The sequence below is a fragment of the Taudactylus pleione genome, unplaced genomic scaffold (genome assembly GCF_031769625.1).
Source record: "Taudactylus pleione unplaced genomic scaffold, aTauple2 ptg000135l, whole genome shotgun sequence".
Lineage (NCBI taxonomy): Eukaryota > Metazoa > Chordata > Amphibia > Anura > Myobatrachidae > Taudactylus > Taudactylus pleione.
The window spans coordinates 3,731,271-3,803,359 of NW_028284537.1; the positions used below are offsets into that span (position 1 = coordinate 3,731,271).

Sequence of the window (72,089 nt, forward strand, 5' to 3'; positions counted from 1 at the left end):
TTTTTTTTTTGTCACTGCTGATGTCTAGTCGGCTTCACAGGAAGCACAGCCCATTGTCTGACATTACGAGTGAAAACGTATAAAGCATATGTTAGTATTACACATGCCAAATGCACAGTTATCACATGTTAGCTATACTACGCATTATAAATTTACCTCTCAGCAATGCATTAGCAAAATTGACCCAGTAGCATTCTAGAAATCTAACTTTGCATTAGAATTTCTAAAATGCTGAGGAAACAAGACCATTAGAAACCAATTGTCATATTTTAAAAGCCCTTTTCAAGCATTAGCGAGCAGATGGAACGTGCATTCAAACCAGTTAGGAGTACATTTCTGGCAAGGCCAACCTGGTGCGTATGACTCCCTAAATTGTGATGAAAAAAAAAGTAAGTCGCTTCAATCAAACTTTTTCGCACAGTAATTTTACATTTATACATTAACAAAGGCTTCATTTTCTCTTCTAATTCAATTTAACTTTGAAATGATTTTTGAACATTACATTTTTAGTGCAATGTACAAGCCTCTGAGTGTTACGTAAGTGCATGTTGCCAGTGTTTTTATTCCTGAATTAATCTGCTTTAAAGTTAATTGCAATTGATCTGAATAATTAATGACAGCTGATTGTAGTTTAGTGTGAAGTCAGATGCGGATTAGCAAATGATAAATGATCCTTCGCTATCCTGCAAAGCAGGGCTGTGATGTCAGCTGAGAATTAGTGAACAATGTGACAGGTAATAATCTGCTTTGAGATAGTTTCTCTCCTGCAAAAAAAAAAAGTGTTTTTTTTTCAAACTAACTTTTTTTTCTAATTTAAATTTTTTTTTTTTAAGTACGTTATATACTGTAGGTAAAAATATGCCAATTAGGGGAAATACTCTTCGTAAGATTCTGCATTCTTGTCACTTCTATGGAGTTAATTTAATTAAAACTGGCACCAGCTAGCTGCAGAGCCCTGGGCCAGTACCACCAATGATGTCACAGAAAAGTGTTGGCAGAGCTGGGAGATGCCGGGTGCGAACGTAGGATATGCCCTGTGGCTTTTAGCTAGTGCAGTGCCTCTCCAGGTACTCCACAAGCCAGAATAGGGTACCATCGGGGGTCACCTAAATTGTCTTTGTGCCCCTGGGTGGCAGCACTGGTCTCATGTCCCTCATTACAGTCCTCATTATTTCTTTGGAGATAGTGATACCTAATATATGTACTGTAATTTATTTTATGTTTGAATGGGCTTCGATAACCCAACAAAGGGGATGCCGGTGATTAGAATACTGGCGCCGGGAAACCCAATACCTGTCAGAATCCCGACGCTGGCATCCCAAAGGTAAGTAGCGGTTAGGGGGAATTTAGGTTTAGACACTAGGGGGGAGGTTAGGCTTAGGCACCGGGGAGGGAGAGTTAGGGTTAGGGGTAGGAGAAGGGTTAGGATACCTACCGAAAGGTGACGGTGTCCTAACCCTGCCGGGATGCCGGCGTCTGTATTTTGACCGCCGGGATCTTGAGTGCCGGTATCTCGTACCTAACCCATTTGAATTACTAATAGGGTTGTAAATGTAAGCAGTATATTTTTATATTTTTCTTTTTTTTTTGTCATTTGTTTGTGCAGGGTGCAGTCACAACTATCGGTAACACCATGGGGGCAAGCACCAACCCCATGCCGGGTACAGGATCTCCATCAGAGTACGGCTTCCAATGTACGCAGTTAAGCATCTGAGTGAAACCGCTCCTGCGCCACACTCGCATAACACGCCCATCAGACGGAATATGTTTGTGCATCTGCCACCTCCCAGTCACCGCCCAGGAATGCCCAATGCATTCCAGATTCAGTGCGGCTCAATAGGTCCTGCGACTCTGAATGCAGGCACAGATGTGGCGCATGCACCGTGGGACTTTTTAGGTATTTAGATGCATTGCTCAAAAAATCACCAAGTTACTTGAACTTCGGCATTGTGTCTGAATCAGCACCATAGACTCACCATACAAAAAATTAGGTAAGGTACCAACTACAGAAGGTAGGGGCCATGTACATTACACTTCATCAGGCATATTCATAATGCACTGACTCATCCTGTACCTCTTCAACTTATCTGAATTAGCACACACCCATGCCCCCTCCAAAAGGCTGTATGACTATGTCCCTTTAGGACATGATCACATCTTGATGGAACATGGCCACATTTCCCAGGAGCAAGTCTAGAGCTTCTGGAAGCATTGGAATGCCCCCAATGCCCATTCCTTCCCCTGGAGACTTCTCCATTGCTACCAGCACCTCTAGTACTACACAACTACCCAGTTTTGCAGAGCAGAGCAACCTTCCCTTTGGTCTGGACAAACCTTCTAGCTGTTGAGACAAGGAGACAAGTCCCGAGAATCAGGAATGTCCCATCTAAATATGGATAGATTGGATGTATGCTAGTTAATGCATTAATAGACCTAATTTTCAAAGTAATCTCCTCCACTGGAGGGATGGCCATCAACCATTGATGGTTAATAACCACTGATGATTTCCCACTGATGGTCGATGGTTTTTCCACCGATGGCGGCGATCAGATAGTTCTCCGCCTTTGATGCAGTGATTTTTCTTTTCTTTCCCCAGCACAGCGATCAAGATGCTTAGCCCCACCTCCTCATGACACTCAACCCTGCTTCCCTTCCCTCATTGGCCCACCATGGCCCGTATTCAATTTGAGGCGAGAAGTCCAAACTTTTCGCCTGCTGGACTTCTCGCCTCCTTCTCCTGTTTTCCAGGCGGAAAAGTATCGCGCTCGTGCCCGCTATTCCCCGTATTCAATTTCAAAGTAGGCGAAATCGGAAACCGGCGAAACTTGGATCTGCGAAATAATCCTAGGATCCAGTAAATAATCCTAGGATCCCCCTAAAGATGTCCAGACCTGGGGGATCACTATGGGTATCCCCATTTTTGCCTGCAGAAGAAAGTTGGTTTATAAATAGCCACGGCAGGTGCATAAATGCGGCTTGGAAGAAGGTGATGCAGAAGAGCATTTAGAAGTTTTTTTGGGGAAAAATAACTATGCCCATCAAATTTAGTATACATGACAATGGGTGCAAGCATATTTTTAAGTCCCTTAAATGATTTTTAAAAATTCTGCTAAAATGCACCTGTCGCTACTCCCACAATGTAGAAAACACCTGCCGCATATAAGGGAACCCCTCTGGACCCCATTCCACTCATTTAGAAGTGTGATCCCTAATTATTTTTTTTTTAAATCCCAACATTTTTATTATTGTTTTGGGGTGTCTCTATTTTTTTTTTTTAACCTTTTTTCAACACAGATTATTTTTAGGGACCTTTTCCAGGGGTGCAGGCTATTTTTTTAAAGCCTGCACCCCTAAACCCCAATTCTTCACTTTTTTTCACCAACAAAAGGCTGGTGAAAAGTATCCCCGTTTTTTTACATTGACTTTTCGCACCTGCGAAAAGTCAATGTAATTGAATACGGGGATAATTGAAATAGGCGAAAATGACGTCATCGGCGATAAATTATCGCTGATTCCGACATTTCGCTCCAAATTGAATACGGCCCTTTGTCACAGAGCTGTCCATCATTGGGACAAACCATCAGTGGTTTCTCATTGATGGTTTTATATCATCAATGCTTAAAACCAACGGCACCATGGATGGTTAACCCACCAATGACCATCCGAATCCACTGTGTGTATGAGGCAGTTATACTTTAAAGACCCCCTACCTACCTCTAACTCAGTGGTTCTCAAACTTGGTCCTCAAGACCCCACACAGGTCACGTTTTGCAGGTCACCCAGCAGGTGCACAGGTGTAATCATTACTCACTGACAAATTTTAAAAGGTCCACAGGTGGAGCTAATTATTTCACTTGATTCAGTGTGGAGACCTGTAAAACATGCACTATTTGGGGTCCTGAGGACCGAGTTTGAGAACCTGTGCTCTAACCATATATGGGGAATATCTAGTGCTAGAATACTAATGCCATTAAGCTGTAGAACATGGGTGGCCAGACTTTTGTGACCTGGGATCTACTTTTTGTTCACTTACTTAGCGGTGATCTACCAGCGTCAGTGGGCCTGATTCATAGGTGGTTTGCGCTGTTGAGCAATTTATTTTTGTTATTGCGAAACCTCCTAACTATACAATGGCCATCACAGATGCTGATGGGATCTCTGGCATTATAGACGGTGACTGCTTATTTTTGCAGATATAAATCTGTAAGAAATCACAGCCGGGCATATATAAAGCACACCTCTGTATCAGGTTCACAGGCTCTATGCTTCACACAAGCGCACTGATTTTGTTTTCCCAAAAGCTCTCACATACATAAAATACAGTACTATTAAACGAAAAACACAAGCACAAAGAATAAAACATAACAAAAATACATCCAGTCTTTTTTAGCTGTACAGAGTTGCCACAAATCTGCAATCTCTTACATCCCCCCTCCTCCATACCATAAACTTGTATTAAACTGTAATTATCTCCAGTGCTTAATAATATAACGAGATGTCTGATTTAAAAAATATATCAGTCAGTCACTCAGTGTCGGTGTGTGCGGTGGGGAGCCTGTGCTTGGGGTGGCACGGTACCACAGCAGGAGGAGGCTGTGCCACGGCAGTGTCACCCTGCAGCCCCTTTACAGCACATATAACACAATCACTCCCCACACACTACCTCCCGGAGTGGCTCCGGCACTTGCAAAAAGTTTGCTGCTTTCAGTCCGGGGATTTGTTTTGCGCTGTGATGAGCCTATGTGCCCGATTCATACCCTGTCGCTATGAGCAGTGCGCTCGCTATTGCCAATGTTCGCTAATCTGTGCATGCGTATGCATCGCAGTGCGCGTGCGTTAACTACACAATGCGTTCATAGACCGCTCACTCGCCCAGCACAGCCAGCCCAGCAGAGTGAGTGACAGGAGAGGCCGTTTGTGGGCGGTAACAGGGGCACTCCAGTAAAAACGGGGGGCTGGATTTGCGAACGCAGGCGTGCCTGAGTGTTCTAACGCCGTTTTTGAGGCGTACATAATTAACAGGCAGCGTCATAGTACACATCACCAGCCATTTGTTTACACTGATTTCCTCGCAGTGCTTGCGGTAGGGTAAAGCAACCGCAAGCACTGCGTTAGCATCCGATGGTGCTCGATGTACCAATGTTTTAATACACTTCCTGGAGATGACGTGTGCTGGTGGGCGGCTCTGCCTGTGCGACTGGGCGTATGCTCAGACAAAGTGGCCGCTCGCTAAGACATGATGGGCGTGCTTATGCCTCGACGAGCGTTTGCTTCCCGTGGCGTCACTTTGACAAATTTGCATACACATCCAGCAAGCGTACGCATATAGTGACCGGTTCTGAATCAGGCCCTATGTTCGGTGGGCTCCTTACAGCACATGGGTGATGTCATGACATTACCCGCGCGCTGCACTACTGGGAGCTGGGCTTCTGAGGCTCCAGGAGCCGTTTCAGGTTTACTTTAATTAATTTGGCCGCAATCTACAGATGGATGCCCCATGAGCTACCAGTAGATCGCGATCTACCTTTTGGCCAGGTCTGCTGTAGAATAATGAAATAGACAAACCTTTTTGCTGATACTCTGAGGGAGATTTATCACAACTTCTAAATAGGAAGAGTGGAAGTAAGCAACCAATCACATTTATCTAGTACATTCTAGAAAATGATAGACAGAATATGACTGGCTACTATAACACTTCTACTCTCTTTTTTAGGAATATGGATAAATCTCCCCCCTGTACCTCAGGAAACCTTTTGGGATTATTTTGCTATAGAAGAAGTTAGCAGTCTTTTGAAGCTATCCTGGGAATATATATTACAATTCCCCAGTAACATCTTACCACATATTTATTTTAATTACGTATAAATTAAATACATTTGCAATTGAACTTGCCCATAAAATGATCCATTTAGGGGAGTCCTAATGAGGAGCAACCAAAAAAACGCTGACAAGTAAATTCTGCTGGTAATTTATGTTTCAAGTCTCGTTTAAATATAATTAGCATTAAGATCATTCAAGTCTCCATTAAAAAGCAAATGCAGAAAAAATCATATTTACTAGGCAACTAAGGGCCTGATTCAGAGCCACTCGTAAGTGGCAGCTCGTTCGCTCCGAGCGATGTTTGCCCAACTGCGCATGCGTACGGATCGTTATACGCATGTGCGAACCAGTCAGTGCGGCCGAAATTCATGTGCTCGCAAAATAGCGAATGCCTGATAATTTGAGTGACAGAATGAGGCGTATGTGGGTGGTAACAGGGGAAGGTGCTTGAAAACGGGGAGTGGAGATCCGATCGCAGGCGTGCTTAAAGGTCAAAACGGGCGTTTTATGGGTGTGCATATTTAAAACAGCAGCGTCATTGACCACGTCACTGGGTTTTTTTTAAGCCAGAACTGCTCGCAAAATTGTGGTAGCAAAAACCAACCACAAGAATAGCGAGCAGTTCATACCCTATTCGATGTACTCGATTAATCTAATAAATAGCGGACATGACGTAGGATGCGAACGGCCAGGGGTGTAGTTTCCAAAAAAACGACCGCAAGTTTTGTACGCTCGTTCAGACATAGAGGCGTGAACAGACCGCAAACAGCGTACGGTTCATTTGAATAGCCACCCCTATTTTCTGGACGAGCGAGCGCAAATAGCGTCCGGCTCTGAATCAGGCCCTAAGACGTACAGTAGCATAATGTAAGTATGTAGAACACAGGTAGAGACCAGTATGTCTGATTGTATTACTTTGAGCATTGCCGCTGTTTAGTGGTACACCGTAAGTGGGAAATACAATACAATATTAGTGCAAAAATAAACTTTACAGTATATTTTTTTTATAACAATTTATACAATTGACAAATGTCCTTTTATCACCCAAGAAAAAAGGATGTCTCTCTCATTCTTACAGCGGAGGAGAGTTACAGTAGAAGTAAAAACTTACTGTTGAGCACAATTCATCATTGATAGAACTGTATGGGCAGGACGCATCAAGCATCACATTTGGGTGCGATGCATACTGCAAATGATCGCATGCATACCGGTGTTTAGTTACGTCGTTTGCATGAAGATTTTAGCAAAGAGCAGCTCTCCCGGTAAGAGTTGTGGAGTATTCTGGGTTTATGACCGGGGAGTCCTTCTGTGCATGTGTGGCTGTCAGCCAGCACATGTGAGAGCCACGGGGAACCCTGGGAGGGACCCTATTGGCTTCCTCACAGGGAAATTCAGAAAGGAAATCCCATAGGCTTCTATTAGTCAACGCCATCCATAGATGGCGTTGGCCATCGGGTTCAAACTCCGGAAAGTTTCACGTTCCTGAGCTTGGTGCATATGGGAATTGTGGTCAAAACGCCATTATCGGGGGTTTGACGGTGCTTTTCAGCATAGAGCGTCCCATCCAATGTGAGCTAGTGCTCTGCGTACGTGCTTATGCCTCCTTTCCCTGGCACCAGTCCCTGGTGCCTACTTTTGTCAACTGCATTGTTCTGCCCTCTGTCTCCTGCTATGAAGCTGTAGGCAAAGGGGGGTTGTTAGATTACAGTGGAGTTAGAGTACAGTGGGTTAGGCCGCAGGGAAGAAGGTCAGAGTTAACATGGAGGGGGACGATAGGAACAGGCTTAATGTTTAGGCAGTTGGAGGGGTTTGGGTTAGGTGGGGGTGCAGAGGGGTTAAGCCATTTTCTGATTGTATCCAGTGACAGTGACTATTAGAAGTGAAGCGATTGGCCAAATAAATCGTAGGCAATTACACTCAGAGGTGGATTGGCCATAGGCCTTACTGGGACTTTTAGCGGCTTGGAGCCGAGAAGGGTGAGAGGACTTCCTGGCCAGTGGCCATTCCACGGCTGCCCAAATAAACTGCTTTATTACTACCCCTCTCCTTGTAGGGGCTGTGCAGCCTCCGTGATGGCCTCTCCTCCTCACACGTTGCCTCATCTTCTTTGTAGATGCCCGAGGTGGGTAAAAAAAAAAGGCCTGGAGGATTGCAGGGGTGCATCCAGCAGAGGATGCTCAGGGGTACCATTCTCTGGGATAACACCTTTAGATTTACGAGGGTCATGATGAAGTCGAGCTGCAGATCAAAAATATTTTTTTCACATTTTTCATATCTTATAAATAAGATTCACTGGTCTGTCTGGTTATGCATTCAGACACCCCTGTACTGATTGGGATGAATCCAAACTCGAGGTGGTCCAGTTGGATCCTGGTCTAACTTAATAACTTGAAGATTTAAACCCGGGCAACGCTGGGTATTTCAGCTAGTTATATCATATAATATGCAAAATATGAAAATATTTTTGGTATAACAAGGAGATGTATTGCAATAGGCATGGTCAATTTTTACATATTCTGCTCTGTCCTCACCACCGCTTAGTCCTGCTCCATTGCCGCCCCCTCTGCTCTGTAACATCCACCCTGCCCTCTGCTCAGTCCCATGCCCCCTCCCCCCAGCTCTGTTATGCCCCACCCATTGGTGCACATGCATTTTGGTGCATTTTGGTGACCGAACAGGCATTACACAGGTATATGCATTGCATGACTAGCAATATACTAATGGAGCATGATTCATATTGTGTATTGCTGTATAATTAAGGCACTATTGTACACTTACAGTACATAATACATACCAAACTGTCACAGTGCTTTTAGACTAAGGGCCTGATTCAGAGCTGAACGCTCTGACCAGAGCGCTCGCTCCTAATCAGGGCCCTCCTACCTTTCTTTGGAGCGTCCTCATGGACGCTCGCATAGCTGTGGGTTACCACCCACAGCTATAGCGAGCGTCCATGATGATGGTCTTGACCATCGCAACCATCGGGCTTGCGACGGAGACCCTGCGGTAGGGTCTCGCTGCCGCAAGCCCTGGAGTGATTTTGGCTCTATCAGAGCCAAAATCACTCCCACTGACATCACTAGTGATGTCAGTGGGGCCGGCTTCAGACGGTAGGCGTTCCCATGGGAACGCCTCCGTCTGGCAGGCACGCCCCCGGCACGCCCACACCAAAGGGGGCGTGCTGTCAATCAACATCGACAGCACGCCCCCTTTGGTGCGAGACCCCTCCCTCCGTCGTGCACATGCGCAGTGGGGCAACATCGACCCGTTTGCGAGCGTCCTTTGCTCGTGAACGGGTCTGAATGACCCCCTAAGGCAGGTAAATATTGTGTAAAGCTGTCATATAGTCACATAAATAGTCCCCTTTGTAATCCAGAAAATTTAGTCATTCAAAGGAAAATATCCAATCCTGATTCCATCAGATCTTCAACACCATGAATTCATTAACCACGTGTATTTCCTGTGGGAATGTTCTTATGTCCACTTCAGGTGTCTGCAATCATCAGAGGCATCACCTGCTGCTTATTTCTGCCGGAATTGGATATTTTCCTTTGAATGACTAAATTTTCTGGATTACAAAGGGGACTATTTATGTGACTATATGACAGCTTTACATAATATTATTATTGTATTATTTATGGTGGATTTTCCCTGACTAATATCAGGTTTAATCTATACCTCTGAGGACAGTACAGGTAGCAGTATGGTTGTGTGACGCGTTTCACTTTCTGACAAATACTTTTAGCTCTCAGATGCTTTACAAGAACTTTGGGAGAAAGGACTATCGTTACTTCCCTAGGCTACTCCAACATATAAACGAATTGGAGGGTTTCAGCCCACACCCCCTCCTCTTTCCACATATCTCCCAAGATTCCAAGCTGAAAATTGAAGCCACTTTGGGCAACATCAGTTGACCCAAAACACCGGAAAGTGATGTAGCCAGAATACACAAATAGAATGGCTTGGGCGGCAGAAATCAGGACTGGTCTGCTCGCTGCTTTCCAGGAAGGTATTTCTGAATTTGTGTAAAGTGACACATCCACAGAAATGCATAGCGGGAAAGCCGATCCTTTTGTTATCACCACCAGTTTACAAATCTGTATGTGGCTAAAAGGGTCCTGTGGGGGTTTGCAATGCTCATGCTTGTGATAAACTTACCAAAATTGCAATATTTGCACAAATAAAGTCAGTGTAGACTGATGGGAAAGCACAGTAGTTCTTTGAACATATAAATTAGTAGATATTGCTTTGATAAAGTCACATTGATGAAACGCGTCGGGTTGTCCGGCTGCAGGCTCCATTTCAATATTAAAGGCTGCTACTACAGGTTGTTTCTTTATTTCAGTGGTGTCCACCATTTCTGGGGATATTCACTTTCTGCACAGTTTCAGTCCAAAGCTCTGGTATAAATGGAAATGATTTAATTTTAACATTCATACTCCACGTCAGCAGCTTGATAAGAATGTGCTGAACCTTGAGTCCATTTATGAGACCAGACCACTGCAGGCTCTCCTTCTAGTGAAAGGAAGTGGAAAAGTGGAGAAGTTGCTCCATAGCAACCAATCAGTTTCTAGCTAGCATCTATCAAGCATATTCTATAAAATGATAAGTAGATGCTGCTAGTTGCTAGGGTCAACTTCTCCACTTGCCCACAGCAGAAGCAGCGGCCTGATCTGGAGGAGCTGCTCAGGAAGCTGCTGTGGGTGTGCTGGGCCAGGCATGATGATCTAACAGCAAAAAGTCCAAGTCAGTGCTCCTATCCCCCCAAGCCCAGTGACCCCCTCTCCCCCAGCTAAGTCCCCCCTGATTCCAACAACTCACCCCGTCGCAGTATATCCCCTTCCTCCAGCCAGTGTCTCCCACCACTTCACTGACTCCCCCATCCCAGTGTTTCCCACTCAGTCAGCTCAGTGTCTCCCCCTTCCCTCCCTAACCAGCCCACTGCCCCCTCACCCAGAACCCCCCAGCCAGCCCAGTCAGTGTCCCCCTATTCATTCCTTCTCTAGCCTATTGTTTCCCATCTCACTGCCCCATTCACATCCAGCCCAGTCATCCCCCCATCCAGCCCAGTGTCCCTCTCATATATCACCCCCCCAGCTTTTACCCCTCATTCAGCCCAGTGCCCACCATCCCATTTCACTGCATACCAAACTGGGAACAATGCAGCCACCACTTAACACCCCCACCCATCATTAGGACAGTCGCCTTCACTGACACCCCAGGATCACCCCTATCCATCTGCTCTGTGCTGTATACACCCCTCCTACCATTTGTTAGGTCTCAGCTTCTGATGAGAACCAAAGAGAGAAAGCTTGATCTCCCCATGCAGGGTCTTGAGATGTCAGGGGAGGGGGTGAGTTATGCCGAACTTTCGAACTTTACTTTTAGCTGCAGCCTCTGGGCTGTTACCGCTACATACATATATATATATTATATATATATATATACTGAGAGAGTTGCAAGGTTACTTAGTCTCTGAAGTTGGAGACAAGTAGAGGCCCTGGTGCAGCAATGTGGCACTCCCCCATTTTCTGGAACGCTGCCCTTCGCGCACCCAACCTCCAGCAGCATGTCAGTCAGGCTGCAGCCTTTGGGGTACCGCGAGCGATATTGCAGAAACAGATTGGCACAGGCACAGTGCAGCGCAGATCTGCATACATCAGAGATTTATGTAAATATTGAATTTATGTAAGTCTCTGAATTAGGCCCTGTGAATGGTAAGCCTTTACTGAATAGCTACATAATGCTCTTACTTATTAAGCTGATTCATGTCTCTGGGCCTGATTCAGAGGTGCACGCTATAAAATTCCAGCCTCCAGGCCGCTCGCACAGCTGTGGGTGATAATCGCGACCATCGGCATTGCGAGGAGACCTTTCTGGTAGGGTCTCAGCACTCGCAATGCCAAGTGGACTTCCTGCTGTAATAGAGCCGGAAGTCCACTACTGACATCACGAGTGATGTCAGTAGGGCCGCCCACAAACGGCAGGCGTTCCTTCGGGAAGGCCTCTGTTTGTACAGCAACCCCCCCTCCCCGCCTACAAAACGGGGCGAGCTGTTGATCAACATCAACAGCCGCCCTGTTTTGTTGTGAGCCCCGAAACGAGTGACTTCTCACTCGCTACGGGGCTTGCGCACGCCGCGCATGCGCATTGGCCCACCATCGACCCGCTTGCCAGCGGGTCTGAATCAGGCCCTCTATTCTTAAAATGCTTGTATGATAATAATTATAATAATAATAATAATAATAATAATAATAATAATAATAATAAACGAGATGTAAAACTGCAGATCTGTGTCTGGTCCTGATTGTTGAATCTGATTACTCAAAAGTACGGGAAACCTTTAAAAGGAACCTTGAACCTGTGGCATCACATTCCGTATTGTTCCCAGAGCTTAGGAGAACAGACAAAATGTACAGAAGAACTCAGGAGAGCTCAATAAGCAACTAACACCTGATTGGCTGCCACGGCTTACAGCGCATTTGTGCTAAATGATTTACGATCCAATGCCAAAATATGTGAAATCATTGCAAAAACATAACTTTTGATTTCCAAGCGAAAGCTCTACCTGTATTTGATGGGGTAAATGTAATAATGACACATTTGTCTTCCTTTAATTTGCCACCTCCGAGGTTAAAAAAAAATGAAAAAAAGTTGGATTTTTTTTTTTTTTTTTTTTTTTTGATGGGCTAGACTAATTCGTGACTTACAAATGAACTGCTGGTTTAAAGCCTCATTAATCACAGTATAAATCCCAAGACCCCTAGACTTTCTAATTAATCTTCTTCTGCTGATACCTAGTCAGAACTGGCAGCGCAGTTATACACAACGCTGGTTCCCTCTGCACTGCGCAGTGACATTAGATGTAAGAGTACAGTATGCACATATACAGCAACTGGCCATGGAGTCCTTTCATTAAGAGTGATACATTTTTGCTTAAAATGACTTAGGGGTCTATTTACTAAGCAGTTAGGAGACACTGAAAAGTGATAAGGTGCCAGCCAATCAGCTCCCAACTGTTATCTCACAGGCTGTGACAGTTGGGAGCTGATTGGCTGGCACCTTATCACTTTTCACTCTGGGCCTGATTCAGAGCCGGACGCTTTTTCAGAGCGCTCGCTCTGAATCAGTGCCCGCCTATTGTATTTTTAGAACGGCCTCCTGGCCCCTCGCATAGCTGTGGGTGACCACCCACAGCTAGTGCGAGCGGCCAGGATGATGGTCGCGATGGTCAAGACCATCGCGACCATCGGACTTGCGACGAGACCCTTGTGGTAGGGTCTCGTTGCCGCAAGTCCCAGTGGACTTCTTGCTCTTACAGAGCAAGAAGTCCACCCACTGACATCACTTGTGATGTCAGTGGGGCCGGCCCTAGATGGTAGGCGTTCCCATGGGCAACCCGTCTGGGCAGCCACGCCCACCAAAGGGCGCGTGCTGTCACTCAACATCGACAGCACGCCCCTTTGTAGCGAGACCCGGAGCGACGGCTTGCCCGTCACTATCCGGGTCTCGCGCATGCACACGACAGAGCCGCCTCCGTTGTGCGCAAGCGCACTGGGCCAACATCGACCCGCTTGCGAGCACTCAGTGCTCGCGAGCGGGTCTGAATCAGGCCCTCTGTCTCCTAACACAGCTTAGTAAATAGACCCCACAAGTACTGTGCACAGGGCCCGATTCCCATGTGGACTCTAATGCAATCGCCGCTGCTATCCCGCACGCTGCAGCTGCGCGCAAATATGCTAATGAATGCAGGCACCTGTGAATGTATTGAGACGCCCACCGGCGGCTATGCAGATCCAAGCAACTGTGTAGAAAAACGCAGCGGCGGTCGCAGGTCCTTCGATAATCGTCCATCTCAGTAACCCTCTGGTCGCTCAGAATGGCGGAGGAAGTGAGACTTTGGCGCCATATTTTCAGCGTACGGGATCTCAGATGCAGGCAGATACACACCCCGAAAACGGTCACGACATGCCCGCGTTTTTGACGTCACTCCCCGTAAACCGCCCCCAAACGGTGCCTTAATGTCAATCACTTCGCGATTAAATCCTCATTGCGAGCAGCAGCTCAAAGGCACCTTGGCGCATGTGCAGTGCGACTGTGACACATGCGCAGTCGACCGATAATCGTTTAACTGCATAAATATCGGCACTGCGTCCACATCTGGTTTCAGTCCCACAATGCAAAGATTTTGTAACAGATAAAATTGAAGTAAGCATGTGTTATATTTAGTTACAATATATTTTAAGACGCAAGTAACACCGCAGTCTGTTTATTACTAAAGTTAATGATTTAAATCAAATAAATATGCTCACCGTGCAGACAGTGACTGACAGATTGCTAGATGGTCAGCACAGATGGTGTAATGGTTAGCGTTACTGCCTCACAGCACTGAGGTCGTGGGTTCGATTCCCACCCCGGCCCTACCTGTGTGGAGTTTGTATTTTCTCCCTGTGCTTGCGTGGGTTTCCTCCCACACTCCAAAAATATACTGGTAGGTTCATCGGCTCCCAACACAAATTACCCCTAGTGTGTGTGCATGTGATAGGGAATATAGATTGTAAGCTCCACTGGGGCAGGGACTGATGTGAATGGCCGAATATTCTCTGTAAAGCGCTACGGAATATGTGTGCGCTATATAAATAACTGGTAATAATAATAAATTGCCAGACTAGAAATACTCAGTGTGGATTGGTTGATTCATACAGAGGGGCGGGGCCGGTGATGTCACTGCAATTAGTCTCAGCTTTTTCCCCTGCTTCAGGCCCCATGAGGTAGTGTTGACCATCGATGGCTCCGCCTATGACGGTAGATGGTTTTACACCATTGTACAGCTAGATGGTGAGCCATCAAAGGTTTGTTTTTTTTGCATATGCGCAATCGACACCCGCTTATGTGCAAAACGCATTTGCGATTCACCATTAGGCTCAGCCATCTATATTATACCATTGGTGGCTTGCCACGCATGGTGAAAACACTCAACATTGGCCTTAGACCATCGATGGTTGCTAAACCATTGATGGTCGATGGCCAACTCTACCATGAGGATACTGTATAAGGAGGTGGTATGAGCATAGGGCCTGATTCAGAGCCGCTCGTAAGCGGCCGCTTGTTCGTTCCGAGCGATGTTTGCACAACTGGGCATGCGTACGGATCGTAATACGCATGCGCGAACCAGTCAGTGCGGCCGAAAATCATTTGTTCGCTAAATAGCGAATGCCTGCTATTTTGAGTGACATGAGGAGGCGTATGTGGGTGATAACAGGGGAAGGTGCTTGAAAACGGGGAGTGGAGATCCGAACGCAGGCGTGCTTAAAGGTCAAAACGGGCGTTTTATGGGTGTGCATAATTAATACAGCAGCGTCATTGACCACGTCACTGAGTTATTTTATAGTCAGAACTGCTCGCAAGATTGCGGTAGGAAAAACCAACACCAAGAATAGCGAGCAGTTCATACTCTGGTCGATGTACTCAATTAATCTAATAAATAGCGGACATGACGTAGGATGCGAGCGGCCAGGGGGCGTATTTTTCCAAATAACGACCGCATGTTTTGTTCGCTCGTTCAGACCTGGAGGCGTGAACAGACCACAAAGAGCGAACGGTTCATTTGAATAGCCACCCCTTTTTTCTGAACGAGCGAGCGCAAATAGCGTCCGGCTCTGAATGAGGTCCATAGTCCAGTGATTCCCAACCTCGGTCTTCAAGGCACACTAACTGTCCTGGTTTTAGTGATATCCATGCTTAAGCACAGATGGTTAAATCAAAATAACTGAGGTACTAATTAAGTCACCTGGGCTCAAGTATGGCTATCCATAAAATCTGGACTGTTAGTGTGCCTTGAGGACCGTGGTTGGGAACCCCAGGCATAGTCTTTCTGCAATGGAGAGGGAAGGTAGGGCTGGGAGAAAGCATTAGGTGCCCATGTTGCCTTTTTCCCCCAGGCCTCACTCCTCAGGAGTCCCTCCTCCTCCTCAGACGCTGCAACCACTAATGCGTCTCACCTTGCGGGAAGCAGGGATCGTCAGTGCTGGTTCTAATTGCTGCTCCTCCATGTCAGTGATAGGCAGGGAGTGTGTCTACATCGGAGAAAGAAAACCTCTTACAAATATTTCAAAATGAGGCTTTATGGGTATATGAAGATAATTTTTTTTTTGTCGGTACGTTCAGATTGACTTGGTTTTGACTTTTTATATAGAATTAGTTGTTATAAAATGACATTTCAGATTCTGTGCTAGAAGTATATTTTAGAACATGTGTATCAATTCTGTTCTTTCCATGAGACCAGGGATTTAATTAAACTTCAGAGAATTTCACATTTAGCTGGCTGCTTTTGCTCACCTCTAGAACTCAGCCTTGTACCCATAGATGTATGTACAGTAGTACAAATGCATCTAATGAACCCATTCCACATATTAGCAAATATTGCATTGTATTCAGCGATTCGAGCCACAGAAACAAACCATGGTAACATAATTATTGCAATGTATGAGATTGCACATGTTTATTATTTCCTGGGTGGTCTGCTGACATATATGCTGTTGTCAAACGATCAGCTTGTAGACACTGTCAGCAGTGTCCTCGTGGAGTATGAGACCTTGACTTCATCTCTAACATATTCGTTTTGGCGGGCAGTGTACTCTCGAACGTTGGTAAGTCCAGGCACCACACAACAGCTGAGGGCGCTGCGGTAGACCTTCATGTCTTGGGCATCGTACCACTCGCCCACCTTCTCATCGTAACACTCAACATTGAAGGTGGTGGTGAAGCCATTGAAGCCCCCCACCACAAAAAGTAGATCGTCCACTACTTCAATGCCAAAGTTGCTACGTGGGTTGAACATAGAGGGTGCCGTGCGCCAGGTGTTGGTGGTGGGACTATAAGCCTCAACACTGCGCAGGCGATTAGCGCCATCAAAGCCACCAACCTGTAAAAAACAATATGGATCAATGAAATACTGGGAATGATTTACTGTAATCCACAAGGACAAGAGTTACAGGCATTGCAGCTACCAGAAGGAAAGATGATTGCAGAAAAAGACAAGAACGGAGTTTTGAGAACAATAGAATTTGGTCACATTTCAGGTTGGGATTTAGGGGTCTATTTACTAAGCAGTGTTAGGAGACAGAGTGAAAAGTGATAAGAAAGTGATAAGGTGCCAGCCAACCAGCTCCAACTGTCATTTTTCAAACACAGCCTGTGAGATGGCAGTTAGGAGCTGATTGGCTGGCACCTTATCACTTTTCGCTCTGTCTCCTAACACTGCTTAGTAAATAGACTCCTTAATGTAGTGTTTGAGCTGAAATTAGGACAGAGCAAAGTTTCTCATTCCTGGGCGTAAGCCGACTTTCCTTCTCTCCCGGTACATCCAGGAGACAAGAGTTTCCCAGCCGGACTCCCAGTAGGGCAGACCAGCGAATCGTGTCTTTGTGGCTCAACCCTCCACTGTGCCATAGCACAAATCATAACAGGGGTTGGCCCACGATAACCAAATTACTGTACCACAAACCCCTCCCCCCAAGCTCCATCTTGGACCTCCATTCTGGGGGATGGAAATGTAACAAGTATAAGCTAAAACTAATTGAACTGCAAAACATTTAAATAGTGAATGATAAACTGTGTGACTGTCTCCTCTGTCCACCATTTTTGTTGTATTTCCGCACCTACTTATCTAAAATAGTGTACAAGAAAGTTTATGTCAAATAGCTATTTCTAATGCTTACACATGTAAAACGGATGACATTTGCAAGTGCACACAACAGTTTCTATAACAAAGGTATGTGAAGAAAACATTCAGATGCCACTCACGGCCGAACTATGAACTGGAGCTAATTCGTATTTCCTCCCCGCAGCCACAGGGTAAGTGTCTCAACCCTGGCTGGCTGAAAAACTGTGTGGCACTCAACGTCGAGTGGGAGGACCAATGAGAATCCACAATCACAGACATTTCAGCTTCGGATTGGTCCCTTTTTATGATCGTTAAATTTAAAGTGTTCAACGAAACTGGCCACCACTTCAGAGGGCAGTAGAGCTTTAAAACCACTTATTTCACAAGATAAAGAGGGTCATTTTCAACCAAGTGGTGGCCAAACAACTGCTGCAAACCTTGTACCTAATTTCTAATAGGCCATACCTTCGTATGCATGGTATTATGACACCTTGGGGTGTAGTAAGCCAATGTTTTCTCATGGCTGAAGGATCTAGACAATAAAAGAATATTTGAATATCATTTCCCTCATACCACATAAACTTGATCTCCATAGGCAATAACCCCAACTCCACTACGCCGACTTCTCATCGGGGGGATAAGGCTCCATTGCAGGAACTCAGGACTGTAGACCTCAGCAGTGAACAAGCATTCATTGCCATTAAATCCACCACATATATAGACCTGCACAAAAATAAATTATTCACATACGTAGTCACAAAACATTGACAATTTTAATATACTTACAAGTTGCATAAATGCTTTTCACTACTAAAATGTATCCATTCTAATCAGAGATGTGCGGTTCAGTTTTCCTGACATATGAACACACCCGAACTTAGGGGCTCCGAGTCGAATTGAATCTCAGTTCAGAATAACTTTGGGGTTCCGAGTCGAACTGAGTCCTGGTTCGGTTCTGCTGTCAGTTCGGAACTCGGATTTAAAAAACGAACTCGGGTTTTGGATTGCATGTAAATGTGTCCAAATTGCATTATTTTAGGTATTTTTAAGAAATTTTTAGTGTTTTTTTATGGAATCTAAAACCGAACTAAAACCGAATCCAAACCAAAACACTTGAGGGTGGTTTTGGCAACATCAAAACCAAAACACGATGATGAACTAGAGACGTGCATGGACCCCCATGTTTTGGTTTTGAAACCGTACTCATCTTCGTATTTTGGCTTTGCAAAACCACCCTCACGTGTTTTAGTTTTAGTTTTTGATTTGTATTTAATAATAATAAATAAATAAAAAACAGCTAAAATCATGTAATTTGGAAATGTTTGGACACATTTACATGCAATCCAAAACCCAAGTTCGGTTTTTAAATCCGAGCTCCAAACTGACTGCTGTAATGAACCGGGACTCAGTTCGACTCGGAACCCCAAAGTGATTGCGAACTTGGGTTCGGTTCAACTCGGAAACCCCTAAATTCAGTTGTTGTCCGTTCTCTGGGAACAGAACCTACACATCTTTAATTAGAACCAAAACACGATGATGAATTAGAACCAAAACCAAAACACGAGGGGTTCGGACACATCTCTAATTCTAATGTGCCATTGAGAGTGAAGCAATAATATGTGTATAGATATAGGGGAGTCATTTACTAAAGTTTAGTCTAATAAACACAGAACGATAAAAGCAAGTCCCATAGTATCTTCTAAACATGAAAGTATTTAATGCCGCTATGGCATTATCTTCTTACCTTTCCATTGAGCACAGTGGCACTTGCGTCACTCCTCTGCTCATGCATAGGGGCAATCAAAGTCCACTGGTTGGTCTCCGGTTCATAACGCTCAGCAGTATTTAGCCGAATATAGCCATCAAAGCCGCCCATAGCGTAGATGTGGTTATCAAGGACGGTGACGCTGACATAACATCGCTTAGAGTGCATCGGGGCCACTTCCTGCCATGTTTTCTTGTATGGATCAAAGCGTTTCACACTATTAAAATAGTCCACACTATCAAACCCTCCAATGATGTACACAAAGCCTTTCAGGTATGCCGTTCCAAGATAAGCTCTGGGGGTCTCCCCTTCACATGTAACATTCACCCATCTGTCAGCACGGGCATCATAAGACTCAATGGCATTTGTGGGACTACCACCACTCCAGCCTCCAATGGCCAATATTATGGCGTAAGGGAGACGTGGCCTAGTCAGCGGGTTGGTAAAGTCAGAGATGGCATTGCCATGGCAGTTCAGGTCATACATAGCTTTGAGAGCATTAATGATGATAGGTTTGCATTCTTCGCTGTCTTTCACATAGTTGTGGGTTTTGACGCTGTTCATGAAGTAATCAGAATTCATCAAAGCCAAACGAACCTAGCAAGGAATGTTACATTGCATTATTCACACAGCAGTAGGCAACCAAATGCATACAATGAAAAAAGTGAGGGATGAGGGAAACAATTGCTAAAACATCTCGTTATTAAGAGACAGATTGGGTTCCATACAAAAGGTCAACAATGATTTGGTCTACAATGATTTGGTCGACACCAGATCATCATGACAAAAGGTTGAAATTACAGAAGGTCCACATGTACAAAAGGTCAACGGGTTCAAAAGGTCACCATGGAAATGGTTGACAGAATTGGTCGACCCATTTTTAAAAAAAAATATTTAGGGTTAGGCACTTACCCTGACGGTTAGGCACTAGGAAGGTTGGTTAGGGTTAGGCACCAAGGGGAGGGTTAAAGTAACGGTGAAGATTAGGGCTAGAAAAAAAGAATGTGTAGACCATTTCTGTGTAGACTATTTCCATGTCAACCTATTTAACCTGTCAACCTTTTGTTCCTGTCGACCTTCTGTGCTGTCTACCTAACTTTTTTCATGTCAACCTTTTTCCATGTCGACCTTTTGGTGTTAACCAAATCAGTGTTGACCTTCTTTTGTACCCAACCCGACAGATTTATATTTCAGCAAAATACATATACTCTTTAACATTATCTGTAAAGTTCATGTGTTATAGGAGTTTAAATTCAGTTACACATAAATCCTAGTCAGCAGGTAGAATAGCTAAAGTTACAGAAAGGATTGTAAGTAATGCAGAGCAGAGTGCACAGGAAACTACGCAAAAACTACACCAGTTTGGACATGATACAGAAGATTGTCAGTTTTGTCTACCACTAAACCCTCTGCTAGACAGTCAGGATTTTTACTTGCCTCACACGCTGTCTGTTAACACTTTACTTGATTTACACATCCCAAGTCTCTCTCCTCTGTAGTTCTTCTAACCATTACTATACTCTAAATACGGTCAATTTATTTATCCCAAATTTATTATTTGACACTAAGGACCATATTCAATTTGGGAGCGAAATGTCTGTGCTGGACTTTTCGCTCCACATCGGAGGTTTTACGGGGATAAAGTATCGGGCACGTGCATGCTTTATCCCCGCACTCAATTAGAAAGCAGCGAAAACGGGAGCCGGCGGAAAGGTAAGTATCGGGAAAAATAGGGAATTTTCGGGAATTCATCCTAAGACCCCCCCTAATGATGTCCTGACATGGGGGATCACTGTGTGTACCCCCGTTTTCCCCTGCAGAAGGTAATTAGGGTTTTTAAATAGCAGCGGCAGGTGTTTTTTCCTGACTTTGAAGAAGTTATGAAGAATAGCACTTAGGTTTTTTTTGGGCAAAATATAACTATGCCCATCAAATTTGGGGTACATGAAAATGGGTGCAAGCATATTTTTAAGTCCCTAAAGTGCATTTTGAAAATTCTTCAAAAATGCCCCTGCCGCTACGACCCGCATTCTTTAAAACTCCTGCTGCATACTTCGGAAACCCCCCTGAATGAATTTCCTTATTTAAAAACTTGTTCCCTCTTTTTTTTTAACCCCAAATTTAAAATAATTTTTTTGGGGTGCCCCTATTTTTTTTTTTTTTTACACAGTTCATTTTTAGTGGCTATTCCCAGGTATGCAGGCTATTTTTTTTAAGCCTGCACCCCCCTAAACCCCAATTCTGCACTTTTTTTCACCATGTAAAATATGGTGAAAACTTATCCCCGTTCTTATTCTAAGACTTTTCGTACCGGCGAAAAGTCTTTGAAATTGAATACGTGGATAATTCAAACATGCGAAAATGACATCATCGACTTTTCGCAGCCTAATTGAATATGGCCCTAAGGGCCTTATTTACTAAAATCCACATTTAAAATATGGTTGCAGTGTGATATTTTTGCCTAAATTTGCGAATTTAGGAAATACACAGGGATTTATCAAAAATCCCATGCAGGGACAGAGCTTGCGATAAAGCTCTGTCCCTGCAAATCCCTTCCGACTCACCAAATCCCCTCCGGCATCCTCCCCCCCGTGACTGCGACCCCCCCTCGTTTTCACTTACCTCCGACAAGAGTCACAGTGGTGTTACCATCGATAGTGATATAGTAAGTGGCCATCAATGGTTACCAACTATGCAATGGATGACCATCGATGGTTTCACCAACCGATGGTCACCACTGTTCTTTGACTGACTGGCCCGTGGGCCAATCAGAACCTGGGGGCGGGGCTTCGCAGGTGCTGGGGACGGAGCTATATTCTGTGTCCCGGCATCTTGTAAAAAAAATAACAAAAAAAATATTCAGTTAGATGTTATACCATAGTTGGAGGGAAACCATCTGGGTCTTCTCCATCAATGGTAAAAACATTCAACGTCGGCCATAAACCATCGATGATTAAGAATCATCAATGGGCGATGACCATTCCTAGCAGGAGGCGGGAGACCAGCTAACCGGAGTCCCAGAGAACATCACCGGAGCCCTGATCACTGCTCCCTGGCTTTAGGTAAGTGAGGGTTTTTTTTAGCTTTTTTTTTTTTTTTTGCAGTGATCTATTTAGACCACACAGCTGACCACTGGGGCCCGGCTCTGCTCTGCCTGTTAGAGCAGCGCAGGAGTCGGGGAACTGGGGGAACCCTGGATAACGCCATCTCCAGATGGCGTTATTATCACATGGCTTCCCCTGGTATTTTTTCACATTTTATTTTTAGTAAATCTGTCCAGATCACATTTCTCATTACAATTATGGTAAATGCGATTTGCATACTAAAAATATGTGATAATTAGGTTTCCTAGTAGAATTTTACAAATTCTAATCCAACTGCTCTTTAGTAAATTTATGTGAAACTAAAATAATGTGAAAACACCCTTTTTCACTTTATTTTAGTAAAAATAATGTTAATAAATAGAGCCCTAAGTATAAATTATTTAATATTCCTGCCTCTAGCAGTTAATACAACTGTATGAGTCTGTTCACTGACATCTGAAAGGACCACTAAACCAGCCAACTGAAATGTTCGCATCCATAAAAGTTAAACGTGTTGTTCACTGTTAATCTGAAATGCCATTAGTTTTAGAAATAAAGTTTTGGCTCCTCATTTTATCTGCTGTTAAATCGCTGTCCCTATCCTTGTAGATCAATCAATCAATTTACATAGATCTGCAGAGATTTTCTTGTTGCAGGAGTTGTTAATGAAAGTTATATTTTTCATAGTGCTATGACATGAGTTTCAACATCTTCTCTTCTGTCCATTCCTGCTACTGCTAATAAGTTTATTTTTTTTTATCCCCTGAGCCTTGTTAGAGCTTCTGTGTCATCAACGAAAATTAATATTCAAAAAATTCACACAATAGGCAATTTAAATATATGGGGTAATTTACAAGTGCGTTAAGGGTAACGGTACAGGGCAGATGTACAATGTAGAACGCCATGTGCTTACGTTTGCTCAAATGCAGCCATTTGTATGGCAGAGATATGTTCTCATACACTATTGCTGCAGTCGCTGCAAACAGCCCCTCTTGGTGCACCCGTGCAATTCTTTTTTGCCTCTCTTTCACCCAAAAATGCATCTTAGTCGCAATGCATGTGACCTAGATGCCATACGAGACTGCACTGATTAATTTAATATGGGATACTTGTATATCCACGCCAAGTTCCGTTGTGTTCCATATACAGACTCAGTCACACACAGATACACAAGTATTGCATATTACATTAATCAGTACAGGCCAGGTGACAGGGTACAAAGGGGACTCTTGTACTGGGCCCCCGGCCCCTTAGGAATCTTGAGAGCCCAGTTCATGTGTCCCCCTTGATTCTGTTGTATTCAGCATGGCACAGAGACAATCTGAGTGAGAGAGAGAGGCCAGCATGCTCGGAACAATAAAGTTTATTATGGTGCTGGCGCAGTGCGTGTGACCTCATGATGTCTTACCGCTAGGTCAGAGAGGAGCCGGACCCGAGCCACCAGGGAAGAGGAACAGCAAGCAGCAGGTAGGTGTTTGTGGTTGGGGGGGGCTGGAGATGAAGTGGTGGGGGGTGGAGATGAAGACACAGGGCTGGTGCTGTGAGATGCTGGGGCTGTGAGACGCTAAGGCTGTGAGATACGTTCTGGGCTGTGAGATGCTGGGTTTGTGAGACACAAGGGCTGGGGTTGTGAGACACAGGGGCTGAGGCTGTGAGAAACAGGGGCTAGGGTGAGGCTGAGAATCACAGGGGCTGGGTTTGAGACTGAGAGACAGTGGCTGGGGTGAAGCTGAGAGACGCAGGGGCTGGCGTGAGGCTGAGAGACACAGGAGATGGGTTTGAGACAGAGACAGGGGCTGGGGTGAGAGATACAGGGGCTGGGGTGATGCTGATAGACACAGAGGCTGAGGCTGTGAGACAAAGGAGCTGGGGTGAGACTGAGAGACACAGGGTGGGGAATGAAACTGAGAGACACGGGGAGAAAGAGGCTGAGAGAGACAGGGTGGGGATGATGATGAGAGACACAGTGGAGTGGATTAGGCTGAGAGACATGGAAGATGGGTTTGAGGCTGAGAGACAGGGTCTGGGGTGAGAGACTAGGGTTGGGGTGATGCTGATAGACACGGGCTGAGGCTATGAGACACAGGAGCTGGGGTGAGACTGAGAGACACAGGGTGGGGAATGAAGCTGAGAGACATGGGGAGAAAGAGGCTGAGAGACACAGGGTGGGGATGATGATGAGAGACACAGTGGAGTGGATTAGGCTGAGAGACATAGGGTGGGGGAATGAATCTGAGAGACATGGGAGGAATGAAGCTGGGAGACACAAAGGTGATGAGAAGATGGCTGGAGATGGAGAGACATGGGGGGAGGCTGAAGACACATGGATGGTGCTGGAGCAACACAGGCGAGGATAAGGCTGGAGAGGTGAGGCTGGTGCAACACAAGTGAGGATTAGGCTCTGGAGACACAGGGAGATAAGATTGAGAGACACAGATGGGGATGAGGCTGGAGAGACAGTTTGGGATGGAGTATTGAGGGTAGGTGTATGAGGACACATCTGTAGTAGCAATTTAATTGTTACTCAGGAGATCAAGGTAATTTTGCACATTATCCTCTTTTGCACATGGATAATGTAGAGCAACCCGCAACAATGGATTATTTTTACAAGCTTTTTCACTACCAATTCCAGATCTCACAGGTTAGTGCAAACAATGTATATATAGGAAGAAGGATGGAGCACCTCAGAAAGAAGGATGGGAATATACTGCTTCCGAGCTGTTGGATCGTGACCAATCCACTTAATGATGGCCTCAAACAGAACGTCCTCCTGTTTAATGTTCAGCTCATCCTTCTCTATAAGGTCTTTAAGCTCCATCGCTGACAGCTCCAGGAACTCACATGAGGTCTTCACTATTTCTTCAAAGTTGTGCAGGATGTACAGGAAGGCTTTCTGCCGGAGGTCCGGGCAATAATAATACTCCGTGAACTTGCAGATGCCGATGCAATTTTCCAAACACAGTTGGCCTTTCATGAACTCGGAGCAAGTTTGCACGATGCCCATGATGTTCAACTGGTCAGCTGCAATGAGGAGATCCTCCACATTGTTGGGAGTGATGGTCACAGTCCGGGTGTACGCGTACTCGATGATCAGCCTCATCATATCCGGGGAGATGCCTGGGATGTTATAGAGTTTCTTCTCCGACTTGTTCCAACTACTGGTAAATAGAGCTCTGTCAGGAGAAGAGGAATTATTATTTTTACCTTGTAACTGTCCCAAACATCTACCACATCATTCCATAAATCTTTGTGCCCAGCTCCAGATCATCCATTAAGCATTATAGACTCCATCTTGCAGCCCTGTGGGCATTTAGCCACCTGGTATACACTGAGTTGTGTTTCTGACAAAAGGAGGAGGGAAAAGAGGGCACTATGGGGTCTTAATTAGACACTATATGTGCCTCCATGGAAATCTAAGTGCATGGTGGATCCAGATCTGGTTTTGCACAGTGGGAAGGATGTTATACACTTTATTACTGGCCTCCATGCATTCTGTAGCCTGTCAGTTTGCTAAGAACCATTTACATCATTGCGGCATGGGCATCACTTCCATAGGTGCAACGGGTGCAGCTGCTATGGGAACAGAGTTGAGGGTGGCCTATCTTCCTTGTCAAAGTTACATGTGTTATATACAATTTTCACCATTGGGAGGTACATAGGAGCCCTTAGAAACTTTTGCTATAGGGCCTACAAATACCTAGTTACGCCTACCCCCCGCACTGTGGCACTGCCTGACTAATATTCATGAGTCTAAGGCCGAGTACACACTAAACGACCAGCAATCTTCCTGATGGTCTGGGCGATTACCCTTTGCCCCGGACCATGCAAGATTGCCGGTACAGACTAGGACGATCTAATGAACGACGGAACGATCACTTGTTCCAACCTTCATTAAACTATGCAGCCCCTCATGTGACTTGGCTGTGCTGCATGGCCAATCACACGACATCTCATGCGGCCTGCGGGAGCGCGCAATCGCGGGTACACAGATGATGTGGTTGATATATCGTTCCAATCCACCTCGAAATGATACATCGTCTACTATGTACCCAGCCTAATTATCCCGAGATGCTGGTTCCTAGTGAACTGATAGACTGTATTTTCACGGTCATCAGCTCATCCCAGAATATGGAAGCCTATATTGTGTATATGTGACAGCTACACATTATGGGGAATTCTCCCGAGACCATATAGCCCTCCCTGATCCCGCCTACTTCTCTGAAGTGGGTGGGGCCGGGGTATGATGAAGTAAATCCACTGTGAAGCGTTTCAACATAACCCTGCCCCCTTGGCATTCCCCCACAAATCATGGCATTATATATGAATGCATGAATTTATATGGTAATGATGATGGCAGGGAGTCAAGAGCAGATGTTGAAATGATCTCTGTAGGAAGATTTTAAAAGGAATTTAAAGGACATGTCAGAAATAAATATAACTGCAAGAAAACATACTTGGAAGTGATGGGAGTGACACACACAATTAGATTTCAGATGTGGGGTGTTAACACAAAGGGGGAAAACTAAGAATAGTGTTAGCATCAGTAATACAAGGACACAAGGTAGGAGACTGCTCGGAGACAGGCACTGGCATTAGTCATAATACAATTGAGAGAGTTTCACCAGTTTAAAACTGTGACTGACAACTAAACCAGCTGATGTGATGTGAGAACTAACAATGCACTGTGGGGCCTATTGATCAGCACCAATGGGCAGGGCACTGCTGTGTGCTGCGGTGGACCCGTCACCCAGGGAGACGGCTGCCGCTGAGCAGCAGCAGTCTCCTCTGGCTGCATGATGTGCAGGGGTGAGCTATCGCCCTGATCACCCACGCCTCCCATCTATCAGCCCCTGGCTGAGCAGCCCCAGGCACACCTCACACTGCGCATAGCATTTTTTTTACATTATTGTTGTAGGGGGTGTGGCCATGCCTCCATGATTTGGCCACGCCCATTCTGTGTCCGAGCCCATCTCCGCTCTCTACGGCTCTGCTAATGGGCCCGTTACACACTAGTTTCCACTTGTTTTTTGTAACAGGCCCATTCATCATTAGGGGCCTGATAGGGCCGCCAAATATTCAGCAAACTCCGACAACTGAAAGTTTTTGAAGTTTGTTTGTAGGAACCAACGTGATCTTCAGATGGCACTGATTCCTGGCACCCCACTACTTCCTATGAAAAAATGGTTCCAACCCGCCTCCTCACGGCAACACCGGCGGCCGGTGACCTGAGGTCACTGATTGGCAGAAGTCCGGCTTCCGGAGGAGTAAGCCTCACTGCCTGGCCCCAATGCAGAATAGGCCCCTATGTACCTGATCCGTACAGTTCGTCGTGAGCCTTCTGCAATAGCTGCCCTGCTATCACGCTACCTCAGCAGGCCTTAAAGGTGGGCGGTACTCATATAATAATACCCTGCATCTGAGCGGCAGTTGTGCACCTTAATAAATGTCCCGTTATGTTTGTCTTTTATACTGTTATTTTATATTGCACATATAGAAATATTTATGTTACTTCAACGGATAAGAAAGTCACTTTGTCAGATCAAAGCAAAATGTCCAAACATGAACCCACCAGCAGATTAAACCCATCTGTAAAGAAGCCTTATGGTTTTGAGGGCTTTGCCGGTATAGAGGGAGGTTAGACAGAATTGGGGCAAGCGCACTGGGCAGCCCGTCGTCAGTGTTGTCCCACTATGTAATTCAGGAATGTTGGGCGATAAATCTACTAACAGGCAGAAGTGAGTACAATGGTGTAAGCTGAGCGGCACAGCAGCCCCTAAGTACATGTACTATACTTGCCTACTTTGAAAAAGCATTTCAGGGAGATTGTGAAAGCAGCACCTATGAGCGCGGCGGTAAAGTGGGCGTGTACTGCTACATCTGAGAGGCGTGTCATAACACTGACTGACATCCACATGTAAATGAGCCCCAAAGCAGTTAGTAAGAGCTACTTGTTGATGAAAACACACTGATACTTCTCAGAAAATGCATGCAGCCATAGGGATCATGGGGGGTCATTCAGACCCGCTCGCGAGCAAAGGACGCTCGCAAGCGGGTCGATGTAGCCCCACTGCGCATGCGCACGACGGAGGGAGCTCCGTCGTGCGCATGCACGAGACCCGGATAGCGACGGGCTCTCCGTCGCTCCGGGTCTCGCACCAAAGGGGGCATGCTGTCGATGTTGATTGACAGCATGCCCCCTTTGGTGGGCGTGCCGGGGGCGTGGCTGCCAGACGGAGGCGTTCCCATGGGAACGCTTACCGTCTGAAGCCGGCCCCACTGACATCACTAGTGATGTCAGTGGGAGTGATTTTGGCTCTGATAGAGCCAAAATCACTCCTGGGCTTGCGGCAGCGAGACCCTACCGCAGGATCTCGTCGCAAGCCCGATGGTCGCGATGGTCAAAGACCATCGCAACCATCTTTTTGGCCGCTCGCATATGCTGTGGGTGCTCACCCACAGCTATGCGAGCGGCCAGGAGGCCACTCCATTTTCAGGTAGGAGGGCACTGATTCAGAGCGAGCGCTCTGGTCAGAGCGTTCAGCTCTGAATCAGGCCCATTGTGCCTCATAACCAATGCAGGGAAATTATACTAATGATCCCATTTGAATGTATATATCTCTATTTTTTATTTTATATAACAGTGTCATAATGGGCGTAAGGTGAAATGAGGGAGATTGATAGACTCTTCAGGGAGACAGGGAGATTGCTGCTATTTCAGGGAGTCTCCCTGACAATGAGGGAGAGTTGGCAAGTATGACATGTACCTTTCTTGGTAAATGACTGATATGAGTATACAGATAAATATACACAGACATTAAATTCCTGCATGTCCTGCTACACTTACTGTAGTTTACATGACCCGTAACCGGAGAATACAAAATCAGCATTAGCTTGGAAGCAAGGATAGAGAGAAGAGTGGTGACCCCGCCTGTATCTATATCTTATTATTACTTATTTTCATACCACTAACATTCTCTGGGAATTATGAACCAATGGGGGACAAAACTGACGTCTGAACAGAACGGGAGAGGAGGGGTGTAAGTGCAGGATCGTCATGCAGGAAGGGGGAATCCATCATCACAGTCCCAATATAACAAAGGAGCAACCCATATATTTACATTACATACATACAACAATACAACCACAATTATGTAGAAATGGCGGTACATATAGATATCCATGCTCTGCTTTATCAATTTGTAGGAAAGGATAACACAGTAGCACAGGGGTCACCATTTGCCTCCTACACCATTGTCTTTACATTGGCTCCATGCTTAATTTATCTACTTGATCCCAACGCTTGCAAATTGCTCCTAATTTGTTTTTGTGCAGAATGTAATGGATTGATGACAGAAGTAAATGCACGAACTCTGGGCCTGATTCAGAGACGGACGCTCGCTCTGAATCACGGCTTTTTTTTTTTTTTTGGTGTGGCCTCCTGGCCGCTCGCATAGCTGTGGGTGACTACCCACAGCTATTGCGAGCGGCCAGGGTGGTCGCGATGGTCAAGACCATCGCGACCATCGGGCTTGCAACGAGACCCTTGCGATAGGGTCTCGTTGCCGCAAGCCTCCGAGAGCTTCCAGCTCTAATAGAGCCGGAAGCTCTCCCACTGACATCACTGGTGATGTCAGTGGGGCCGCCCACAAAAGGCAGCCGTTCGCTTGGGAACGCCTCCGTTTGTGAAGCCACCCCCCCGCCACGCCTACAAAACGGGGCGAGCTGTCGATCAACATCGACAGCCGCCCCTTTTGTAGAGAGCCACGGAGCGAGTGCTTTTTGCGCTCGCTCCGAGGCATGCGCACGCCGTGCGTGCGCACTGGCACTCCATCGACCCGCTTGCAAGCGCATAGCGCTTGCGAGCAGGTCTGAATCAGGCCCTCTGTTCAATACAGAAGTGTGTTTGGTAGCATAATATTCCCACGCCATTGTGATAGAGACCGAGAACAACTGCTCTGTGCTGCTGGGGGACACTGCTCCTTCCTCTATCCTCTATATGACTTAGGGGTCTATGTACTAAGCCGTGGACAGAGATAAATTACCAACCAATCAGCTCCTGTTACTTTACAGACTTATTGGTTGGTACTAAGGGGTTTATTTACTAAGCAGTGTTAGTAGACAAAGTGAAAAATGATAAGAAAGTGATAAGGTGCCAGCCAATCAGCTCCCAACTGTCATTTTACAAACACAGCCTGTGAGATGACAGTTGGGAGTTGATTGGCTGGCACCTTATCATTTTCTTATCACTTTTCACTCTGTCTCCTAACACTGCTTAGTAAATAGACCCCTTTATCTCTGTCCACTTTATCTCTATTCCCGTTACTAACACAATCACACAGATCAGGACAGGTCACTGGCCCACACAAGGTTCTGCTGCTTACTGTAACAATTCACTATATCTACTGACCTAAAATAAGGACTACAGCCGCACAGGATGTTCTTATGAGCATTGAACTCTTGTCCGTTGACTTTGATCACAACGTCGCACAGTTTTCCCTCCAATCTCAACTCGTTAAAAATAGAGCAGGCCATGGTGCTCATTTTGCGCTCCATGTTGCAGGTTTGGGGGACTGAGGTGTCTTCTTCCTTGTCCATTACACCGCCTGAGGATGGCCTGTGCTATCACAGCATCTGCTCCTTCTCAACTGACACGGACCCTACTGGTGCTGAGGTTCTATGGTGACATCATAATGTAGATTGTCGTAGGAACTTATAGGTATACATTCTGCAGGACAATACATATAGATAAACTAACCCTGTCTTACTGTAGGTGGAAATAGCTATATAGACTCATGTTTATTCATTAATTTTAGCAGAATCAAAAGAAAACGTGGAGGAGGGATTTCATGAGGGGAGATGATCGGGCAATAGTCTGATTTGCCTATTTGTTATTCTTGGTTATATATAAATGCCAGTAAATTTGTACAATGGGCAAGAACCCAAATAAATCTATTAAACCAGAGGTTCTCAAACTCGGTCCTCAGGACCCCACACAGGTCATGTTTTGCAGGTAACCTAGCAGGTGCATAGGTGTAGTCATTACGAAATGACACATTTTAAAAGATCTTTAGGTGCAGCTAATTATTTCACCTGTGATTCCGTGAGGAGACCTGGAAAATGTGCACTGTTTGGGGTCCTGAGGACCGAGTTTGAGAACCTGTGTATTAAACCATGGGGCTGAAACTGAGTAAGAAGCATTTCGCACCAAAAACGCAGATGTAATATGCAGCCAAATAAGACGCATTTCTCTCAATTTTCAGAGCTGGATGCTGCGCTAGAGGAAAACCAGGGGAAATTCGTGGTATATATGCCCCTGATTTACACCAGTATATGTGGTATAATACTGTTACTAATAAATGCTGCAGTACCGGTACACAATTTGTATACAATATAGTATTTTAATGAAGTATCCCATACATCAAACAGTATGCCTGTGTGTAGACAGTGGTATTAATAAATACTTAGTTGCATTTACCATGTCAAATGCAATAACATATATCAGTTGTCTTCCCCTTTAAGAAATCATATCAGAATTTACATTTTACATGGACCGATTCCAAATATTTAAAAATTGTGAATAGATTGCGGCAGCCATTGTAATAACAGTAACAGTATCAGTGGGAGGGATTATGCCTCACTCAGTCAAACAGATGCAGCTGTCAATCACCATCATCAGCAAGTCATATCCATGGGAACCACACTACTAACCAATCACAGCGTCTTTCTCACAGTCTGACCAGTCAATGCAAAATTGCTATGAATTAGTAAGTTAGCATTAGACCTCCCGGCCTGTTATTTACGATGGGTATCCGCAAGGCGCACTATGGGTCATCTACATGTTTTAAGTTTGAAGAGAAGGACCACCATGTGTTAAGGGGAATAATAAATTGGTAAAAGAGGGTTTCAATGAGAGCATATGCTAATAAAATCATTTTTTCATGGTGCATTTTTTTGTAAGCAATATATTTATTTTTGTAATGTGACACCACGGTTCACAGCAGACCATGGATGTAAGAGCATGCTGAAACTTATATCACAAAAAAACGAGCACTAGCATTCCTATAGATCCCATGATGCTTTGCTTCATCATTTCACCATACATTGGCTTATAATATATATATATATATATATATATATTTTTTTTTTTTTATTGTACACGCAATAAAGTCTTTCTGTTTGGTATACATTCAGTACAGTATATGGCATTAATACAGCTGGTACATGTACAATATGGGTAAAGCCGGATACAGGCATATATCTTTCTGTTTTGCTGGGAGATCTATTGACACTGGGGATGGGAGTGGGAGCCTAGAGACATGTGAGTGGGTAGAGGGGGAGAGACACCCTCTAGGCACATATTTCAATATATTTTTAAAATATATGTTCTAAAATTAATTAAATAAAAAAAAATGTCTATTTCTGAGCATTTAAAAAATCAACAACAATTATTAGCCAGCTAAATGGTTAACAAACCTTATTCATCGAATCGCCATTATCTGAGAGGGATTCATTGAGATTAAATGGGGGGGCCATAGCAGGCTTCCGTGATGAACTCATTCCACGGATATCGCTTAATCAAAGTCAGTGACCCTGTCATGAAGTAGGGGGGCCCGAGAGTTTCCATCTCAAAGTGAAACTGAGTTTTCAAGGCAATTTTAGCAAATAAGGGGGCAGAAGGGGATTTCCAGTTTTGTGCAATGGAGCCTCGACCACTAGGAAGGTATGGACATGGACACACTGACTGGCCATGGGGACAGGGAGAGGGAATCAATGCAGGGGAGCAGCAACCAGGTCAGGAGTTAGGGGTCAATGTACCTTCTAAGGAACAACTGTCACTCAGCAACTGCTTCTCCTCTCAACTGCTGATCTTCCATGGTGTCTTGAGCCGTCCAGCAGAACCATAACCCAGGCCAGGCCAGTAATCCCCCCTTCCCTTCCCCTTAACAAAAAAAAAAGAGGAGTTTTCAGCAATAGTTTACTTTGGTCACTAAATCCTGAAACATTTAGGACCTGATTCAGACTTGGGAATAGAGAGATCTCTCTCAACTGATCATCTTGGTGACACCATGCTGCACTGCAGGTGGGGCAGATTTAAAATGTGCAGAGAGATTTAGATATGGGAGGAGTGTTTCCAATCTGACATCTAAAATGTAGAGTAATAATAAAGCAGTGCAGTATCTGTGGGCTACATGCAAAAGCAGCCAGTATTTACACTACATGTAAAAAAATATATGTATTTACACCCCTTGCATTGCAACATGGTTTGTTCAGGTTCACGGTTGAGAGAGATATCTCTCTCTATTCCCAATTCTGAATCAGGCCCTTAGGGTGCCCACACACATACCGATGTGCTCACGATCCGATTTCTTGTCCAATTTCCTCATGAACTTTCATGGGAGCTCCCTTGCCGTCGTGATCACGATTTTGCAAAAAAATCACCCAATCTGTTTTACGATCTCACGATCTATGGGATCGTACGCATCGTGAGATTGGCATTAAGAAATCGTGAGTTTAAAAAAAAAAAAAAAAAAACAGACTCTTGACTATTGGTGGGAAATTTAAATAGTCAAAACAATGGGAGGGGCTATCTAGGGAGTATAAAAAGCAGGCACCCTTTAAACTCTGTGTACATTCTGCTCTGCTACTAGATGAAGCTAGGTGTATTCCTGCTGAATCCTGTACATTGCTACTGTGCTCTTTGTATTTGGTTTGCCTTTTACAAAGTTTATTCTACTTGCAAGTGTGTGCTACCTACCTGCTTTCTATCCTGTTCCTGAATTCTGTGCTGATGGATCCCTATCGGTATAGAGTGTTGGTCGCTGAAGCTGCGGTCCGGGAGATTAGGAAGAGGGCCCAGCGAAGAAGGACGAGAGCATGCTGGACTAAGGAGTGGCTGCTACAAAGGGATACCCACTCTCACATGTCCCTGCTGATGGAGATCAAGGAGAACAACCCGGACGACTATCGGAACTACCTGCGCATGGATGACGCCACCTTCCTGGAATTGCTGCATCTGGTGACCCCCCACATCAAGAGACAGGACACAAAGTGGCGGAGCGCAATCCCTGCTGAAGAGAGACTGGTGGCTACCCTGAGGTATCTGGCTACAGGAAGGTCACTGGAAGACCTGAAGTTTGAGACACTCATCTCACCTCAGTCCTTGGGCATCATCATTCCAGGGACCTGCTGCAGTACCAGTATTGCATGGTAAGTAAAAAAAGACACCACACATTTTTTTCTTGTTTAAAGAAAACATTTTTGTTTTGTTTTGTTGTTAAATATTGTTTTAAATTTTACTTTGTAACTGTGCCAAAAGGGCAGAAAACTGTGCTGCATAGCAGCCATCTTGTGTACACAACAGTACATAACAGTGCCAATCAGGCAGAAAACTGTGCTACATAGCAGCCATCTTGTGTTCACAATACTACAACAACATTGGAACAATACAGAGCCACTGTGGCCAAAAAACACGTGCACACTATGTCCCCACCAAGTTTTTTTTTGGTTTTTAGTAATAGACAGCAAATAATAGGCTGCATTAACGAAAATGTGCACTGACCTGTAGGCAACCCAAACTGTGCACTGAACTGTATGCAATATAGATTGCAATACCATTAGGTAGCATGCTGTATGTTATGGGGTGGGTCAGACGCCAGTTTGAACAGGCCAATACACACATGGCACACGTATACATTGTGGCCCCGGCTTCCAGCAATGTGTACTTGTGCCATGTGCGTAGTGACCTTGTCCAAACAGCGTCATCACCACTCTATCCCATGCAGCCAGCACCTATTGGGAGTCATAAATTTGGTGATAGTAAAAGCAAGAACAAAATAAACCCCAAAAAATTAGATATCTGTATAACGGGGTGACTCATCCGCTGCATCTAGCAGAGCATTAAATACGGTAGTACTTGTGCTTGGGGTGCTGGGTGGGGGAGTAATCTCTAACTGGGCTTGGGGGGGCTGACATAGGTGTTTGGGGCAGGGGAAAATAGCATTGGGTCAGCTATATACGTTGAATTGTTATTGCTCATAAAGCTACTCAATAGGTCATAATTTAGCCTTAGGAAATTCTTTTCATTTCTTCATCCATATTCCTCATAGTGCTGTTTACACGTGCCGTAAAGTCATTGATTGCATCAGGAGGTTTTTGAAGCAGGCGTTCTGCATTCGTGAGAAATAAGTCCTCCCGTTCCGTATGGATCTCCTTTCTCCCTTGGTTTTTTTTGTTTTTTTTTTGGGGTTGTTTCGGGAAGAGGATGAGGGTCCAGGTGCAATGGGTGTTGCCAGTTGTGTGGTATTCTCCACATCACTTTCCCCAAGCAGAGGTCTGGTGTGGATCCCAGATCAAGGTCTTGGGTGGGATTCTATATAGGAAACAAAGAAAGAAAAATATTATAGTCATGTTTTAACTAGGGGTGAGCGGGTTCGGATTTCTGAAATCCGAACCCCCCCGAGCCCCCCCGATCCGAGTCCGATCCGAATCAGGCTCGACTTTTCCCACCTGACTCGGATCTGAAATCGAGGCAAAACGTCATCATCCCGCCTTCCGAGTCTCGCGGGTTTTGGATCCTATATAAGGTACCCACGTCGGCGCCATTTTCTCACTCGGCTGTGGACAGTGAAGAGGGAGGGTGGGAGTTAGGGCTGTGTAGTGTAGTGTAGTGTAGTGCTGCTGTTGTCCACTACTTCAAAGTCCATAGGGGCTGGCTGTGTTGTGCTGTGCTGCTGTTGTTAATAGGGGCTGTGTCCACTACTTCAAAGTCCATAGGGGCTGGCTGGACTGTGTTGTGCAGTCAGTTCTCCATAGGGGCTGTGTCCACTCCAAAGTCCTGTGCAGTGTCCCAGTCCTAAAGGAGTGCTGCAGTGTTGTCCAGGGGGTGCTCTGTCCATCAGGGGTGCTCCCCCCAAGTGCTAAAAAAATAATATATTTTCTGTGTTTGTGAATTGTGTGCGCAGTAGCCGCACGTGCATCAACAAAGTAGTGCCAAGCGTGCGCCTGTGTCATAAGTAAAGGGCCGGCTGGCTTGACCGTTAAGGGTGCTGTAACCCCCGAAAGTACACTCCAGTCCAAACCAAAAAAAAAATTATTTTCTGTGTTTGTGAATTGTGTGCGCAGTAGCCGCACGTGCATCAACAAAGTAGTGCCAAGCGTGCGCCTGTGTCATAAGTAAAGGGCCGGCTGGCTTGACCGTTAAGGGTGCTGTAACCCCCGAAAGTACACTCCAGTCCAAACCAAAAAAAAAATTATTTTCTGTGTTTGTGAATTGTGTGCGCAGTAGCCGCACGTGCATCAACAAAGTAGTGCCAAGCGTGCGCCTGTGTCATAAGTAAAGGGCCGGCTGGCTTGACCGTTAAAGGGTGCTGTAACCCCCAAAGTACACTCCAGTCCAAACCAAAAAAAAATTATTTTCTGTTTGTGAATTGTGTGCGCAGTAGCCGCACGTGCATCAACAAAGTAGTGCCAAGCGTGCGCCTGTGTCATAAGTAAAGGGCCGGCTGGCTTGACCGTTAAAGGGTGCTGTAACCCCCGAAAGTACACTCCAGTCCAAACCAAAAAAAAATTATTTTCTGTGTTTGTGAATTGTGTGCGCAGTAGCCGCACGTGCATCAACAAAGTAGTGCCAAGCGTGCGCCTGTGTCATAAGTAAAGGGCCGGCTGGCTTGACCGTTAAGGGTGCTGTAACCCCCGAGAGTACACTCCAGTCCAAACCAAAAAAAAAATTATTTTCTGTGTTTGTGAATTGTGTGCGCAGTAGCCGCACGTGCATCAACAAAGTAGTGCCAAGCATGCACCTGTGTCATAAGTAAAGGGCCGGCTGGCTTGACCGTTAAGGGTGCTGTAACCCCCGAAAGTACACTCCAGTCCAAACCAAAAAAAAAATTATTTTCTGTGTTTGTGAATTGTGTGCGCAGTAGCCGCACGTGCATCAACAAAGTAGTGCCAAGCGTGCGCCTGTGTCATAAGTAAAGGGCCGGCTGGCTTGACCGTTAAAGGGTGCTGTAACCCCCAAAGTACACTCCAGTCCAAACCAAAAAAAAAATTATTTTCTGTGTTTGTGAATTGTGTGCGCAGTAGCCGCACGTGCATCAACAAAGTAGTGCCAAGCGTGCGCCTGTGTCATAAGTAAAGGGCCGGCTGGCTTGACCGTTAAGGGTGCTGTAACCCCCGAAAGTACACTCCAGTCCAAACCAAAAAAAAAATTATTTTCTGTGTTTGTGAATTGTGTGCGCAGTAGCCGCACGTGCATCAACAAAGTAGTGCCAAGCGTGCGCCTGTGTCATAAGTAAAGGGCCGGCTGGCTTGACCGTTAAAGGGTGCTGTAACCCCCAAAGTACACTCCAGTCCAAACCAAAAAAAAAATTATTTTCTGTGTTTGTGAATTGTGTGCGCAGTAGCCGCACGTGCATCAACAAAGTAGTGCCAAGCGTGCGCCTGTGTCATAAGTAAAGGGCCGGCTGGCTTGACCGTTAAAGGGTGCTGTAACCCCCGAAAGTACACTCCAGTCCAAACCAAAAAAAAATTATTTTCTGTGTTTGTGAATTGTGTGCGCAGTAGCCGCACGTGCATCAACAAAGTAGTGCCAAGCGTGCGCCTGTGTCATAAGTAAAGGGCCAGCTGGCTTGACCGTTAAGGGTGCTGTAACCCCCGAGAGTACACTCCAGTCCAAACCAAAAAAAATATTATTTTCTGTGTTTGTGAATTGTGTGCGCAGTAGCCGCACGTGCATCAACAAAGTAGTGCCAAGCGTGCGCCTGTGTCATAAGTAAAGGGCCGGCTGGCTTGACCGTTAAGGGTGCTGTAACCCCCGAAAGTACACTCCAGTCCAAACCAAAAAAAAAATTATTTTCTGTGTTTGTGAATTGTGTGCGCAGTAGCCGCACGTGCATCAACAAAGTAGTGCCAAGCGTGCGCCTGTGTCATAAGTAAAGGGCCGGCTGGCTTGACCGTTAAAGGGTGCTGTAACCCCCAAAGTACACTCCAGTCCAAACCAAAAAAAAAAATATTTTCTGTGTTTGTGAATTGTGTGCGCAGTAGCCGCACGTGCATCAACAAAGTAGTGCCAAGCGTGCGCCTGTGTCATAAGTAAAGGGCCGGCTGGCTTGACCGTTAAAGGGTGCTGTAACCCCCGAAAGTACACTCCAGTCCAAACCAAAAAAAAATTATTTTCTGTGTTTGTGAATTGTGTGCGCAGTAGCCGCACGTGCATCAACAAAGTAGTGCCAAGCGTGCGCCTGTGTCATAAGTAAAGGGCCGGCTGGCTTGACCGTTAAGGGTGCTGTAACCCCCGAGAGTACACTCCAGTCCAAACCAAAAAAAAAATTATTTTCTGTGTTTGTGAATTGTGTGCGCAGTAGCCGCACGTGCATCAACAAAGTAGTGCCAAGCGTGCGCCTGTGTCATAAGTAAAGGGCCGGCTGGCTTGACCGTTAAAGGGTGCTGTAACCCCCGAAAGTACACTCCAGTCCAAACCAAAAAAAAATTATTTTCTGTGTTTGTGAATTGTGTGCGCAGTAGCCGCACGTGCATCAACAAAGTAGTGCCAAGAGTGCGCCTGTGTCATAAGGGCCGGCTGGCTTGACCGTTAAAGGGTGCTGTAACCCCCAAAGTACACTCCAGTCCAAACCAAAAAAAAAATTATTTTCTGTGTTTAGCCGCACGTATATATCAAATCGATATAACATAAATGGAGGACCAAACTTTCTCCGATAAAAATAAAATAGAGAAAGATCAAGAACCACTTCCTCCTAGTGCTGAAGCTGCTGCCACTAGTCATGACATAGACGATAACATGCCATCAACGTCGTCTGCCAAGGCCGATGCCCAATGTCATAGTAGAGGGCACATACAATCCCAAATGGCAAAGTTCAGGAAAATGACCTTGAAAAAGACATTTAAATCAGCTGAAGAGAAACGTAAACTTGCCAATATGCCATTTACGACACGGAGTGGCAAGGAACGGCTAAGGTCGATCCCTAGTATGTTCATGACTAGTGGTTCAGCTTCACATGACGATGGAAGCCCTCCTCCCACTAAAAAAATCAAAAGAGTTAAGCTGGCAAAAGCACAGCGAAGAACTGTGCTTTCTAAGAAGATATCACAAATCCCCAAGGAGAGTCCAAGTGTGGTGGTGGTTGCGATGCCTGACCTTCCCAGCACTGGACGGGAAGAGGTGGCTCTTTCCACCATTTGCACGCCCCCTGCAAGTGCTGAAAGGAGCACCCACAGTCCACTTGCTGATATGCAAATTGAAGATGTCACTGTTGAAGTACAACAGGATGAGGATACTGGTGTAGCTGGCGCTGAGGAGGAAGTTGGCGAGGAGGATTCTGATGGTGATGTGGTTTGTTTAAATCAGGCTCCGGGGGAGACAGTTGTTGTCCGTGGGATGAAAAAGCCCATCACGGTCATGCCTGGGCAGAAGACCAAACATTCCACCTCTTTGGTCTGGCAATATTTCTATCCAAATCCGGACAACAACTGTCTTGCCATATGTACCATATGTAAAGGTGAAATAAGTAGGGGTAGGGACGTCAACCACCTAGGAACATCCTCCCTTATACGGCACCTGCAGCGCGTTCATAAAAAGTTACTGTCAAGTTCAGAAACTTTGGCTAAGACCGTAAGCAGTCCAGGGACACCTAAATCCCGTTGTCCTGTTGTATCCAAGCGCCTGCAAACCACACCGTCAACTCCCTCCTCGTCAATTTCCTCCTTAGTCAGGATCGGAAGTAGTCCTGCAGGCCATGTCACTGGCATGACTTACTCTCCTATCCGGGATTCCTCTGGAGGATCCTGCATTGCTACGCCTACTGCTGCCGCTGCTGCTGTTGCTGCTGCTGGGAGTTGTTCATCATCCCAGAGAGGAAGTAGGAACACCACTACTTTTACTAAACAATTGACCCTCCAACAGTCCTTAGCGAGGAGGATGAAGTACGACAGCAGTCATCCTGAAGCAAAACGTATAACTGAGGCCTTGACTGCTATGTTGGTGTTAGACGTGCGTCCGGTATCCGCCATTAGTGCAGTGGGATTTAGACAATTGATGGAGGTAGTGTGTCCCCGGTTCCAAATCCCGTCTAGATTCCACTTCACTAGGCAGGCGATACCGAGACTGTACAGAAACGTCAGAAAAAGTGTCCTCAGTGTCCTGAAAAATGCCGTTGTACACAATGTCCACTTAACCACGGACATGTGGACAAGTGGAACAGGGCAGACTAAGGACTATATGACTGTGACAGCCCACTGGGTAGATGTATCACCTTACGCAGCAACAGCAGCAGCGTCACCAGTAGCAGCATCTCAGAAACGCCAGCTCGTTACAAGGCAGGCTACGCTGTGTATCACCGGTTTCAGTAAGAGGCACACCGCCGACAACCTCTTAGAGAAACTGAGGGAAATCATCGCCCAGTGGCTTACCCCACTTAGACTCTCCTGGGGATTTGTGATATCTGACAACGCCACCAATATTGTGCGGGCATTACATCTGGGCAAATTCCAGCACGTCCCATGTTTTGCTCACACAATAAACTTGGTGGTGCAGAATTTTCTGAAAAGCGACAGGGGCGTGCAGGAGACGCTTTGGGTGGCCCGAAAAATTTCTGGCCACTTTCGCCATTCAGCGACTGCGTGCCGAAGACTGGAGCACCAGCAATCACTCTTGAACCTGCCCCGCCATCACCTGAAGCAAGAGGTTGTGACGCGGTGGAACTCAACCCTCTATATGCTTCAGAGGATGGAGGAGCAGCAAAAGGCCATACAAGCCTATACATCCACCTATGACATAGGCAAAGGAGGGGGTATGCACCTGACTCAAGCGCAGTGGAGAATGATTTCCGTGTTGTGCAAGGTTCTCCAGCCCTTCGAACTTGCCACACGTGAAGTCAGTTCAGACACAGCCAGCTTGAGTCAGGTCATTCCCCTCATCAGGCTTTTGCAGAAGCAGCTGGAGAAAGTGAAGGAGGAGCTAAGACGGAGCGATTCCGCTCGGCATGTGGGACTTGTGGATGAAGCCCTTCATTCGCTTTGCCAGGATTCCAGGGTGGTCAATCTGTTGAAATCAGACCACTACATTTTGGCCACCGTGCTTGATCCTAGGTTTAAAGCCTATGTGGTGTCTCTCTTTCCGGCCGACACAAGCCTGCAGAGGTGCAAAGACCTGCTGGTGAACACACTGTCAGCTGAAGCGGAACGTGACACGTCAACGGCTCCTTCTTCATTTTCTCCCGCAACTGGGGCTGCCAGGAAAAAACTTAGGTATCCTAAGCAACCCGCTGGCGGTGATGCAGGGCAGGCAGGACCAAGTTTGGACATCTGGTCCGGACTGAAGGACCTGGCAACAATTTCTGACATGTCTACTGTCACTGCATATGATACTGTCACCATTGACAGAATGGTGGAGGATTACATCGGTGACAGCATCCAAGTAGGCATGTCAGACAGTCCATACCTGTACTGGCAGGAAAAAGAGGCAATTTGGAGGCCCCTGTACAAGCTGGCTCTATTTTACCTGAGTTGCCCCCCCTCCAGTGTGTACTCCGAAAGAGTGTTTAGTGCAGCCGGGAACCTTGTCAGCGAAAGGCGTAGGAGGTTGCTTCCACAGAATGTGGAGAAGATGATGTTCATCAAAATGAATTATCAGCTCTTCCAGGGAGACCAGCCTCCAGAAGGTACAGAGGGACCTGTGGTGGTGGATTCAAGTGGGGACGAGTTAATACTTTGTGAGGATGAGGATGTACACACTGAAGAGGGTGAGGAATCGGTGGATGAGGAGGATGAGGATGACATCTTGCCTCCGTAGAGCCAGTTTGTGCAGGGACACATTAATTGCCAGCTTGTTTTGTGGGGGCCCAAACGAACCAATCATTTCAGCCACAGTTGTGTGGCAGACCCTGGCGCTGAAATGATTGATTTGTTAAAGTGTGCATGTCCTGTTTATACAACATAAGGGTGGGTGGGAGGGCCCAAGGACAATTCCATCTTGCACTTCTTTTTTTTCTTTGCATTATGTACAGTTTGGGGCCTAGTTTTTCTAACTGCCATCCTGTCTGCCACTGCAGTGTCACTCCTAGATGGGTCACGTGTTTGTGCCGCCCACTCGTGTCGCTTAGCATAGTCATCCAGCTACCTCGGTGCAACCTTTTGGACATGAAAACACTATTGTGAGGTGTGAGGTGTTCAGAATAGACTGGAAATGAGTGGAAATTAAGGTTATTGAGGTTAATAATAGCATAGGAGCAGAGAAACCAACAAATTCTGTGATTTTAGCTGTTTTTATGCTTTTTAAAAAAAAAATACAGATCCAAAACACAAAACCCAGAACCCAAAACACGGAAGGGTGGTTTTGGCAAAACCAATCCAGATCCAAAACACGAAGAAAGATCCAGATCCAAAACCAAAACACAAAACACGAAAAGTGGCCGGTGCACACCCCTAGTTTTAACCCCTTTTTTACTATTTTTACAGTTTCCTAACACCGTGGAGGAGTGGAAGAGGATCGCTGAAGAGTTTGAGCAATGTTGGAATTTCCCTAACCGCGGAGGAGCCATCGATGGGAAACACATCAACATCAACCTACCTGCCAACACCGGATCATATTATTACTACAACTACAAAGGATTCTTCAGCATCGTCCTCATGGCAGTGGTGAATGCCAACTACGAATTTCTGTTTGTGGATGTCGCAAGAATGGCCGTGCTTCGGATGGTGGGTCCTTCAAACAGACGACTTTCTACCACAGACTCACCAACAAAATACTTAACTTGCCCTCACTGGACCAGACAAAGCACGGCCTAAATTACGTTTTCGTGGCTGACGAGGCTTTTGCATTACATGAACATGTGATGAAGCCATTTGCACAGAGGTTGCCTGACTAGAGAGAAGAGGATCTACAACTACCGTCTATCCCAGGGATGGCGCATTGTGGAAAATGCGTTTCGAATAGTGAGCAACCGCTTCCGCATTTTCCACACCACCATCAACCTACGTTTGGAGAAGATAGACTGGGCCGTGATGGCATGCTGTGTGTTGCATAACTTTTTGTGAAGAAAAACTACCCAACAAGGACCAGACCCAGCTAGACCAGAAGATGTAGGACCTCCGGAGGACATTGCCTAGTTTACATCTGTGTCTGCACCACCAATTTCTACAACATCGACCGCACGTGCCAAAGAAGTGAGGGAGGAGTACATGGCCTATTTCAACGGACCAGGTGCAGTGCCATGGTAAGAGGAATGTCTGTGAACTAACTGACTATATTGGACATTTGGGATTGAACAACAAAAACATTAAGGATTTTGGTGTATTAACTGTGTCACTACTTACCAAGACTTCAGCAGACAGTCCAGGCACTTCTGCAACCTCCTGTTCTCCCTCTCGCTCAGCCATCAACACGATAGATTCCCTTTGTGGCTCTTGATCACTGATGAGGGACATCATATGGTAGTACCAGAGCGTGGGCTCATGTATATCATCTGTGCCTGCTCCTGATTTTTTGGAGTCATCCACCTTCTTTTTTTTGTTTTATGTACACTGTCCTGAGGTTTTGAATCTTCTGCCGGACAGTTCTCAGGTCAGCATCGACAATATACCATTTTGTATACTCCAAGAGCAGCTGTAATGCGGCCAACTTGTGCGACTTGTTGTGGTATTTGCGCGAAGTTATCTTCCACAGACACTCTTTAGAGTGCAGGATTTCGATGAATCTGCTAACAAACTCACATTCACTATCCATGGACATATCTATGAAGAGAAAAAAAAAGGACATATAAATATTAGTTTATATAGTTTTGTTATATTTTATGTTGTTATGGTTAAATTTTTGAATGTTTTAATATTTTCTTTTTTACAGGTTTTTAAAGGTTTGGTATGGTATTGTAATCGTGTTTTATTTTACAGGAATGTCGTGTTTATTTTTAGGTATTTTAATGTTTTTCTTTCTTTTACAGCATGGGTCTTCAACCTTTGGCCCTCTAGCTGTTGTGGAACTACAGATCCCAGGATGCCCTGCCAAGTTTTAGCATGCTGATATTTCCAAACCTTGGCAGGGCATGCTGGGATGTGTAGTTCCACAACAGCTGGAGGGCCGAAGGATGAAGACCCCTGTTTTACAGCAATGATGTGTGTTTTTAAATATAATGTATGGTGTTTTGTTGGTTACAGTAAAGACGTTTTTTTTTTGTTTTTTTTTAAGTTTTATTACTATAAATGTATTTTCATTTTATCTGTATTGTATTTATTTTTATACATGTTTTGACAAATATGTTATGTTATTTCAATATGAAGATTCTTCCTGTAATGTATTTGTTTATCTTTTTTAAATATATTTATTAATTTTTCAAAAAGTTGAATTGTTTTCTAATTAATTATTAGGTGGGCCCATGACATTGGTGGCCAATTGGTTAGGTGGGGGGCACACATTGATGGGTAGTGGGAGCTTAATGCATGACCCAGCCACCGCTCGCCTCATTACGGTGGGCGGTGGCTGGGTCATGCATTTATTACCTGGGGGGCACACATTGGTGGGTAGTGGGAGCTTAATGCATGACCAGTGACCACCTGCCTCATTACGGTAGGCGGTGGCTTGGTCATGCATTTATTACCTGGGGGGCACACATTGGTGGGTAGTGGGGGGCACACAATGGTGGTCAGTGTGGTTGCATTTAAACAGTACAAATACTCACCAAACTTCCACAAAAAAAACACTTCAGTGTGCAGGCTCCGGACTGTGCTTCTTTCTTCCTCCATACACAATGCTACACAAGATGGCGGAGGGGCGTGTCCAGGCTCCTGTCAGTCAAATTCCGCGTTGTGCGATGAATCGTACGATTCATCGTAGCTAAAAAAACCCTCACGATCGGCTCCCATCGTGTTCCAGGTTGGCTAATCTGCCCTACGGCACGGCAGATTAGAGGATGCAAGGTACGACGAGCGGGGACGCACATCGACATTGTGCTCATGAGTATAAACTCATGATTTGGACTTATTTTAACCGATTCGTCGTTGCGATTCGTCAAAATCGGCCTAATTGGATGAAAAATCGCTATGTGTGTGGGCACCTTTAGTCATTTGCACCTGTGATCTCCGTCTCATCTCTGCATCTATGCAGATAGGCCTCCTTACACTAACAAAGGTGCAATTGAGGATGAAAGGGTCGCGCAAGCGATTGAAAAGTACAGTAAAGATGGGTTCACACATAGGCATCCTATAAAGACCACAAGAAAGATGCATGTACACCCACAGGAGGCGGATCCGCTCTGAAACAGTGGCAGCTGGGGAGTTTGACGTGGGTGGTACATATATGAAACCGTAACGCAAGGTTCCTAAGGCGAGCTCACAGAGGGCAGAAACTTCCCGTGGAGTAGATGTCCGCCCCCTGGTGAAAAATATGAACTGATGACGACGATCGGCGGCCGCTTCTGTTTGGCTGAGTGCGTCACTGATCCCTCGCACTGATACTATTATTATAGTGGCTGCTGCTGTCTATTCACATTTTTAAATCATATTTACAATCAGTTCCCGGCAGGAAATCAATTTCCCATTTGTTTTTTTCAAAGGGGTTAGAAAACCAATATATGTTATTGTATTTTACATGATAAATACGACTAAGGGGTGAATGTAATATCCTCCAATTTTGAAAAACTTGCGAGTTTCCGGCAAGTTTAAAGTTACCATTTGTAATAGAAAATCGGCAGAATCTATCTCAACTGGATGCATCGCCATGCTGATTCTTTTCATGTAACACATACGGGATGTAGTTAATAGACCTACAATCAGGATGCCAGCTGACGGAATCCGGAACCGCGACAACATCGGCGCCGGAATCCCGTCATGAGTGTAGATGCCGGCATCCCGATCGTAAGAATGGTGGGCGCAGTTAGCCGGGAGGGTTAGGGTGTGGGGTAGGAAGGGTGAGGGTTAAGATACAAGAAAGTAGGGTTAGGGGGTGAAGGGGGCAGGGTTACAGTACTTACTGTGCCCCTGTCGGTATTCTCAGCATCGAGATGCCGCTGTCGGTCTTTTGACAGCTGGCATCCTGAGTGCCAGGCTTCCATACCCAACCCACACATACAAGTCATCAGATGTAATGGACTGTGGGCCTAATTCAGAGCCGCTCGCGAGCGCTGAGCGCTCGCAAGCGGGTCGATGGTGCCCTAATGCGCATGCGCACAACGGAGGGAGCTCCGACGTGCGCATGCGCGAGACCCGCATAGCGACAGCCAAGCTGGGTCTCGCACCAAAGGGGGCGTGCTGTCAGTCACCATCGACAGCACGCCCCCTTTGGTGGGCGTGCTGGGGGCGTTGCTGACCAGATGGAGGCGTTCCCATGGGAACACCTTCCGTCTGGAGCCGGCCCCACTGACATCACTAGTGATGTCAGTGGGAGTGCTTTTTGCTCTGATAGAGCCAAAAGCACTCCTGGGCTTGCGGCAGCGAGACCCTACCGCAGGGTCTCGACGCGAGCCCGATGGTCGCGACCATCTTTTTGGCGGCTCGCATAAGCTGTGGGTGGTCACCCACAGCTATGCGAGCGGCCAGGAGGCCGCTCCATTTTTAGGTAGGAGGGCCCTGATTCAGAGCGAGCGCTCTGGTCAGAGCGTCCGGCTCTAAATCAGGCCCTGTGATTTGTAAATTCTCTGAAACATTGTCAGAAAAACCTGCAGAATAAAAGGGGTGTCTCTCTCCGGCGAGATTGCTCACACTGCAGTCCGGGCCCAAAAAATAATAATTATCTTAATGGGTCATAATTATTTAATGATTTTATTATTGGGGCAATAATATTAAAAAAAAATAATAAGAACATTTAAAATTATAAGGACAATAATATTTTGATGTTAATTGAGGCCATATTAAATAATTCATTATTAATGATAGACTTGTAGTGACACAAGTTTGTAATGTAATTGCTGCTTCTATCATGAATTAACATAGGCCCTCATTCAGAGCCGTACGCTCTGAGCAGAGCGCACGCTCTGAATGAGGGCCGGGCTCCATTTTCATGGAGCGTCCTCCCGGACGCTCGTATAGCTGTGGGTCACCACCCACAGGCTATACGAGCGTGCATTGTGATGGCCGCGATGGTCGAGACCATCGCGACCATCGAAATTGCAAGCCGGAGCCTGCGGTTGAGGTTTTCAACCGCAAGCTCCGGAGTGATTTTGGCTCTATCAGAGCCAAAATCACTCCCACTGACATCACTAGTGATGTCAGTGGGCCGGCTTTTGACGGGAGGCGTTCCTGTGGGAACGCCCCCGTCAGGGAGGCACGCCCCCGGCACGCCCACCAAAGGGGGCGTGCTGTCAATCAACATTGACAGCACGCCCCCTTTGATCGGACACAACGAGCGAAGGACTTTCCTTCGCTCGTCGCGTCTGGCGCATGCGAACGACGGAGCTCCCTCCGTCGTGCGCATGCTCAGTCCATAACATCGACCCACTTGCGAGCGGACAGCCGCTCGCGAGTGGGTCTGAATCAGGCCCATAGTCCCATGTAACTGTCCACATCACTTTTAATTGTTAAACATTACTGTCACCGATACTAAAGTCTTTAATTAATTGTGGCTCTTCAAAATTTTGATTATTTTTATGACTGAATATTAATTAGTGAAAGTAATATATGTGTATGAATGTATATATATATATATATATATATATATATATATATTATATATATATTTGAAATTACTCTTTATTATGTTATGCCTGCACAGGTAGCACCATTTGCATGTAGTTTGAAAAACCTCTCCGCTAGAGCCAATTTCTGGCCAGTTTTCAGCGAGTTTGTCCTTTCTTACCCACCATCATTCATCATCATGATGATCTTGATAGTGTAGGTGTAGTGTAAAAATTAGAATTTTCATCATTGTCTTTACAGTGGAATGACAGGTCCCAGCAAGTCTCCCCCGCATGCTGGTACTTGGAGAACCACAGGTACTAGCATGCAGGGCATTAAGGGCCCACTGGTACCTGTAGTTCACCTGTAAAGAAATGGTTAATAAAATACACAACACACCGTGAAAATAAAGCTTTATTGCATCCATAAACACACTTACACATACTCACCTGTTTCCAGATGTTCCCATCCCCTTTAAAGTATCCAATCGAATTACCTGTTAAAAAAGATCTAACACCCACCTTTATGTCCCTCGACGTTCTCCGCAGAAATCCAATACGTGCCCCGGATACAGTGTAACAACATGTCTCTTCATGGTTTCAACTAACCTTGCAAAAGGTGGATAGACTAGCTTGTCTGTGGCACCACAAGTCTCAGCAACCCTGATTTTCTGTAACTTGTCTTTGCACTGGATGCTGAACAGTGGGTAAATGGTGACTGTCCTTTGTTCTGTGCAGCGGGTCTGCCCCCTACCTGAGCAGCGTCTCCACACCTCTTTAGTAAGTAGCTGCCATTGACGTGGAGCACATACACTTCTCCACCAGCGGAACCAGAACCAGCCAGCAACAATCTCGGCTCCTCCCATTTTATCAGGATCTTTCTAGACCTTCCTTGCCAGTTGTCCTCCTCTCTGGTACCCTAATGTCTCCTCCTCTTCAGCACTCTGCACATGCACCCGAGCCCTGACTGACCTGGGGCACATTGTCTCCTCATACAGCGGCAGTACCGTGTGGCATTAGTATTCTGTCAGGGGGCCCCACTGAAAATGACACCCAAGCATTTGTGGGGTACCACATTTGGATTAATACTAAAATGTGGAATTCATTCATTAGATCCATTTGTACCACATATATCTATGATAAACGATTGGGTACTAGAGATGAGCAAAAGCATTTAGCAAAATGTGAAATCCTCTGAATTTCAATTATTTTCCTAGAAATTGAAACATAAATGTTTTTAAATATTTTTTTCAGATAATTGCTATTTAAAATGTCATGTTTTATCAGCAAATTCTATATAAAAAAAAAAAAGTAAAGAAAAGGGGCCTGATTCAGACCCGGTCGCAAGCGCTGAGCGCTCGCAACCGGGTCGATGGTGGCCCGAGCGCATGCGCACCACAGAGCCGGCTCCGTCGTGCGCATGCGTGAGACCCGGATATCGACGGGCACTCCGTCGCTCCGGGTCTCGCAACAAAGGGGGCGAGCTGTCGATGTTGAGTGACAGCTCATCCCCTTTGGTGGGCGGGCCGGGGGCGGTGGCTGCCCAAATGGAGGCGTTCCCACAAGTGATGTCAGTGGAGAGCTTCCGGCTCTGTTAGAGCCGAAAGCTCTCTGGGGCTTGCGGCCACGAGACCCTACCACAAGGGTCTCGTCGCAAGCCCGATGGTCGCGATGGTCCTGACCATCGCGACCATCAACCTGGCCGCTCGCTATAGCTGGGGTGGTCACCCACAGCTATGCGAGCGGCCAGGAGGCCGCACAAAAAAAAAAAATGCCCTGATTCAGAGCGAGCACTCTTTCAGAGCGTCCGGCTCTGAATTAGGGCCAAAGTCCATTACCATAGTCGAAAGCTGATACTTTTTATTCGCTGAGTGAATGACAGGTAAGGACCATTTGTGGGAGGTAACGGGGTGTGGGGGGTGCCGATAAAAAGTGCAGACCTGACGCAACCGCTTCCGGTTGTGGCGTTGTTGGTGTCTGCCATCCCATATTCACAAACATGGCGACCATAGAGTAACTCGGTAGGCAGATGCATATTAGTACGGAGCTGCTTGCATTTGCGATGGCGCCTGTGGTTGTCTCTGTACAAGTCCTGGCGTGTGTAACATTAGCATACTGTATATTTGCATATCCTCTGCTTACACATACGCAGCAGTAGCAGCAGGCAGGGGCGGATTGGGAACTTTGGGCCTGATTCAGAGGCGCTCGCAAAAAGCGAGCACTCGCTCTGAATCAGGGCGGGTGCTGTTTTTTTTAGGAGCGGCCATGATGATGGTAGGGTCTCGTGGCCGCAAGCCCCAGAGAGCTTCCGGCTCAAATAGAGCCGGAAGCTCTCCCACTGACATCACTGGTGATGTCAGTGGGGCCGCCCACAAACGGCAGGCGTTCGCATGGGAACGCCTCCATTTGTGAAACCACAACATCGACAGCCACCCCTTTTGTAGTGAGTCCCGGAGCGAGTGCTTTTTGCGCTCGCTCCGGGGCTCGCGCACGCGCAGTGCACACGCTGCATGTGCGCACTGGGCCACCATCGACCCGCTTGCAGCACAATGTGCTTGCGAGCGGGTCTGAGTGGCCTCATTGAAATTTAAACTTTAGGCGCCCTAACATAAACATACGTGATGCTAGCAAACAGCCAACTTGACAGCCATACAATACAGAGAGCATCTTTGTGCCTGCCATACAGCACAAACAGCATCCCAGTCAAGGACTTAGCTATAATAGGTGCAGAGAGTGCAGCTGTTACGGGGCCCAGGCCGCCTCTGGGGCCCGACCCTCTCCCTGCACTGAGTTACACTCACGTCTCCTGAGACCCGGCTTTTCTATTCACACCAGAGTGCTGCTGCAGGGCATCTGGGCCGATAGCTGATCCAAGCTACAGTCATCTCTAGCTGCTGCCTGCATGTATTGTGATGTCACAATGCAGGTCACAGCCCTATATAAAGGATGCCTAGCTACCGGCAGCCATTTTGTGGTGACATTTTGTCCTTCATTGATACTCTCTTGCTTTATTTAGGCAATTTTGGATAACAGCTACTGATATGAACTTTGGATTATATCATACATGCCTACCCTCCCGGTTTTCGCAGGAGGCTCCCGATTTTTCGGGTAACCCCCCGCACCCCTGGAAGGGTAGGCATTTCTCCCGCATTCTGCCCACTTCCTAGTGAAGTGGGCAGAATTAAGAGAATACCCGCGGCAATCGCGGGTCTCCGTGAAGGGGGCGGGGCTTAAGCTGTGATTCTGCATGAATCACAGCATTTGGCCCTGCCCCCTATGTAAATTGTGCCCAATCGCGACAATTTTACCATGAGGGGGCGGGGCTTAATGATGTGAATCGCCAAGCCCCGCCCCCGTCGGCCCCCTGCTGCTTCTCTTACCCGGGCTTCTCCCGGGAAGAGAATATTAAAGGTAGGCAACCCTGGATTATATCTTCCAATAAGGTCCTGAACAGCAACATCTTCAGGAAAAGAATCCGAATAACATCTTCAGGTAAGGACCTTACCCCTTCAGACACCTCCCTCCATTTTACAGCAGATCTCAGGCGGTAGGTGCAGAGAATGGGGCTGTTATGGGGCATACCATGTTATATAATTAACATTTAGGATTAGGGAAACTAAGGGGGAGATGTATCATCAGCAAAAATACGGTAAAACCCTCGAAAATGCATTCCCCGTATGCATTCCCCGTATGTATTAAGCAGCAGAATGCGCTGCATTCTGCTGCTTCGCGTTGCTAGGTAACGCCTTCAGGTGGCTTTACCCAATAGAAGTCTATGGGCTTCTTAGCGCGACGCTCGGGGCTTGGAGGGATCCGAACGGATCCCTCCCATGAGCCCACGCGGCCCGCGGCCTTCTGCGCATGCGCAGAAGGACTTCTGGGTGTTAAACCCGGAAGTCCCTCTGCCCGGCAGCATCGCAAAGGACAGCTCTCATCGAGAGAGCTGTTCTTTGCCATATTCTTGGTACATACCGCGGTAATTAACCGCGGTATGTACGCGAAGTCGGGGGGGATGTATCGCATCGGCGATGTCGCCGATGATACATCTCCCCCCTAAATTATTTATTTATTTTTTATATATTTTTCCATTTATAATGCTTACTATTTGCTAATCACCATTCATTATATCCTACATGTCAGCTAAGTAGGCAGATAAGTCAAATATTTAATCATTTACAATCAAAATAGATAAACTGCAAAATAATTTGCAACTTGGGGGGCCCTTTGACAATTTTGCTATGGGGCCCTTATAGGTCTTGTTACGCCCCTTATTCCACTGATCATTATACAGTAGAGAGAATCTCAGTCACCGCCACAAGTATAGAGACCAGCTTGGTTACCACCATAAAGTACAGAGATCATTCCAGGGACCGCCACACATTAAATTGAGCATCCTACTGACAATACAGCTAGGGATGGCCATCAGTGACTTTACTATGGATGGTGATATAACAAGTGGCCATTGATGGTTACCAACTATGCAATGGAAGGTTTCACCAACCGATGGTCATCCCTGTTCTTTGACTGACTGGCCCGTGGGACAATCAGAACCTGGGGTGGGGCTTCGTGGGTGTCAGGGGGCGGGGCTATGCTCTGTGTTCCGACACCTTGTAACAACAAAACAATCGATGGAGGGAAACCATTTGGTTCTCCCACCAATGGTAAAAGCATTCGACATTGGCCATAAACCGTTGATGATTATGAATCGTCAATGGCCATCCCTAAATACAGCACAAACAGCATCCTAGTTACCACCAAACAGCAAAGACTGTATCCCATGATCACCGTACAGCACTGACAGCATCCCAGTGACTGCCATAATGGACAGACAGCATTGCTTTGAATGTCATACAGTACATTGAGCATCAAGGTGATGCCATACAGTACATCATAATGTACATAGCAACACAGACTTATAGATTAATCACTTCTGGATTGTCACGACCAGGGGTGACAGGCTGCTGAGATCGCGGCGCTTACCGCTCCGGGCACTGTGGCATGGTGTTTCCAGCAGAGGTGCAGGTTCCTGGAGAATAGCGCTGGGTGCTGTGAGTCTCCGCAGACCAAGGGCTTCCATCTGGAGGCAGGTGAGAGGGGCTGAGACTGGCAGAGCTTCCATGCTGTGACCACTGGGCGCGGCCATCTTGGATTTGGGTCACATGTCGTTTCTGGCCAATCAGGTTCAGTCTGGGCTGGGGAGGCTAGCAACCAATCCTGCACTACCTGAGGGTACTAAAGGGCTGTCCAGAGGCTCTTTAGTTGCCAGTGCAACGTCTATCACAGCGTATGCTGTGAGCTAGTTCTCTGTGCTCCTTTGCTCATTTAAAGTGTCAGTACCAGTGTGTTTCTGCAGACTCCCCTCTCAGCCTTGGTGCAGTTTGCTCCTGTTACTACCTGTCTCCTGATCCCGTCTACCTGCTATACCCAGCCTACCCCGGGTCTCTAAGTTCCGCCAGTGTCTCGCAGCCTGGTTCTGGTCCCGTCGCGTGCCACTGCTTCATGAGTCATACTCCCCTAAGGCCGGCTGCCTTCAAGTACCAGCAAACAAGTCCTCATTCCTCATCCGACTCCACTCCGGGTCCAAGCGCACGCCAAGCCGTGACAGTTTGCACTGGCCAGATGGATTCGGCCAGTGGACAGGATCTGAGGGCAGACTTGCTCCAGGGTATCGCCAGTCGCCTAGAGGGACTAGAGGAAATGTCTCTTCGTCAGGATACGCTGCAAGCTTCCCTGGTTACTGTTAATTTGCCTGCCGCCACCAACCAGCCAGCAGCTCCAGCTGTCCCTGTTCCACCTGCACCATCTCATTTGCACCTTCCGACTCCCAATAAGTTTGACGGGAAACCCAAGTTGTGCCGAGGGTTTCTCAGCCAGTGTGACGTCCACTTCACACTACAGCCTGCGAACTTTCCATCTCCAAAATCCAAAGTGGCATATATAGTGTCTCTACTGACCGGTTCTGCCCTGGACTGGGTTTCGCCTCTCTGGGAGAGGTCCGACCCGTTACTAGACAACTACTCTGGATTCCTCACGTCCTTCCGGAGGATTTTCGACGAGCCCGGCAGAACAACCTCCGCGGCGACGGAAATCCTGCGACTTCGCCAAGGGAACCGAACAGTCAGTCAGTATATCATTCAATTTCAATCGCTGGCTTCGGAACTAAAATGGAATGAAGAAGCCCTGACTTCCACCTTTTGGAATGGATTGACAGATCGCATAAAAGATGACCTCGCCACTCGTGATCCGCCGGCTACCCTCAATGAGCTTATCTCCCTTTGCAATAAAGTGGATTTGCGGTACAGAGAACGCCAGAGTGAAAAAACTAGAGGAGATCGCTTTAGGTTCCGGCCGACCACTACAACCCTCCCTCCGTCTGAACCTGCGGGTGACGAACCCATGCAGATTAACCGGGCCCGCCTCACGGTAGAAGAACGGCAAAGACGCAGACGAGAAAATCTATGCATGTACTGCGGGGAGACCGGTCATATGGTTGCAGCCTGCCCACGTCGTCCGGGAAACTCCCGATCCTAATCTGTGCCGGAGACACCAGGTTAGGAGTGATGTCTCCGTCTCCGTCAAAAAATGAATCTACCCTCTCCATTACTTTTGAGATCTCCACTGGTTCTAAAACTGTTCTTTCTCTCCTCAATTCAGGGGCCGCTGAAAATTTTATCACCGCTGAACTTGTCCAGAGGCTCCGGCTTCCTGTCTCCTCTCTCGACCACACCATCACTCTATCTGCTGTGGATGGCACTCAGATTACCAACGGAATCGTCTCTCAACGTACCCTTTCTGTGCCAGTTCGTATCGGAGCTCTCCACACTGAAACTATCCGATTCCTAGTAATTCCCAAAGCCTCCCATGAGGTCATCCTTGGATACCCCTGGTTACGCAAGCACTCCCCCAATATTGATTGGGGCACCATGCAGATCTTGTCCTGGGGAGAAACTTATCAAGTATCCTGCCTTCCTCAAATCAAACCCGTCAAAGGTAGTTACATTGCAACCACTACTCCAATTCCCTACCAGTATCGCTCCTTCTCCGATGTCTTCTGTAAGACCGGAGCCGATATTCTGCCTCCTCATCGGGAGTGGGACTGTCCTATTGAGTTGATTCCTGGCAAAACTCCTCCACGAGGTCGTACTTACCCACTCTCCCTACCCGAGACTGAAGCCATGTCAGCATACATCCAGGAGAACCTGCAAAAGGGGTTCATTCGACCATCCTCCTCACCGGCAGGGGCAGGATTCTTTTATGTGTCTAAGAAGGATGGAGGCCTGCGTCCTTGCATCGATTACAGGGGCTTAAACAATATAACCGCTACCTGATACCCCTCATTACCGAACTTTTCGATCGAGTAAAAGGTGCTACTATTTTTACTATATTTACCAAGCTGGATTTAAGAGGGGCCTACAATCTCATTAGGATACGAGCCGGGGACGAATGGAAAACAGCATTCAATACTCGAGACGGGCATTTTGAATACCTGGTAATGCCTTTTGGTCTCTGTAACGCTCCTGCTGTGTTCCAAAACTTTGTGAATGAGATCTTTCGGGACTTACTATATATCTCTGTGGTAGTATACCTCGACGATATTCTGATATTCTCCTCCAACATTGTCAGACATCGATCCCAAGTCAAGGAGGTGTTAACTCGCCTACGAAAGAACCACCTGTACTGCAAAGCTGAAAAATGCGTATTTGAAGTTCCCTCAGTTCCCTTTTTAGGTTACATCATTTCAGGTGCCGGCCTTGAAATGGATCCCCAGAAAGTTCAGGCAATATTGGACTGGTCTCGTCCGAATTCTTTGAAGGCAGTACAAAGATTTTTGGGCTTCGCAAATTATTATCGAAGGTTTATCAAAGGATTTTCCACTCTCATGGCACCCATTTCCGCCCTAACTTGCAAGGGGGCAAATCCATCCCGATGGCCTCCAGAGGCTGAAACTGCCTTTCAACTCTTAAAGCAAGCCTTCATTTCCGCCCCCGTGCTGAGACAACCCAACATTAACTACCCATTCTTTCTTGAGGTAGACGCCTCTTCTGAAGCGGTAGGGGCAGTACTATCCCAGAAACTCGAGGATAGCAAGTTTCATCCCTGTGGCTTCTTCTCAAAGAAATTTTCCCAAGCAGAAAAGAATTATCCCATTGGAGAGCAGGAATTATTGGCTGTGAAACTAGCTTTTGAAGAGTGGCGTTATCTTCTTGAGGGCGCGATGTATCCCATCACCGTTTATACAGATCATCGGAATCTCCTATACCTAAAAAATATTCAGTGCCTGATTTTCCGCCTGGCTCGATGGTCAATATTCTTTTCTCGTTTCAATTTTACTTTAACTTTTCGCCCAGGCTCACTAAATCAAAAAGCAGATGCCCTCTCTCGATCACTCTCCTCCGGCGCATCTTCCAAAAGTCATAAGGAAACTCCAGTTCTAGACTCCAGAGTATTCACTACCACTTGCATTCAACCTCCTCCCGGGAAGACATTTGTGGCCTCAGATATGCGCAAGCAGCTTTTGAAGTGGGCTCATACCTCTCGTTTTGCCGGACACCCGGGCATACGCAAGACCTTGGAATTCCTGCAACGATCATACTAGTGGCCTGCTATGAAGTCGGAAATTGAAGCTTTTATCGCCTCCTGTCCACAGTGTGCTCAACATAAAACATCCAGACAGGTTCCTGCCGGCACACTCCTACCTCTGTCAGTACCAACCCATCCTTGGACACACCTTTCCATGGACTTTGTAACGGATCTACCTGTTTCTAATGGGTTTACCACCATCTGGGTAGTAGTGGATCGTTTCTCCAAAATGGTTCATTTCGTTCCCCTCAAGAAGTTGCCGTCTGCTCCAGAGTTGGCTCAGTTATTCGTCGACAACATCTTCCGTCTCCATGGACTTCCAACTGAGATTGTTTCTGATAGAGGGGTACAGTTCGTAGCCAGATTTTGGAGAGCTATATGTTCTATCTTTCAAATCAAACTGAATTTTTCAACAGCTTACCATCCTCAGTCTAACTGGTCTACAGAGAGGGTCAATCAAGACCTTGAGACTTTCTTAAGAATTCACATGTCTTCATCACAAGACAACTGGGCGGACACCTTACCCTGGGCAGAATTTGCCCATAACAGCTCCTATCATTCATCTACGGGGCAAACCCCATTCTTTGTAGTTTTTGGACTGTATCCCAGAGTACCAGAGTTTCAAGAATTGCCAGTCTTCGATGTACCAGCAGTGACCTCCACCCTACAGAAATTCTCTCAGATTTGGACTCAGGTCCATTCCTCCTTACAAAAAGCCTCTCTTCGATATAAATTAACAGCGGACAAAAAAAGGAGAGCGGTGCCCAACCTAAAAACAGGTGACTTAGTATGGCTATCCACTCGTAATCTTCGCCTTAAAGTGCCGTCTATGAAATTTGCTCCTCGTTTCATCGGTCCTTTTCCCATCGTTCAAGTGATCAATCCAGTAGCCTATAAATTAAAACTTCCGTCCTACCTCAAAGTACCAAATTCCTTTCATATTTCCCTGCTGAAACCTCTCATCCTGAATCGCTTTTGCAAGACTCTGCCACGCTCCCACAAAGTCTTGACTGAGAGGGGTGTAGAGTTCGAGATCAAACAGGTCCTGGACTCTCGTTTTCGTTATGGGCAACTCCAATATCTACTGGATTGGAAAGGTTACGGTCCCGAAGAATGTTGCTGGGTGAAAGCTGAGGATGTCTACGCTCCTCGCCTAGTGCTTAAGTTTCACTCTGAGAATCCTGGTAAACCCAAGAAGTGTCCAGAGGCCACTCCTAAAGGAGGGGGTACTGTCACGACCAGGGGTGACAGGCTGCTGAGATCGCGGCGCTTACCGCTCCGGGCACTGTGGCATGGTGTTTCCAGCAGAGGTGCAGGTTCCTGGAGAATAGCGCTGGGTGCTGTGAGTCTCCGCAGACCAAGGGCTTCCATCTGGAGGCAGGTGAGAGGGGCTGAGACTGGCAGAGCTTCCATGCTGTGACCACTGGGCGCGGCCATCTTGGATTTGGGTCACATGTCGTTTCTGGCCAATCAGGTTCAGTCTGGGCTGGGGAGGCTAGCAACCAATCCTGCACTACCTGAGGGTACTAAAGGGCTGTCCAGAGGCTCTTTAGTTGCCAGTGCAACGTCTATCACAGCGTATGCTGTGAGCTAGTTCTCTGTGCTCCTTTGCTCATTTAAAGTGTCAGTACCAGTGTGTTTCTGCAGACTCCCCTCTCAGCCTTGGTGCAGTTTGCTCCTGTTACTACCTGTCTCCTGATCCCGTCTACCTGCTATACCCAGCCTACCCCTGGTCTCTAAGTTCCGCCAGTGTCTCGCAGCCTGGTTCTGATCCCGTCGCATGCCACTGCTTCATGAGTCATACTCCCCTAAGGCCGGCTGCCTTCAAGTACCAGCAAACAAGTCCTCATTCCTCATCCGACTCCACTCCGGGTCCAAGCGCACGCCAAGCCGTGACATGGATGACAAGCTCATGGACACGGGCTATGGCCAGAGTGCTGTTCAAACACACTGTGTGGAGACCAGCATGGGGGATCAGTTTCTGTGGACTTGGGGCCTGATTCAGAGCCACTCGTAAGCGGCCGCTCGTTCGCTCCGAGCGATGTTCGCACATCTGCGCATGCGTATGGGTCGTAATGCGCATGCGCCAACCAGTCAGTGCGGTCGGAAATCGAGCGCTCGCAAAATAGCGAGTGCCTGCTAATTTAAGTGACAGGATGAGGCGTTTGTGGGAGGTAACAGGGGAAGGTGCTTGAAAACGGGGAGTGGAGATCCGAACGCAGGCGTGCCAAACGGTCAAAACGGGTGTTTTAAGGGTGTGCATAGTTAAGAAAGCAGCGTCATCGACCACGTCACTTGGTTGTTTCTTAGCCTGAACTGTTCGCATGATTGCGGTAGGAAAATCCAACCACAAGCACTGCGAGCAGTTCAGACGCCTTTCGATGTACTCGATTAATCTAATAAATAGCAGAGATGACGTATGATGCGAGCGGCCAGGGGGCGTCTTTACAAAATAGCGAGCGCAAGTTTCGTTCGCTCGCTCAGACAGACCGCAAAGAGCGAGCGCTCAATTTAAATAGCCGACCCCTTTTTCCGAACGAGCGAGCGCAAATAGCATCCGGCTCTGAATCAGGCCCTTGGAGCCTTGTTGCCCAATACCTGTTACATGGTGTACAAAACAAATTACATACATCTACCAGTGAAGCCTACAACCAATCCGCCCTGCTGCTTAGGTGCGCATAGTTATTCTAGTCTATATTAGTATTTTAAGTAATTGTTTCCTATAGTTTAGTAAAATTAGCCAGTATTTTGGTTCAAGTTATTATATAGAGGTATGTTTTCTAATAACTTGTCCCTAGTTAAAGACAAGTTTGTATTTTGCAGACTAGAGTATGAGAATGCCATATTATGTATCCCTGAGTTGATTTAATCACAATTGTATTTTGATTACTGGCAATCTAAATAGTGCGTGTTTCTGTGAGTATGATAAAGGGATCTTCATATGTGCACTGTATGTTTGGATGATTATGTAACATTTCCCTCACCCCATTTATTAGAGGAAGAGTCAATTAAATGATGAGGAGTTGTTGGCTGGGACAAACTTATTTAATCCCCAGAGGAGAATCTTCTAGCTGGTTGATAGCCAAGTAGACAGGACCTTCCTCTCTTTGAGGGAGTTTCCCAGCTGCTGGACTTGGGGCAGTCGTTCTCCTCCTGCTAGCAGTGCCTGATTAACAATGGGGTAGATGGAGCTGCAGCTCCAGGCTTCCACATAAAAATGGGCCCATCATCATGGCAGTAGGGTGATGACTAGCTGCATCAAATAGTTGCCGATAAATTGTAACTATTAAAATGGTATTTAAACATTTTTCGCAAAATGTAGCAATTCTATTTTTATGTATTAAGTGATTCTGGCCACACCCACACAGCACTGGTCACACCCACACAGCACTAGTCACACCCACACAGCACTAGTCACACCCACACAGCACTGGTCACACCCACACAGTACTGGCCACACCCACACAGCACTGGCCACACCCACACAGCACTGGTCACACCCACACAGCACTGGTCACACCCACACAGCACTGGCCACACCCACACAGTACTGGCCACACCCACACAGCACTGGTCATACCCACACAGCACTGGCCACACCCACACAGCACTGGTCATACCTACACAGCACTGGTCACACCCACACAGCACTGGTCATACCCACACAGCACTGGTCACACCCACACAGCACTGGTCACAACCACACAGTACTGACCACACCCACACAGCACTGGCCACACCCACACAGCACTGGTCACACCCACACAGCACTGGCCACACCCACACAGCACTGGTCACACCCAGACACCACTGGTGATACCCACACAGCACTGATCACATCCAGACAGCACTGGTCATATCCACACAGCACCACCGGTGGATCCAGGGGGGGGCGATAAGGGCGATCGTCCCCCGTACACACAGCCCTGATTCCCAAAAGTCCTGAATGCTTGTTTACACCAGTCGCGACTAGTGTCCTGTCAGACAGCTTAGCCACTGCTGGAGCTGCTGCCTGTAAGCAGCACAGCCGCACAGGCGGCAGCGGGGCTGCACTAGCGCGATGGGCTGTTATGTGACTCTGACGTCTCTAGTCCTGGCTGGCAGGAACGCGGGTGGCGCGGCTGAGTTAATCTCTTCTGCGGCTCAGCTGGTTCCACTGTCCTCCTTTGCGCATGGTCAGCGCTACCTGCAGGTAGGCAGTGGCTGGCTTATCTGAGCTTTCTTTCTAACACACCAGATCCTTCCATGAGAGAACAGGTGATCTGTGTGCAAAGTTCAGACAGCCGCATGTGAAAGCAGGGGTAGAGCGGGTTTCCTAACATCTAACTACTGGGACCCGCTCTGATTGCCTGTGCCCTGTAAATAGGAGCTGAGGCTGTTGACCAAAAGGCACTAGGAAAGAACTTAGGCTTCAGGAAGTGTGGGATGGGTTAAGTGGCGGACGGAGCCAGAATAGTTCTCCAGTGCCTGCACCTGTGGCCCAGCCCACCTAACCCAGCGTCAACTTAGCAAGCAGTATGATGACCCCAGATTGGATGATGAGGAGACCTGGGCTGTGTGGGTTGGGCTGGCTGACAGACACTGTGGTCGAGTCATCTCCTGCCTGTCACTTCTCTTAAGAGAGCTGTGAGTCTTTGTGGAGCATATCAGGGTGGGTGGGAGGAAAATGGGGTTGCAGCAAATTATTATTGGGGGGGTCCAGGGGTGTCTGATGCAAATGTGGGTCTGGGGGGAGCCAGCCTGCTCTGTGGGGAATATTATTGTTCGGAGGGTCTGGTCACGGTGCACATGTGAAGCTGGGGGGAGCCTTTGGGAGGGGCATAACTGTAAGTGGGCGGAGTAGATAGGGGAGGAGCCAGTGTTAATTCTTAAACAGCCCCCCCTAAAAGTAAAGTCTAGATCCGCCACTGCACAGCACTAGTCATACCCACACAGCACTGGTCACACCCAGACAGCACTGGTCACACCCACAGAGCACTGGTCACACCCAGACAGCACTGGTCACACCCACAGAGCACTGGTCACACCCAGACAGCACTGGTCACACCCACAGAGCACTGGTCACACCCACAGAGCACTGGTCACACCCCACAGCAGTGGACACACCCACACAGCACTGGTCACAGTATCTCCCCTCCTAATATAAGCCATTGAACATTTACAGCCCCAGGCCCATGTAGCCCTTAACGCGACCCTGCCTGTCAGCCATTGTTAGGAGAAGTAAGGCTGTTTCGGCAGCTTATTTTTCAAAGTCGACTGAGCAAGTGGTGGAACTTCAGCTGTGGTGCCCGGAGGGGGTAGAGACATTTACACAGTATACATTAAGTGCAGACTGTGTTATGCAGCCTATTTGAATGGCTGCACACAGGGGGGTTACAACACTGGGCAGCGTAAAAATATTATTTATTCTATTTACAAAATAGAAACACAAAGCAGCACACTGGGAATTACAGGTGAAGCTATGGCCAATCCGCCCATACCCTCAGCAGTGAGTGTACAGGGGCCTAACCACCCCAGTGTAGTTACCCCCTCAGCAGTGAGTGCTCAGGGGGCTGTCCCCAGTGTAGGTGCCCCCTCAGCTATGAGTACCCAGGCTGCTAACCACAGTGTAGGTACCCCCTCAGCAGTTAGTGTCCAGTGTGCTTGCCCCAGTGTAGGTACCCCTTCTAGAAGTGAATGCCCAAAGGGCTGGTCCCAGTGTAGGCATCCCCTTTAGCAATGAGTGCCCAGGGGGCTGACTCAAGTATAGGTACGCCCGCAGCAGTGATTGCCCATGGGGTACTAACAAGAATCGCACATGTGTTTGCAGACACTAGGGTAGAGGGCACCCAGCTCCAGAGGTGCCCCAAAGCTTGACCAAGTCCTGTAAGGGCAGAGATGGGAACACATACACCACCAGCTTATACTCTAACATACTAGTCTGCCTGCCTATGTACCCTGGCATACTTCCAGGGGCCTGTAATGCAATGCTATGAAAGATGCTGCAGCTCCACAGACAACCAGGTGGGTAAACACCCCGCAGCACCCCACATAGCAGCCCCCCAGGTGCATGCACACCCCAGAATTCCACAGGGGCAGTCACACAGCAGCTGGAAATGCTTGGTGTCCACTGCTGGCTAACTCATGCCCGGTGATGAATGAGAAGATGGTGTCCGGGGGTCTGCAGGCAGGGAAGGGAGAGCGACAGGTGACCTTTGCCGCAACGACCGTGAGGGGCAGTAGCAGCCACCAATCCCAGCATCCACAGAGTAGATTCACAGGCAGACAGGCAGTCAGTGTGTGTGTGTGTGTGTCCGGCTCTGAGATGCTGCCTGTGCCGCTCACCTCACATCCCTACTTTCCAGCACCTAATGCCACCAGCAGGGAGCCAAGGGTGGGGGAGTACTGGGTGTAGTCAAAATGTAAATCTGGTTACTGCCCTGATCTCTGTCATTGCCCCCTCCATAGCTCTTTATTGCCCTCTCTATAGTTCTCTCACTGCCCACCCCCGAGCCCCACTCTCCATATCTCAGTGTATCCCCCCTTCTATAGCAGTCTCATTGCCCCCTGAGCCCCCATTCTCCATATCTCTGCCTTCCCCCTCCTTAGCAGTCTCATTACCTGCCTGGGACCCTGTCCCTCCATATCTGTCTCATCTAGCCCTTCCTACAGTGTCTGTCAGTGCTTCTCCATAGTTTTTTCATTGTCACCTCCATACCTCTCTCACTGAGCCGTACTTCCATACCTCTCTACCTCCCCCCTACATATCAATTCGTTTCATCACCCCCTGTGCCAACTTCTTCCAATATCTCACTCTCTCTTCTCCATAGCAGTATGATCAACCCCCTGAGTCTCCCTCACTTCACATCTCGCTGCCCCCTCCCCCACTCCCATGTGTCTCTCCCTCCCCCATTGTAGTCATCGCTCCCTGAGTGAGCACCACTCCATATGTCACTTCCCATCTCCATAGCAGTGTCATCTCCACCTGAGCACCCACTCTGCATGTTTCTCCCCACCCACATAGCAGTGTTATCTCTCACTCTCCATATGTCACTCCCCCTCCCCATAGAAGTGCAATCTCCCCCTAAGTCCCCTCTCTCCATATATTTTATCCCACCCCCATAGCAGTGTCCTCGCCGCTGATCTCCCACTCTACATATGTCTCTCCCCCCCTCCCCATTGCAGTGTCATCTTTCCCTGAGCTCTCACTCTCCATGTTTCTCCCCACCCTCATAGCAGTGTCATCTCACCCTGAGCCCCCACTCTCCATACAGTATGTCTATGCCTCCTGCCTCATCCAGCTCTTACCTTTATGCTGTGTCCCTCACTGTCGGTGTGTGGCTAGGGCAGGTCCTGCTGCTGAAACTGCTCCACATGCTCTGTCTGACAGCTCAGCCTCAGGCAGAAAGTAAAAGTAAACACACTTCCTGTCTGGTCTGAGTAGGGTTGGCCATCGGTGGTCTGTCCATCGATGATAACAATTAATGGTTCCATCGGTGATTACTGTCAATGGCACTAAATCATCTATGGTGTACCGTTGATGGTTTGCACCCTTCAATAGCCACCGCTGCTGGGGGTGCACAGCAGGCCCCAGGCCAATCAGAAAAAGGGACGGGGCTAAGCAAGCCACTGGGGGGCGAGGATAATCTCTGTGTCAATGGAAAAAGAAAAACATCGAGTCCTACTCTGTCATCGATGGCAGAGAACAATTTGATCTCTGCCATTGATGGCAAAACCATCAGCCATCGGTAGTTAACCATCAATGGTTGTTAACTATCGATGGTCAATAGCCACCCCCAAAGTCGGAGGCAGTGCAGAGCACATAGGTTGTAGTGTGGCATTGACCCCAGACATCTTTTCGGATCACTCAGATAACGATCCTCAGAGTCAGGTGTTAGGGAAACAAAATCTGTACGAAAAAAAGACAGAGGGAACGAGAACCACCACTGCTTGTCATCGCTAAAAAGTTTTTGTCACTGATATCTCAAACAGTTTTTCACCCAAAATCTACCAAGTCAACTTATTTTAATTCTATGGGTTTAACGAGCGCACTGCCAATGTTCGGCACAGTCGAGCGATAGTTTTTCTTCCGTGCTTGGGTCTGTGCACATGCGTCCAGAGGGCCTGATTCAGCAAGGATTGCAGTTGCTTATAAGCACGCAATCAACCAATTATTTTGCACTGCGCATGCATTGCAGTGGGCGTGCACAAACCAGATGCTGCGATCGGGACTGTGATCGCAATGACCAGTCAGACCCAGCGCAGATTGATAGACAGGAAGTGCCTCTTGTGGGTGGTGACCGGGGGGATGGTCGTGCGATCGCAGGCGTGCCAGTGTGTTTCAACGGCATTGCAGGGGTGTGCATAAATTATCCACTGCGATATCAGATGCAACCGGAGGCCTCATAGCATGCGCTGAAGTAAGCAATTCCTGAGTGAGGTCTGACCTGCTTTAACTGTGCGTATGGGTCCGATGTTACTCGGTGTTACCGATTATTTCGCTAAGTTGCCACAGTATACGGACGTGAGTAAGGGGAAGTGGTCATCCTTATGTTAGGCTGCGATCGCAATGCGACTGCAGACATTTACATTTCACGCTGATATTAGCAACTGCGTTGCGTGCGTATATGCAGAATAGCGATCCGTAATGAATCAGGCCCAGAGTCCGTGTGCACTTGCGATTGAGGCCATACACTGACGGAGAATCTGCACACAGCACGGGGCTGGTGCAAGTTTTTATGGCGTGATCGGTGGTTGCGTCTAAAGACTCACCAAGCGGCGTTTAAGACACTCACAGCGGGCGTCTCAGTCCTTGCACATTCAGACGCCCGGATGTACACTAGGTGAGCTTGTAAAAGCTTTTGCATTTAGTTGCAGATGTGCAACCAACAAAAGAAGAGGCACGGATGGCACCCCATGTGACTCAGAATCAGCTCCTATCTCAGGATGATGATAACATAAGGAGAGCACTGAAAAAAATTAATTCTGTTTAAGTTACTTTATTCAGTGCGGGTCTTGTTATAATTGAAGAAGTTAGTGTCCAGCAACCAATCGGCTTCTACTGTTGCTATTTCTTTTCTTTTCAGATCTCTTTGCTGTATCAGATACAGTACGCCATCTCACGGTGACGTACAGTATCACTGTCAAGTTCCGAAAAAAAAAGCTTTTTCATAATTTGGGGTCTGTGGACAATTGTAACCAGGAAATATCAGCAATATCTCCTGCGTTACAAGAAATGATGAATAACCTTCCACTTCATTTCTACAAAAAATAAGTGAAAATCTTGATTTTCACCTACTTTTGTAGAAATTAAGTGATGATGAATAGACCCCCAAGGCTTGATACATCTCCCCTTCAGATTGTTTTCATAACCAATACCTATCAGTTATTTACTGCAGAATGAGGACCAGTGTTTATTTCAGTCTAATACAATATAGGAAAAAGTAGGGCAATCACTTGTTTTCACTTTCCTGATAAGACCGATATCCTCTGCGATAAACGGTTTCTTTATTGAGAGCTGAATTTCAATACAGTAAAAAAAAGTCCTAATTGACACAATAGTCATTAGCCGGCGCTGCGAGGCGCACTTCAGTGTGAAATATCATTGTCAGATCCGTTTCTATTTCGTCTAACGTGACGCATATTTGAAAAAAAAAATCTGCAATTCCTAAGGAAAGGAAAAAGTGTTACTTAATAACAAAGTGCGCAGCAACTCAATTGATAAACACCCCCCTCCTGGGATTAACAGAGATACACTTGGATCTACATCTGTGTTACAGATTGTGTTGACTCAAAGTGAAAGTCATTAAATTCGTTTTTTATTTCCTTTAAATGTGTTGGCAAACGCTGCTCTGTTTTGGCTGTTACTCTGCGAAAGAAAACTGCCAGCAGAGTCTGTATCTGTGGACGGGGCTGATGTGATTGTGCTGAACACTATATGCTGCCAAATTCTACTTGTATTTACAAAGAGAAAAGTCAGCGCAGGTACAGTACAGCAGATAAAGGTATTATCCTGTCTCAAATCCATAGAAAGCTGCAGGGTGAGAACTTCAAAGTCTGTGTGCTGAAATGTTCTGTGTTCTAGATTCGGTTCTTAAAGCTAACTGACTTCTATTCTTTTATCAGAGCAGTGGCGTAACTAGGGTATTTGGAGCCCAGGGCAAATTTGAAAAGGGAGCCCCCTCCAACATCCCAATATGTGCGTGCGCCGAAAAAAATGGGCATGGTCACTTAAAAATGGGGCGTGGTCACTTAAAAATGGGGCGTGTCAACATGACACACCCCTTTATTTTCATGCTGAACATTCCTATCCATATGCACCTTAACCCCAGTAGTACCCCTTATACAGTACCCCCAGTATGCAGTTGTGGTCCCTCTTATGCAGGCCCATAGTAGTGCCCCTTATACAGTATCCCCAGTAGTGGTCCCCCTTATACAGCCCCCAATTAGTTCCCCTTACTCAGTGCCCCCAGTAGTGGTCCCCCCAAATACAGTGCCCTATGTAGTGTTCCCCATTATGCAGTGCCCCCAGTAGCAGTCCCCACAATGCAGTGCACCCAGTAGTGGTATCCCCTTATGCAGTGCCCTTTATATAGTGCCCCCAGCAGTAGTCCCCCCCCATGCAGTTTTCCCAGTAGTGGTCCCCATTATGCAGGCACCCAGTAGTGATCCCCCCCTATCTAGTGCCCCCTGTAGTGGTCCCCGCAGTGCCCCTAGCAGTAAGCCCCTTATATAGTGCCCCCAGCAGTAGTCCCCCCCCTCCCATGCAGTGCCCCCAGTAGTGGTCCCCCTGATGCAGGCCCCCAGTAGTGACCCCCCCTATCCAGTGGTCCCTGTAGTGGTCCTTCCTGTTATTACCCCCAGTTGTGGTCCCCCCAGTGCAGTGCTCCTAGTAGTAGGCCCCTTTTATAATGCCCCCAGTAGTAGTTCCCCCCCCCCCAAGTAGTGGTCCCCAGTTGAGGTTCCCCCTCCCGATTAAGTGCCCCCTGTAATAGCTCCCCCCAGTAGAGGTCCTCCCAATAATGGTGCCCCCAGTAATAGCCCCCCCCCAGTAGAGGTCCTCCCAATAAAGGTGTCCCCAGTAGTAGCCACACCCCCTCGTGCCCCCACCCCAGTAGAGTTCCCCCCAGTAGTAGCCACCCCCCTTCCCCGTTGTGCCCCCAGTAGTGCTGACAGGTTTTTTTTAAAAAATATATAAAAACATACTTACCTGAATCCACGCTGCTGCTCCGGACTGCGACACCTCTCCCGCCGCCGCCCGCCAGTCCTCCCGGGCTGGCGCGCTCAGCAAAATGGGAGAGACGTCATGATGTCATGACGTCTGTCCCATTACCCACTGCAGGAGCCGGACGGAAGTCCGGCTCTTGCAGTGGGTGCTGCAGCAGTCAATGAGAGTCTATCTGACTCTCATTGGCTGCTGTTTAACACACGCATCGCCGCCAGCGCGTTCACTAGTGATGTCAGTGGGAGTGATTTTGGCTCTGATAGAGCCAAAATCACTCCAGGGCTTGCGGTTGAGAAACCCGACCACAGGGTTTCACTCGCAAGTCCGAAGGTCGCGATGGTCAAGACCATCGCGACCATCTTGTTGCACGCTCGTATATGCTGTGGGCGGTGACCCACAGCTATACGAGCGTCCAGGAGGACGCTCCATTTCAGGGCCTCTGTTCCAACTCTGGGTCAGACCCGGAATTTTGGTGGAAAAGTGGTATAACTCTACTTTAGGTAAAAAACCCAAAAAACAAAACACATAACAACATCGCATGCGCATCACATCACTTCCGAAGCCCCTAGCACATGTGACATCACCAGGTACCCTTTAAGAGAGAAGGGGCCCTGTGTGCAGCCGACGTGCGGGACTCCTCCTAGGTATGTATAATAATTACATGGGTGCAAGTTCTGCACTAATTATAGATACGCGTACGCCTATGGACATGACTATCTGGTAGGAGTCCCATCATTGTGAACACTGGGCCTGATTCAGAGCCGGACGCTATTTGCGCTCGCTCGTCCAGAAAAAGGGGCTGGCTATTTAAATTAACCGTTCGCTCTTTGCGGTCTGTTCACGCCTCTATGTCTGAACGAGCGAACAAAACATGCGAACGTAATTTTGAAAAAAACGCCCCCTGGCCGCTCGCATCTTACGTCATGTCCGCTATTTATTAGATTAATCGAGTACATCGGACGGCGTATGAACTGTTCGCTATTCTTGTGGTTGGTTTTTCCTACCACAATCATGCGAGCAGTTCTGACTATAAAACAACCAAGTGACGTGGTCGATGACGCTGCTTTGTTAATTATGCACACCCATTAAACGCCCGTTTTCACCGTTTGGCACGCCTGCGTTCTGATCTCCACTCCCCGTTTTCAAGCACCTTCCCCTGTTACCACCCACAAATGCCTCCTCCTGTCACTCAAAATAGCAGGCATTCGCTATTTAGCGAGCACACGATTTTCGGCCGCACTGACTGGTTCGCGCATGCCATGAGCTCAGGGGCGTATCTATAACGGGTGCAAGGTGTGCGGCACACGGGCCCCTGAGTCCAGGGGGGCGTCGCACCGCACACCCTGCATCCATAGTATTACTTACCTCTCCGGAGTGGGTGGGGTCCGGCGCTGTAAAAGCGATTTTAAAATGGAAAATGAAAAGTGAACCAGTAGAGAATTTGCACTAAGCAACCAATCAGCTCCTACCTATTATTTTATAGACTGTACTTGATAAATGCTACTTGAAAGCTTATTGGTTGCTATGGGCGACTTCTCCACTGGTTCACTTCTCCACACTTTTCATTGCTTGATAAATAGACCCCAAACTCAGGCCGTAATTTATATGCTGGTGGTGACTCAGTGATTACACCCTTACCTGTGGACATATTTTTCACTGGGGATATAGGACCTCATTCAGAGTCGGTCGCAAGCGGCCGCTCGGTCGTACGCATCCGATGTTTCCAAACCACACATGCGCACGGTTAGTTGTGCGCATGTGCGTACGAGGCTTTGCGATCCAAAATGCTGACGATCGTACGGCTTATGAGCAGGAAGTGGCTTCCGAGAGTTGATTGACATGAAAGGCCGTTTGTGGGTGTTGACGGGGGTGGTGGTCTGAAAACGCAGGCGTGCCTCAGCGTTTTGTGGGCGTTTTAGGGGCGTACATAAATGACCTGCTACGACCGACATAGAAGGCCGGAAGTAGTAAAACGTCACTCTGCGAGGTTGGGTACGTGCTCTCGCAAGCCCTAGAATACAATCGATACTATCGAATGTTATTGATGTTAGGATTGATGTTTCTATTTTGAGCCACACAATGCAAGCAGCTAATAGTCGTTTGTTGAAGCTAATAACACTGCTAATTGGCATGTAATTGATTCAGCTGCGTTTGCATTAGCGAATAATAAGAATAAATCAATTTCATGGGGATGGCTTATTCTATGCGGTTTTTTTTTATTTTTGTGGGCATCAACACAGCACAAGCGGCCGCAACCATCAGAAGAAAATTAACATACAGCGACTGACAACGATTGACAATTGTCTCGATCGCTAGCTGCTATCACTCGCTAGCTAGAGGAGGTGCATTGTTCACGTATGGGCGTCACTTTGGTTGCGACCGACCGGCCGTGCGATTGCTTCCTTTTTCAGTTTCTCGGTCGTTAGGCGTACGACCGAGCGGCCGCTTACGACCGACTCTGAGTGAGGTCCATATTCCTTATTAAACTCTATTACACGAGATCTGTATTATATTTGTTTTATTACAGGTATACAGTTACCTGTCTATCCAAATATGGTTAAAGAGAAAATTAGGAGAATCTCTTAAGTGGTCTGATTACCGTTATGGCTGCAGGCGGAAAAGTAGTGGGCAGGGTGGCACGCCGATGCACTGATCTTTGGCATACACGGATGCTGGGTGGTTTCTTGCATTAGCATAAGCTGGTAAGTAGGTGCTTTTCCATATGGCCGCAGAGTCGGCCAAATCATAATCAGCCCTTTTATATGCAAAAGTGGTGGCGAAGGGGCCTATTCATCATCCTTTAAGGCCCGTTACACATGCGGAAACGCCAGTTTCAAGAAACTTACCTATTCATTATTAGTAATCAGGGCCTAGTACTCAGATGGCATTGGTTCCCGGAGCTCTGCTCCTTCATATAGGAAGGTGGTCCATGGCCTCCCTACTCGTGCCCTCTGGCTGTGGGCATGCGTGACCCAGGTCATGCGCAGTCAGCCGGCTCGGGAGTGGTAAGTATCTCTGACACTTCAGTAGCAGTTTTAGGGATCGTGAGGACAGCTGATTTTCATCCCTCAATGGGTTCCTTAGTGCTAACCTATTGTCAAACTAAACATGCCTGGTCTTTATACTGCTAATAGCAGCTAACAGTTCCAGCAGTGTAAATTGCCCTAGTGATGGGACTGTCAGTTACAGGGATGTTGAAGATATGATATAAAAGTTGTATTATTAACCAGTGTAGCATTGGCATTTAACTAGTCTGTAGCACCGAGGTACTAACCTGGCTGCTGATCCTAGGCCCTGATTCAGAGCCGGACGCTCTGACCAGAGCGCTCGCTCTGAATCAGGGCCCACCTCCATAAATATGGAGCGTCCTCCTGGACGCTCGTATAGCTGTGGGTCACCACCCACAGCATATACGAGCGTGCAGGATGATGGTCGCGATGGTCTTGACCATCGCGACCATCGCCACTGCGAGCAGAAGCCTGCGGTTGAGTTTCTCAACCGCAAGGCCCGGAGTGATTTTGGCTCTATCAGAGCCAAAATCACTCCCACTGACATCACTAGTGATGTCAGTGGGGCCGGCTTCTGACGGTAGGCGTTCCCTTGGGAACGCCTCCGTCTGGGAGGCACGCCCCCGGCACGCCCACCAAAGGGGGCGTGCTGTCAATCAACATCGACAGCACGCCCCCTTTGATCAGACACTACGAGCGAAGGAAAGTCCTTCGCTTGTCGCGTCTCGCGCATGCGCACGACGGAGCTCCCTCCGTCGTGCGCATGCGCAGTTCAGACCATCGACCCACTTGCGAGCGGACAGCCGCTCGCGAGTGGGTCTGAATCAGGCCCCTAGTCTTGTAATATATGAATGTAATACTGTATGAACGATGAATAAAATTACTTAGCTACTGGTCTGAACAAAAGTAACACCTACAAATCAAAGCACTTTGTAACTCAGACATGGGCTGTCATCCAGCCGATTTATTTTAAATGATAACCAGAGGACAGTAAAGCTGAGAGGACAATCAATCATTATTCAGATTTCAGATACCAGATAAGGGGGACAAAAGACTGTGATTAATGTACTTATCCTAAACACGCTGTAGAGGAAGCTCTATGCTATAGAAGGGCTTTCATAAGCAAACACACTTAGCAAACAGATGTGACAGCCAAGATTGTAACAGCTCTGGGTAATACACTGTAGCACTTGTTAACGATCAATATGGTAAGCAATGGAACATCTGACTCAATTACGCACAGCGCCTCTAATATTGTAAATATTTTAGGGAAACAAAAACATAAGATCCTTACCGAAAAAATATGTTTTAGGAATTTTTTTTTTTTATTATTTTTGTAGAAATAATACATT

The 72,089-nt window shown here is 47.0% G+C and overlaps 1 protein-coding gene across 1 annotated transcript; it reads right to left on the reverse strand.

Annotated features, from left to right (window-relative positions):
* Positions 1-16,369: 16,369 nt before the first annotated feature.
* On the reverse strand, positions 16,370-30,886 carry KLHL10 (kelch like family member 10). The gene is made up of 5 exons (XM_088473445.1): positions 30,741-30,886; positions 25,017-25,506; positions 19,230-19,847; positions 18,059-18,208; positions 16,370-16,744 (listed from the first exon to the last, which is right to left on the reverse strand). Exons 1-5 carry the CDS (start codon positions 30,884-30,886, stop codon positions 16,370-16,372), a joined length of 1,779 nt encoding a protein of 592 aa, XP_088329571.1.
* Positions 30,887-72,089: the final 41,203 nt, after the last annotated feature.

Excerpts from the sequence above, each read along its gene's own strand:
- KLHL10 (XM_088473445.1), bottom strand. The coding sequence starts at position 30,886 with ATGGAGCGCAAAATGAGCACCATGGCCTGCTCTATTTTTAACGAGTTG. Across the intron at positions 18,209-19,229 it reads CCACTGTGCTCAATGGAAAG|GTCTATATATGTGGTGGATT; the intron begins GTAAGAAGATAA and ends ATTTTTGTGCAG. Across the intron at positions 16,745-18,058 it reads ATGGAGATCAAGTTTATGTG|GTTGGTGGCTTTGATGGCGC; the intron begins GTATGAGGGAAA and ends TGTTTTTTACAG.